The 72,089-nt window shown below is 45.3% G+C and overlaps 2 protein-coding genes across 2 annotated transcripts; one reads left to right on the top strand and one right to left on the bottom strand.

Annotated features, from left to right (window-relative positions):
- Positions 1-30,672: 30,672 nt before the first annotated feature.
- On the bottom strand, positions 30,673-36,604 carry LOC127308110 (uncharacterized). The gene is made up of 5 exons (XM_051338885.2): positions 36,048-36,604; positions 34,399-34,479; positions 33,847-33,909; positions 33,678-33,737; positions 30,673-31,195 (listed from the first exon to the last, which is right to left on the bottom strand). Exons 1-5 carry the CDS (start codon positions 36,441-36,443, stop codon positions 31,037-31,039), a joined length of 759 nt encoding a protein of 252 aa, XP_051194845.1. The 5' UTR covers positions 36,444-36,604; the 3' UTR covers positions 30,673-31,036.
- A 28,405-nt stretch (positions 36,605-65,009) lies between these two features.
- Positions 65,010-68,749, top strand: LOC139832407 (uncharacterized). The gene is made up of 3 exons (XM_071822161.1): positions 65,010-65,802; positions 65,874-66,476; positions 68,574-68,749. Exons 1-3 carry the CDS (start codon positions 65,010-65,012, stop codon positions 68,747-68,749), a joined length of 1,572 nt encoding a protein of 523 aa, XP_071678262.1.
- The last annotated feature ends 3,340 nt before the right edge of the window (positions 68,750-72,089 follow it).

Below are 72,089 nucleotides of genomic sequence, written 5' to 3'. Positions count from 1 at the left end.
GGGACCAATGGGGGGCATTGGTCCCGGTTCGTTCGGCGGGGGGCGACCACACCCTTTGGTCCCGGTTCGTTTGGGGTCTTTGGTCCCGGTTTGTAATACAAATTGGGACGAAAGAGTTTTCAGTAGGGCGTGTCAGTCCATCTCAGGCCTCAGAACCCTTTAGTCCCGGTTTGTATTACAAATCGGGACCAAAGGCCTACCCTTTGGTCCCGGTTTGCCTTACCAACCGGGACAAAGTCCCCATCTACCTACATATACCTTGCCCCTGCCCAATTGTGAGCCACACTTAGCCAATTCCACTTCTTATCACAAGAGGGGTGTATGTTGCTTTGCTCGCTTCATATGCACAAGAGGTGTTCAATGAAATGTCTAACAGGTTTTGCCACTTGAGTTCACACAAAACAAGCCACACTTAACTGTCTTTTTTCTTCTCCATCGAGGTTAACAACTTTATCCTTTCATCTGTCATTGATAAAATGCATGTGTATATATATATATATATACATCGTTTCACTAATCATGATGTTATGTACTGGTTTTTTATAAGCTTAATTATATCATGCAGATGAATCGGCAATGGATGTACATTGACCGACGCTTCGACATTCACTTTGGGCCAGGGTAATTTTGTCGCCGTGGCTGAGGCAAACAAACATGGTGGCTTTATGTATTGGTCATGTGTTGACTGTAAGAATGTCGTAAATTACTCTTCCTCGAGTACCATTCACAGCCACCTGTTGCGGTCCGGTTTCATGCCCCAGTACAATTATTGGACCAAGCACGGAGAAAGAGGGGTTATGATGGAAGACAATGAAGAAGAAGAGGATGATGACAGCTATCCCATGTTCCCTGAATACGGTGATACTGCAAAGGGGGGTTGTTTTCCATCACAAGACAATGAAGCAGAAGATCAAGAGGCACCAGATGAGCCTGCTGATGATCTTGGTCGGGCCATTGCTGATGCAAGGAGAGAATGTGAATCTTAAAAGAAAAGGTTGGACTTCGACCATATGTTAGAGGATCACAATAAATTATTATACCCAACTTGCGAAGATGGCCATAAAAATCTAGGTAGCACACTGGAATTTTTGCAATGGAAGGCAGAGAACGGTGTCAATGACTCAGGATTTGAAAAGTTGCTGAAAATAATTAAGAAGAAGCTTCCAAGGGGTAACGAATTGTTCGCCAGTACGTACGAAGCGAAGAAGGTTGTCTGCCCTCTAGGATTAGATGTGCAAATGATACATGCATGCATTAATGCCTGCATCCTCTACCGCGGTGAGTATGAGAATTTGGATGCATGCCCGGTGTGCACTGCATTGCGGTATAAGATCAGACGAGATAACCCGGGTGATGTTGAGGGCGAGCGTCCCAGGAAGAGGGTTCATGCCAAGGTTATGTGGTATGCTCCTATAATACCACGGCTGAGATGCTTGTTCAGAAATAAAGAGCACGCTAGGTTGTTGCGATGGCACAAAGAAAAACGTAAGAAAGACAAGATGTTGAGACACCCTGCTGATGGGTCCCAGTGGAGAAAAATCGATAGAGAGTTCTCGTACTTTGCAGAGGATGCAAGGAACTTAAGGTTTGGTCTAAGTACAGATGGCATGGATCCTGTTGGAGAGCAGAGTTGCGGCCTTAGCACCTGCCCTGTGACTCTTTGTATCTACAACCTTCCTCCTTGGTTGTGCATGAAGCGGGAGTTCATTATGATGTCAGTGCTCATACAAGACCCGAAGCAACCCGGCAACAACATTGATGTGTACCTGAAGCCATTAGTCGAAGAACTTCTACAGTTGTGGTCCATAACAGGTGTACATGTGTGGGATGAGCACAAGCAGGAGGAATTTGACCTACGAGCGCTGCTTTTCGTAACCATCAATGATTGGCCTGCTCTCGGTAACATTTCAGGACAGTCAAACAAGGGATACAATGCATGCACGCACTGTTTAGATGAGCTCGAAGGTGATTATTTGGATAAATGTAAGAAGGTCGTGTACCTGGGGCATCATCGATTTCTTAGGCATACCCATCCCGTAAGAAAGAAAGGCAAGCATTACAACGGAGAGACAGATCACCGGAAGAAGCCTGCCCACCGTAATGGTGCTGATATATTTGGTATGGTCAAGGATCTAGAAGTAATATTTGGAAAGGGTCATGCGGACGGTCTGTTCGCGGACACGCGGCCATGTGAAAGAAGAAATCTATATTTTGGGATCTACCCTATTGGAAAGTATTAGAGGTCCGCTATTCAATCGATGTGATGCACGTGAAGAATAATCTTTGCATGAACCTGCTAGGCTTCCTGGGCGTGTACGGGAAGACAAAAGATACACCAGAAGCACGGGAGGACCAGCAACGTATGAAAGACCCCAAAAAACTCCATGAGATAGATAAAGGACGTCATTACTCCAGCTACGCTCTTACAAAAGTGGAGAATAAAATATTTTTTAAATGCCTGAGCAGTATCAAGGTCCCGTTTGGCTTCTCCTCCAATCTAAAGGGAATAATAAATATGGTAGAGAAAAAATTCCAGAACCTGAAGTCTCATGACTGCCACGTGATAATGACGCAGTTGCTTCCGATTGCATTGAGGGGGCTTCTACCGGAAATTGTTCGAGTGCCCATTGTGAAGCTATGTGCATTCCTCAATGCAATTTCTCAGAAGGTAATAAATCCAGAAATTCTACCGAGGTTGCAAAATGATGTGGTCCAATGTCTTGTTAGTTTTGAGCTGGTGTTCCCACCATCCTTCTTTAATATTACGATGCATCTCCTCGTTCACTTAGTCGATGAGATTTCCATTCTCGGTCCTGTGTTTCTACACAATATGTTCCCCTTCGAGAGGTTCATGGGAGTCTTAAAGAAATATATTCATAACCGTGGTAGGCCAGAAGGAAGCATCTCCAAGGGCTATGGAACAGAGGAGGTCATTGAGTTATGTGTTGACTTTATTCCTGACCTTAAGCCGATTGGTGTTCCTGAATCGCGGCATGAGGGGAGATTAAGTGGAAAAGGCACGCTAGGAAGGAAATCAATGATATGTAGGGACGGGATTTCTTTCACTCAAGCACACTACAGAGTTCTACAAAGTTCCACCTTGGTGGCTTCATATATCAATGTACACAAGAATTTTGTACGCTCCCAGAACTCGGGGCAGTCGGACGATTGGATTACACGTGAACACATGTCGACTTTCGGCGGTTGGTTGCAATAACATCTCATGAATGACACAACTGTTGGAGATCAGCTATACTTGTTGGCCCAGACACCATCTTCGACTGTATTGACTTTCCAAGGGTACGAGATAAATGTGAATACATTTTACACGAACGTCCAAGATAAAAGAGCATCAACCAAAACAGTGGTGTCCGCTTTGATGCAATAAACAACAAAGGCTCAAATGACACATATTATGGTTACATAGAGGAGATATGGGAACTTGATTATGGACCTTCTTTTAAGGTCCCTTTGTTTAGGTGCAAATGGGTCAAGATAACAAGAGGCGGGGTTAAGGTAGACAAGTTGTATGGAATGACAATAGTGGATCTCAACAATCTTGCGTATACAGATTAACCATTCATCCTAGCCAAGGATGTGGCCTAGGTTTTCTATGTGAAGGACATGTCTACCAAACCAAGAAAAAGGAAACATAAGGAAACGAAAACATCATATGATGAGCCAAAGCGCCACATAGTTCTTTCTGGAAAAAAACATCATGGGAGTGGAGGACAAGACAGACATGTCAGAAGATTATAATAAGTTTGATGAAATTCCACCCTTCACAGTGAACATTGACCCAAGCATCAAGTTAAATGATGAAGATGCTCCATGGTTACTGATACGTCCATTTTGCATCACTATTTTATATCATAATTTGCTGTTATTCATTCATATATTTCATATTTGGAGATGATACTTATGTTATTTCATCTATTTTGCATGTTTCATGATTATTGGAGGATCGCGCACCGGAGTCAGGATTCTGCTGGAAAAAGCGCTGTCAGAATGCAATATTTCGGAAGATCAACAATTGACGGGAATTATATGAAAAATCCTATTTTTCCAGAAGACGAAGGGAGCCAGAAGGAGGAGCCGAGGAGGGCCGCCATGGGCCGCCCTCATAGGCCGGCGCGGGCCCTGCCCTGGCCGCGCCGCCCTGTGAGAAGGGGGCCCACAACCCCCTCTGGCCTCCTCTCCTTCGCGTACATCTTCGTCCCGAAAACCTAAGCTCCAGAGGAGAGTCGCGAAGAGTCACAGCCGCCTCTGCGGGGCGGAAAACACCAGAGAGAAAAGAGCTCTCCGGCAGGCTGAAATCTGCCGGGGAAATTCCCTCCCGGAGGGGGAAATCGACGCCATCGTCACCGTCATCGAGCTGGACATCATCGCCATCACCATCGTCATCATCTCCATCATCATCACTGCCGTCTCCACCGCTGCACATCGTCACCGCTGTAACAATTTGGGTTGGATCTTGATTGTTTGATAGGGGAAACTCTCCCGGTATTGATTTCTACTTGTTATTGATGCTATTGGGTGAAACCATTGAACCAATGTAATATCCCAGGTAATGGGGTTACAAAAATAGAGGAAACTGATGTGTGCATTGCGATGACAATTGATAGTAAGTGATCACGATATAAACCTATCTTATGTGGTGTTATATACTACACATCAGAGCCTGATGTTTAGAGATGTCTTACTCAACTATTATATTCAGGCTTATGATGGTGTGTATTATATGCACAAAGCTGAATCTTCTTGGATTTTTATTGGATTTTCATTGTTTGACTAGATCCATACATGAAGTTTGACTTTAATATGCAAGTGCATGTTGCAATATCAAGTCCTTACTTGATGATATAGATCTAGAGGGTAATGGTATTCGTGTGAGGAAGTGACGAATTCTAAAGATTCTGAAGACAAGATGAAGGTTCATCAGAAGAAGGAAGTAAAATTGTGGGAAGCAACCACAATATTCTGAAGGAAGAGCCAATAAAAAAATTCATGCTTTACCTCAACAGAGGAGTACTTTAGTACATAAGAAGCATGAAGGTGAGAAATCTGGTGATTATGGAGTAGTAGAAGTAGAACCATAGTCATTATGGAAGAGGGAATGCATGGGAAATCACTTAGGATACTATATTCATAGTGTCAGCTAGTGGTTTTCTTGCAACAATAAACCCTCGAAGAAAGGAAGCTGACCTATGAAACCATAGCAGATATAAGAAGACCATAGTTGATATCAGAAGACCACAATTGGTATAGGATCAATACTGCGAGATAAAGTAGAAGATGTCTCGTCCAGTTGATCAGAACCTATAATAGAATCCATTTTTAGATAACAAATAGCCACAATTGGTATCAAGTAGTCCACCATTGGATTATTTGTACCAAGAAGTTGTGAACAAATAAAATTTTGTTACCCAAATAACAATGACCTATAATCATTTAGCCGAAGGATTCACATTGGATGTCCACGATTGAGTGGATACACCAGAAACATTCTTCCCGAGACCTTAGAAGAAGTACAAACCATAAACTAGACCTAGACCAATATCCTAATCATAAGTCCAATAGTTGGAAGACAAGGAGTTGAAGAACATAAGAAAACTCTAAGGGGTAGAGTAAAGATTGAGTTGGATCTACAAGGACTCAATACTATAAACAAGATAGAAGAAGAAAGTTTGAACTGAGAAGAAGTTCGATCTTATTTTCATAAGATTATTGAACACTACTTTCAGAACGATGTCAGACCAGAAGCCGAGGTTCATACCTCGAGGAAGTAAGAAGTGAACTATAACTTGAGAAAGTGAGTAATATTTACTCAAAAGTACGATAGCTCAAGTAAACAAAGGTTAATGAAGTTGGACGAAGGAAATACCGAAGACCAAACAAAGCTTTAAAAAGGCCAAAGACCGAAGGATTTTGACTATACCAAAACTAAAGACTAATAGAATGATTCCTTTCATGGAACCTAAATAATCCAAAATAGTTATAAGTATCAACTATAAACCATGATTGGATGGACTAAATGAGTCTAATCCATTCTTAGAGGAATAAACCATCATGATCATTTCCATGTTAAGTACCTTACCTAGTACCATTATTGCAGTTTTGGTAGTAAGGGAAAACAAAAACCTATTTACCAATTAGGAGTATGTTATCAAACTAGTCTTCAGTTAAGACTAGCAGCATCAGAAGAAGTCTCAATCATTGAATCTTCAATGAGAAAGGAAACAAGCTTATAGAGTTGGAAGAAATCAATGAATCTAAGCAAGAACCATGGTTCAGAGACAGACCCTAAAGGATTCCAGGAAGAATCTGGACAAGGGATATATTCAATTATATCCAGTGAGATCACCAGGGAGTTCGAGAAAAGTTTAAGTCTGCATAAGTCAGGACCACACTCCAGTAACGTGAGAGAGATCAAACTTCGAGGACGAAGTTTAGTTTAAGGGGTAGAGACTGTAATATCCCAGGTAATGGGGTTACAAAAATAGAGGAAACCGATGTGTGCATTGCATTCATGCATAGAAAATCTGGGGAATTTTCGCGCTTTAAAGTAAAACTGTCACAGTAACTGAAGTTTCACTTGACCTTGGTGGAATTGAAGTAGCTCATCAAGTCAAGCGCTATAAACCTCAATGTGACTTCGTTAAAACCTTGTTTTGGGTAGAGATGATTTGATCTAAAGGGTTAGATCAAATGGAACTAAAACCAACACAAGAACTTATTAATCAAGGATCAACTACTTGATCTTATTAAAGATCACAACATGATATTCCTTGCCATAACATATGCACATCCATTTAATTGGAATCAGGTAACAGTAAAATGGAGAAACCATTCTTGACTAATCTTTTCCATGTCTTAAACTAATCCTTGATCCTACCATGACATATAATTCTTCTCTATTCCAAATTATTATGCATCAAACCTAGAGAGGTGAGAGTTCTATATTAATTATTAAAGAAGCATTAACAAACCTTGAGTTAAACCTTGGATATACATCCAAGTATGCAAATCATCATCTTTAAGAGAAACCCTAGAATATTATTCAAGACATTTCCTAGAGAGAGAAACCATTTATGATAACCATAGATATTGGTGACCACATCATTATCTTTGGAGAACAACCTTAGGTTAGCATTATAGTCCTTCCCAAATGAGAGAGCCCATTCATATCAACCCAAGCTTTACTTATTAATGAATAAAGGACAACCTTTGAACTAAAGTATTAGGTTGTAAACCATTTCACCTTGGAGTGGTGAGATAACCTAATATCACATGAAATAATACCATATCCATGAATTGATAAAGTAAGTAGGAGAGTAATTGAACTAAGATATCTAGGTGGAGACATAACCTTTCACACCTAAAGAAATCTTATGAGTACACCATAAAACCTAGAATATCCTATTCCTATATGAAAGAGCTCAACCTATGGTGTTATACTCAAGATAGTTGAGGCAACACTTAAATCTAAGGGAGAGAACTATCCATATGTCCTGATGATTAAATCATCATTCCTTAAGTAGAACTATAAGTTATTATCTCAGGCATTCTCCTGGGATATAAATTATTGAGACAACCATAGTAGGTCCATCTAGAAAGTAAAATAGAAGTGCTATACCTTAGCTGATCAAGACAGTGCTTGATCAGGGAAGTGAGAACCTCATTTAATGAGAGATACCTTAGAAAGCCAGATCTTGATCATTATAAATTGAGTAATGATCATAAACCCTAAGAACTTGAGGTGAAGATATTAAGAACAAGTTGATCATGTCTAATCCATGATCATGCTCTTGAGATATGTGAGGATAAGTGAAACCCTACTAGAATAAGTAGATCTCATTCCCACATGAAATTATAGGAAGATCACTAGTAATCAAATCCAGTCTTTTATCCCAATCTTAACTTGTGAATCACTTGGTGATCATAAGTACAATTCTATCACATCTACATTCCAACTATTCTTCACTTAAGAACCATAACTACTTTAGTTACTTTAATAATAGATTAAGGATATAAAAGAAGTCTATAGAAATAAGATAGAATCAATTCTCATATCCTTAACCACTAAATGAGAATAATAACAATTAAAGTAAGTAACCATCTTAGTTGGGTTAAAGAAGATTAAACCCTAGCAAACACAATATGGTGTTATCTCAATTCTACAAACCAGAATTATATCTTAATCCTAGTTGTGAATCACTTGAGTGATTACAATTATAAAACCAGACCATAATTGAGATTCCAACCAATTACCATTAGGTGAATATGATTAGAACCCTACTTGTTCATTAAATCAAATCATATGATTCAATTGTTAAACACAAGAGACACCCAATGATAAACCCTATATTAAAACCATGTGTGATTATCAACCACTTATTCTTATAATTAAGACCAAACCATGATGAGTGTAGTATCTACTTTAGGTGTTAATAAAATATAATACTAGTGCTACCCTTGAAATAGGATTATAATAATACTTACAAGACCTTAACAAATAGATGCTCACATAAAATGTTATGCAAGTAATCCAATTATCAAATAAGCAATCAAGTCCCTATAAAAATTCAGGTACATGAAATCATGCCATTAGATCAACTCCTTAAATTATAAAATTTAGGACACATAAGATAACACCCTTGAAATCCTATTTCAAAATAGGAAATTAAGCATTAAGATCACAATGCATTAATCAATTCTTGCTAGATAAAACAAAGCAACATATAACCTGCTATAAAAGGTCTTACAAGTATTATAAATACTTGGAATTCCAATAAAAAGAAAAGAGAATTTGTATTTGTTAACATACCTAATTAAAATATTAGGTATGTTGAAACTATCAAATTATTAACAATCAAAATAGTAAGTCTCAAGTAGAATAATTACTTAAGAGGTAATTGCCAAGTTAAAAGTATTTGCAAATATCTGCAAGGCAGAATTGAATTCAAATTTGAATTCAACAAATAGAATTTGAAAACAGAAAATAAAAAAAATAGAAAATAAGGAAAAAGGGAAACAAGGACTCACATGACTTACCTGGAAGGCCACCGAGCCCAGCAGCAGCCCATGGCCCAACACCACTTCGTAGCCCAATACCCCTTCGTCACAAAATCTCGAGGACGAGCTCGTCCTCATCTCCTTCTTTCGCATGGGCGCCAGCACGAAGACGTGCTCTGCCTTCTCCTCTCGCTGGCGACCTCCCAGAGCTCGGCGTCGTGACGAGGCGCATCCTGGCGCCAGATAAAAGCCGCGACGAACCCTAATCCCCAACTTCTCCCCCCTCTGCTCGATTTGTCCCCAAACTCCGAACCCTAGCCGCTCGGACGTCGTCAATCGCCGTCGACTGGAGCAACCCTAAGCCTCGCCGTGACCACCGCTGAGACCTCCGTCCTCGACATGCTAGGCCTGCAAGAGGAATCGGTCCAGAGCGACCTGTAGCGCCACTTTCGAGTTCGTCTTCTCCGACGACGGGAGCAGTCGATTCCGGCGAACCAGGCCACGGCAAGCCTCGCCGTCACGCGCGTCGTGATCCTGGTGAGCTCCTGAGTTCCCCAGCATGCCTATCTCGCTCGTTATCTCGCCGTATCACCGCCGCGTCGTTAGCTAGCCCGTGAGTACTGCCGCCGCTCCTCGCCGCCGAGCACGCTTCGGTGACCATACCGGAGCGGCGCCACCACCTTGAGGTTCGCCTCGGCGACCTCGTTCCAACGCACATACACACCACCTCGCGGGACACCGGTAACGCCGGCGACCACCGGCAACTGGCCGTCGGCCAGCCATTCCCCTGCCACCTCGACGCCACAGTGGCGCCTGACGTGGACACTGGCCCACTGGTCAGTGTCAGGTGGGTAAGATAGCCGGGTGCATCTAGTTATATTTCGTTTTAATTCAAATCCATAAATTCCAGAGATTTCAAATAAATTTAGAAAATTCAATTTAAGTCAGAAAAATGTAAATAAGATATTAGAATTCTTAGAAAAGAAAACTCTATTCAATAAAAATATAAAATGAAATTTTTATTTTTAATAAAAATTCAATTATCTAATACATGTTATTTAAGCCTTACTTATTAATTCTAAATTCAATTAAACTTCAATAATTAGAAAAACTTCTAAATTTAATAAAAACCAGTAAGTAAATCAGGAAAATATTAAAATAAATTTTCCTTTACTTTTAACTTATTAAATCCTTAATAAGAGGATTTAAACCCTAAATTAATAATTACCTTAATTATTAATTCATTAAAACTAATAATATGACAAATTCAATATTACTTTTATTTCAAAACTATTAATAACTTCAATCTTATAATGAAGTTATTAACCTAAATACTATATGGTATATTAGGAAACTCTAATTCCATTATACATCAAATAGTAGTTCATAATTTCATGTGGGATCCTAAAACCCTTATGACATGTAGAACCTAGTTCCATTAGTACATGTGAACCCTAAATTGTCCTAAACCTAAAACCCTAGGTTAGAACATGTGATCATGGCACCTACTTTCAAATCATAGAACCATACTAGCAAATAAATACTTGACTTGGCCACATAAAATGTAGAAGACCTATCACTAATATATGGGTATCCCATGTGTTCATCCTCATCAGACCTAAATGATCAAGTAGGGTCAACCAAGTGTAAACCCTAGATCCTATCACCAAAGCCATCATCCTTATTTATCCCTATTTAGCATCACACTATTGTGATGAACCCTAATAGTAACCATGATTGATGATTACCTTACATACCCTACTCCACTAAACCCTACTAGTGTTGGATACTTATCAACCATTCTATTTAGGAGTCAATTATTCCTTACTTAGTGGATCAAATAGCAAACCCTAGACAACCTCAATCCTAATTGATATACTTCTTATTATTTAAGAAGTATGTTCTTCAAAAGTTATTCTTTTGAAGAAAATAAAGAATCATCATCAACCCTGCTTTTAAGGACCTATAAACCCTAGCTAGCTATCACCAACAAGATGAACCAATCTTGATAGCAACCATATATAAATAATTTCTTAGGAATCCTCAAGCCCTGGGTGTTGATGAATCCAACATTGTTGAGATCCATCCCATACTTACTCTAGAACTCAATTAGAACCATAGTAAACCATAGAACTCCACAACCTTAAGTATCATACTTGTTCTTTATTAAAGAACATGTTCTTCAAAAGTTATTCTTTTAAATTATATGAAAATCAATCATTAACCATGACATATAGTACTAAAACCAACCACTATTAATTCATTACATGTTAGGATTACACCAAATCTTATTGTTGTGTGCTATTAATGCTATTGTTATGATATATTGCAGCACATGTTTATGATACCAAGTAATCACACCTGAATAAGAACCTTGTTTGTGAATCACTCTAAAAGTGCAATACACCCTGAACTAATCATTACCACTCACTAATCCTAAACCATCGGGGTTAGGTCATGTTTAGAGCGATTGCATCTCATTCTTATGCATTATTGCATCCTTGCCAATCTTTTAAACATCGTCCTTACCGGACGATGATGCTATTTCAGAATTTGGAGTTATTGCGTATCGAAGACCTTGCCTGCATAATCTTGCAGTCAAGAAAGGCAAGTTCATCACTTGCTCATGTCATTTGAGTATTTTTACCAAATTACTTGCAAAGTACTATGTTTATCACTATTGCATAAAAAGTAAAACCACAATTTTCATAACTATGAATATGACTAAGTGGTGGGCAATGGAACCATGGATTGTGTTGATATGGTGGAGGTTCCATTGCAAGGGTTTATATCCATCTAGGATTAAACAACAAATGTCGTCAAGTGATTCTTGTGTCGTAATAACCGTGTTAACCATAAGATCTGGAGTGGGACGAAATAGTCAATCGTATTTCCACCTCTTGTACATCAACGAACGCGCTTTACCGTAGTACACTTGTCATCTGTCGGGGGCAAGCGGTAGGCTGGGGAAGCCTAAATTTCCCCACGGCTTTGTCCGTAGTACACTTGTCGCCCGAAGAGCAAGCGGTAGGCTGGGGAAGCCTAAAGTTCCCCACGGTATTGCGGTCTATGAGGGGTTGCAGCTACCGGCGAAGGAGTTTATGGTATGAGCCCAGAACTGTTGTCATGGTCGGGGTCCACCCTAATATGGGAATAATGGGACCGGCGAGGACCCAGGGTCGGGGCCTGCAACAAAGGGTGGGTGTGCGAGGTAGCGGAGGAATATGATTGGCTATGACCTTATACCGGGCCTCACACCAAAGGAAGTGTGGACGGGGAGTACGCCTGGTTGGCACCAAGGTTAAGATCTCTTATGGGTAAAGCAACACACCTCTGCAGAGTGTAATGAATCGTGACCTGTCACTCCCTGTTCCGGGATTTGGAACTGCGAACGCTGCCGGAAAGGAGCTCCATGAAGTTCTAGTAAACCGGTGAAGGCTGACGGACATAGTTCTTCTGAATAAAAGCAACCTTTTGAAGAAATGGTTATGAAAACTTGCATTGGTATTAGACTTTCTGGTCTAATGCCGTAGCTAGTGCATTAAACACCTCTTTCCTATAATGAACTTGTTGAGTACGCTCGTACTCATCCCACTCTTAAATCCCCTGCTTAGATATGGAGGCATCGAAGGAGGATCTACAGTGCAACTCGAAGGCTGAGGAGTCAACAACTACTTGATGAGACAAGACTCTGTCAGAGGAGTCAGATACGACATTCAACAAGGAGAAAACCTAGTTTAGCCATAGAAGGGAACTAGCTTCCTAAACCTAGCTCCTATTTAGCTAGAATCTATTCATAGCCCCTATAGCTAGTCAGATACTCTACAAATAGAGTTCGTGATAGGATTAGACTACGAGTCGTTCTTCTAGAGTTTATTTGCAGTTTTACCTCATTGTAAAGTAGGAGGCTGTGTGGATCTTTTGTAAAGAGTCTATGTTGTAATTCTATAGACATGCCTTGGACCCGCATATGTTTCTGTTGTACCACTCTGAGCGATATAATACTAGTGGAACAGTGTTTCATTGGTGTTATATCAGACTTGCATACTACACCATGCAGTGGTATGCCGGGTCACCACCACCTCTGATCATGTTCCATATGATGTCTCGTGAGTAGTTCATTTAGTTCTTGAGGACATGGGTGAAGTCTAAATGTTAGTAGTGAATTATGGTTGAGTAATATTCAATGTTATTATATTTAAGTTGTGGTGTTATTCTTCTAGTGGTGTCATGTGAACGTCGACTAATGGGCCTAGGGGAATACATCTTGTACTCGTTTGCCAATTGCGGGGTTGCCGGAGTGACATAAACCTAAACCCCCGTTGGTATATCGATGCAGGAGGGATATCAGGATCTCAGAGTTTAAGGCTGTGGTTAGATTATCTTAATTACTTTCTTGTAGTTGCGGATGCTTGCAAGGGGTATAATCACAAGTATGTATTAGTCCTAGGAAGGGCGGTGCATTAGCATAGGTTCACCCACACAACACTTATCAAAACAATGAATATTAATTAGCTATATGAAGCGAAAGCACTAGACTAAATTCCCGTGTGTCCTCAAGAACGTTTGGTCATTATAAGTAAACAAACAGGCTTGTCCTTTGTGCTAAAAAGGATTGGGCCACTCGCTGCAATTGTTACTCTCGCATTTTACTTACTCGTACTTTATTCAACTGCTATATCAAATCCCCCTGAATACTTGTCTGCGAGCATTTACAGTGAATCCTTCATCGAAACTGCTTGTGAACACCTTCTACTCCTCGTTGGGATCAACATTCTTACTTATCGAAAATACTATGATACACCCCCTATACTTGTGGGTCATCAAGACTATTTTCTGGCGCCGTTGCCGGGGAGTGAAGCGCTATTGGTAAGTGGAATTGGTAAGGGAAACTTTTACTGTTTGTGCTGATTTTATTTCTGCCTGCTGCTATAATTCATTATGGAGAGATCTTCTCTTGAATTTTTATTTGGAAAATCTACTACTACTGCAAAGGTAGTGGATGAGGCGCCAGGTGAGGAAGAAGTACCATACAAAATACCTATGAAAATTATTAAACGTGTAGTGGATAACCGTTATACAGGGGATGGAACTGTCCATCCTGGAGATCATTTACTGTTCTTACATGAATTATGCGGTTTATTCAAGTGTGCAGGTATTGCTATGGATGAAGTGAGGAAGAAACTATTCTCTGTATCGCTGTCTGGTAAAGCGGCGCATTGGTATAAATTACTGGATGATGGGGATTCTCTTGAATGGAATGATATTGTGCCCCGATTTTATTCTAAGTTCTATCCTCCAAGTGAAATTCACAAAGACCGGAATAGCATATATAATTTTTGGCCTCATGATGGAGAGAGTATTGCCCAAGCGTGGGGGAGATTGAAGTCTTTAATGCTCAAATGCTCCATTCATGAGCTTCCTGGTAATATTATTATTGATAATTTCTATGCAAGACTTTCTTTTCAAGACAAGACCTTGCTGGATACTTCTTGTTCTGGATCCTTTACACGCAACAAAGAAGAGTTTAAAAGGGACCTTCTTAATCGGATCCAGGAGAATACTGAAGGATGGGAGAACGACAAAGATAGAGAATCAGGTATAAATTATGATTATAAATGCATTGAAGCTTTTATGGATACTGATAAATTTCGTAATATGAGTGCTACTTATGGTCTTGATTCTCAAGTTGCTGCAAATCTCTATAAAGCTTTTGCCTCTCATTATGAATTGCCTAAGAAGAATTTTGATAAGTATCATGAACCGTATAAAGATAAAATTGATTCATCTATAAATAAATGTGTTGTAGTTGAAACTGTTGATCATGTTATTCCTGAAGCTTACATTGAAAAAACTCCTTTCCCTGCTAAAATGAAGGAGTACTCTGTTATAAATAGTGTGGTTAATAAAAGTGAAAAGAAACCTATAGAACCTGAAGAGCAAATAAAAGTAGAACCTGCTATTGCAATAGTTAAAGATCTTGTGACTGAAAATGTGGAAGATGGGCACATTATTTTCTGTGAAGATGCTTCTAATATTGTTTCACATCCTAATAAGTCTAGGAAAACTAGTGTTCATATGCTATCTGTTAGAATTAGTGATCATTGTTATTATGGTTTATGCGATATTGGTGCAAGTATTAGTGCTATTCCTTCTGACCTTTACACGGAAATTATGCACGAAATTGGTTCTTGCAAACTTGAAGATATTGATGTGGTTATTCGGCTAGCTAATAGAGAAACTATCTCTCCAATTGGTATTGTTCGAGATGTGGAAGTTCTATGTGGTAAGATTAAATATCCTGCTGACTTTTTGGTACTTGGTTCTGCTGCTAGTAAGTATTGTCCTATCATTTTTGGTAGACCTTTTCTAAATTCTTGTGGAGCTGTTATAGATTGCAAGAAAGAGAAAATTTTGACTAAATTTGCTGGTGAATCTTATGAGTTTAACTTCTCTAAATTTGCCAAAACTCCTTATAAAGCTGATTCACCTAATAATGATTTTAGAGTTGAACAGTGTGCATCTATTGCTCTTGCTCCTAATAATCCTTTGCAGCAACATTTGGAGAATAGTGAGAGTGAAGTTTTTAGGGAAGAAAGAAATGAGCTTGATGAAATTTTCTTTCGTCAACCTATTCTTAAGCATGATTTACCGGTAGAAGATCTAGGTACAACACCACCACCAAAAGAAGATCCTGTTTTTGATTTAAAACCATTGCCTGATAATCTTAAATATGCTCATATTGATGATAAGAAAATATATCCTGTTATTATTAGTTCTAAGCTTTCAGAGATTGAGGAAGAAAGGTTATTGGAAATATTGAAGAAACACCGAGGAGCTATTGGCTACACTCTTGATGACTTGAAGGGGATTTCTCCCTCTATTTGCCAACATGCCATTAATATGGAAGATGATGCAAAGCCTGTTGTTGAACATCAGCGTCGTCTAATTCCTAAGATGAAGGATGTGGTAAGGAATGAGGTATTAAAACTTCTTGAAGATGGTATTATATATCCTATTGCTGATAGTAGATGGGTTAGTCCTGTGCATTGTGTTCCTAAGAAAGGAGGAATGACTGTTGTGCCTAATGATAATGATGAGATCATCCCTCAAAGAGTAGTTGTAGGGTATAGAATGTGCATTGATTATCGAAAAGTTAATAAGGTTACTAAGAAAGATCATTACCCTTTGCCTTTTATTGATCAAATGTTAGAAAGGTTGTCTAAAAATACTCATTTTTGCTTTCTTGATGGTTATTCTGGGTTTTCACAAATTGCTGTTAAAACTAAGGATCAAGAGAAAACCACTTTCACTTGTCCCTATGGAACTTATGCTTATAGACGTATGCCTTTTGGTTTATGTAATGCTCCTGCTACTTTTCAAAGATGCATGTCTGCTATTTTTCATGGCTTTTGCGAGAATATTGTAGAGGTATTCATGGATGATTTTTCCGTCTATGGGACTTCTTTTGATAATTGCTTGCGGAACCTTGATAAAGTTTTGCAGAGATGTGAAGAAACTAACCTTGTTCTTAATTGGGAGAAATGCCACTTTATGGTTAATGAAGAAATTGTATTGGGACATAAAATTTCTGAGAGAGGTATTTAAGTTGATAGAGCTAAAGTTGAAGCAATTGAGAAGATGCCCTATCCCAGGGATGTTAAAGGTATTCGTAGTGTTCTTGGTCATGCTGGGTTTTATAGGAGATTTATTAAAGACTTCTCCAAGATTTCAAAACCTCTTACTAATCTTCTTCAAAAAGATGTACCTTTTGTTTTTGATGATGATTGTAAGGAAGCTTTTGAAACTCTAAAGAAAGCCTTAACAACTGCTCCTATAGTTGAACCTCCTGATTGGAACTTACCATTTGAAATTATGTGTGATGCTAGTGATTTTGCTATAGGCGCTGTTCTTGGACAGCGAGTAGATAAAAAATTGAATGTTATTCATTATGCTAGTAAAACTCTTGATGCTGCTCAAAGAAATTATGCTACTACTGAGAAAGAACTGTTAGCTGTAGTCTTTGCTTGTGATAAGTTTAGATCCTATATTGTTGATTCAAAAGTTACAATTCATACTGATCATGCTGCAATTAGATACCTTATGCAAAAGAAAGATGCTAAGCCAAGGCTTATTAGATGGGTGCTTCTGTTGCAAGAATTTGATTTGCATATAATAGATAGGAAAGGTGCTGATAATCCTGTTGCTGATAATTTGTCTAGATTGGAAAATATTGCTTATGATCATGTTCCTGTTAATGATAGTTTTCCAAATGAACAATTGGCTGTAATTAAGGTGAGCTCGCGAGACAGTCCTTGGTATGCTGATTATGCTAACTTTATTGTTTCCAAGTACTTGCCTCCAACCTTTTCAGCTCAGCAAAGAAGGAAATTCTTTTATGACTTGAGGCATTATTTTTGGGATGACCCAAACTTATATAAAGAAGGAGTGGATGGTATTCTGCGAAGATGTGTTCCCGAATATGAACAACAAGAGATATTGAGTAAATGTCATGGTAGTGCTTATGGAGGACATCACGCCGGAGATAGAACCGCGCAAAAGGTTCTACAATCAGGTTTTTATTGGCCAACTCTCTTCAAAGATGCAAGGAAGTTTATTTTATCCTGTGATGAATGTCAAAGGGTTGGTAATATCTCCAGACGCAATAAAATGCCTATGAATTATACTCTTGTTATTTTATACTCGATTGTTGGGGATTTGACTTCATGGGACCTTTCCCCTCTTCAGAAGGTAACACTCATATACTTGTTGCTATTGATTATGTTACTAAATGGGTGGAAGCCATACCCACAAAAAGTGCTGATGGTGAGACTTCTTTAAGAATGCTTTTAGATATCATTTTTCCTAGATTTTGAGTTCCTAGATATCTTATGACTGATGGAGGTTCTCATTTTATTCATGGTGGTTTTAGAAAAACTCTTGCTAAATATGGTATTAATCATAGAATTGCTTCCTCTTATCATCCTCAAACTAGTGGGCAAGTAGAATTATCAAATAGAGAGATTAAATCTATCTTGCAAAAGACTGTTAATAAATCTAGAAAGAATTGGGCTAGTAAATTGAAGGAAGCACTATGGGCTTATAGAACTGCTTATAAAAATCCTATGGGTATGTCACCGTATAAAATGGTTTATGGAAAAGCTTGTCATTTACCTTTAGAACTAGAGCACAAAGCTTATTGGGCTGTAAGAGAACTAAATAAAGATCCTAAACTAGCCGGTAAGAAGAAATTGCTACAATTGAGTTCTCTAGATGAATGGAGAAGTGAAGCTTATGAAAATGCTAAACTCTTTAAAGAAAAAGTTAAGAAATGGCATCATAGAAGAATTATCAAAAGAGAATTTAATATTGGGGATAAAGTCCTATTGTATCGGTCTCGTCTCAGATTCTTTGCAGGGAAATTACTCTCGAAATGGGAAGGACCATATGTCATTGAGGAGGTGTATCGTTCAGGAGCAATTAAAATTAGTTCTCTCCAAGGCGATGCCACACAAGTGGTGAATGGACAAAGACTCAAGCATTATATCTCAGGTGATTCTTACAATGAAGATGTTGATGTTATTCGAGTGGAAACTCCGGAGGCTTTTATCAAAGGTCAAATTGACAGTCCGGCAGAGTTCGACTTTGAATAGGTAACAGTACTGGTAATAAAAAGTTCGCGTTTTACTTTCCGAACAATGTTTTTACTGTTTTTGGAAAATATGAAAAATTACGAGATCGAAACGGAGTGGAGGAGACGCACGAGGGCGTGCCCTCATAGGCCGGCGTGGGCCCCAGCCTGGCCACGCCGCCCTATGAGGTGGGTCCCTCGTCGCCCCTCTCCGACTCTGGTTCGACCTGGTACTTTCCTTATGTCGTAAAAATTCCTGCTATATAATCCCCCGGACCCCTGGAGGTCCGTATATCGTTTTCTCGACGTGTTTTGTTTCGAGCTGTTTCTGCCAGGATCTATTTTCAATCTAGAAGCACCATGGCCTCCAGCAACAAGGGCAAGGGGCTTTTGGAGGAGGAAGTGAAGAAGGTGTCGTCAAAACAAGAGCAACAAGCCATTGGGAGTAAGCAAGTCTTGGTGGGATCTGTTGACACTCGACGTTCTTTCTCTCATAACTTGCAGGGACCTTTACCACCTGCTCCTAGCCTCGACTCTTTTCCTGTGTTGGAAGAAGCTCTACGGGTTACCGATGAGTTTTGTGATCAATACCGTGCTTTAAGAAGGGAAGTGGAGATACTTCAGGAGGAGAACTACCGACTTCGAAGAATGCTAGAGCGGTTCCTCACCCCCATCAAGGTTGTCCCATCATCACCACCACCGCCAAAGGAGTAATTCATCATCGGTATTGGCACCCCCTTGGTTTGTTCCAAGCTTGGGGGAGTGCCACGGTATCATATCATCACTATCTTTTACTTTTACTATCAAGTAGTGTCATATCATGAGTAGGGAAGTTATCATATAAGATGGTTTGCAGTGTGGAAGTATCTCTCCTTTAGTTGGTTGTCTATGTATCCCTTGGTGTGAGTTATCGTTATGGAATATTAATGAGAAGTCTTATCATTTACATATCGCACATCTTATTTTAGTTTGCAATCTCTATTATATGATTGATCTTGTTATTAGTATTGGTATCACTTTGGGAGCATTGAGTAAATCTATTTGGTTTTGGCAAACTTAGCATTGGTCAATAGCAATAACACTTTGAGGTTTAAGTAGAAAAGAGTAATACATGTAGTTGTTTCATTGTCTTCCTTTCTTGTTAGCTCATAGCTTATTATTCTGAAGTTAAAATTGTTTGTGCTTACAAGGAAGATGCATGATTGTTTCTATCACATGTATATTTGTTTGTTTCCCTCAACTCTTATGCTTGCTAATTAACCTTGCTAGCCAAAGACCTGTACTGAGAGGGAATGCTTCTCGTACATCCAAACCTTAATCCAAACCTATGCCATTCGTGTCCACCATAACTACCTACTACATGGTATTTCTTGCCATTCCAAGTAAATACTTCGTGTGCTACCTTTAAACAATTCAAAAGCTATTATCTCTTATTTGTGTCAATGTTTTATAGCTCATGAGGAAGTATGTGGTGTTTTATCTTTCAATCTTATTGGGAAACTTTCACCAATGGACTAGTGGCTTCATCCACTTATCCAATAATTTTGCAAAAAGAGCTGGCAATGGGGTTCCCAGCCCCGATTAATTAACCTTCATAATTTTACAAATAGACACTCCTCCATGGTATGTGATTGTTGGAAGGCACCCGAGGATTCGGTTAGCCATGGCTTGAGAAAGCAAAGGTGGGGAGGAGTGTCATCTAAATAAAACTAAAATAAAAAGGCACTCCTTCATGATATGAGATTGTTGGGAGGCACCCGAGGATTCGGTTAGCCATGGTTTGTGAAAGCAAAGGTTGGAAGGAGTGTCAACCAAAAATAAAACTTTATGGGAGCCGCTCTTCGAGAGTTTGTCTGGCAAGGGGGTTAGAGTACCCGCTACCAGTCGTTGACAACAACAAACACCTCTCAAAATGTTACTTTTATTCTCTTTATATGATTTCAAAACTGAAAAAGCTCTAGCACATGATTTAATCCTTGCTTCCCTCTGCGAAGGGCCTGTATTTTACTTTATGTTGAGTCAGTAAACCTATTTCCCTCCATCTCAAGCATGCATTTGAGTTGTTGTAATCAAACCATCTATATTGTGATTTACTTCATCATGTCCTTTACTCTTCCTTGTTTAGTACAAGTTTTATCTGAATGAATATAGCTTTGAAAATTATCAACGATTATGATGAGATTATTATGATTGAGTATGAAATTTGTGCCATATAAACTTTAACACAATCTGTTCTCTGACCAAGAATGAAGTTTGCCATCACCAATTATGATTTCTTATGCACCTTTATTTGTGATCACCGTTTACTTGTTTCAAGTTGAATTATATGAGGAAGTTGTTTACTAGAATGCTTTGTGTGAATTGATATGATGCTTCTTGTCCGTATTTTATTTATCGACTCTTCACTCCATAAACATGTGGTCCTGTTTACCGAGTTCAGTTTCGCTTGGGGACAAGCGAAGTCTAAGCTTGGGGGGAGTTGATACGTCCATTTTGCATCACTATTTTATATCATAATTTGCTGTTATTCATTGATATATTTCATATTTGGAGATGATACTTATGTTATTTCATCTATTTTGCATGTTTCATGATTATTGGAGGATCGCGCACCGGAATCAGGATTCTGCTGGAAAAAGCGCCGTCAGAATGCAATATTTCGGAAGATCAACAATTGACGGGAATTATATGAAAAATCCTATTTTTCCAGAAGACGAAGGGAGCCAGAAGGAGGAGCCGAGGAGGGCCGCCATGGGCCCCCCTCATAGGCCGGCGCGGGCCCTGCCCTGGCCGCGCTGCCCTATGAGGAGGGGGCCCACAGCCCCCTCTAGCCTCCTCTCCTTCGCGTACATCTTCGTCCCGAAAACCTAAGCACCAGAGGAGAGTCGCGAAGAGTCACAGCCGCCTCTGCGGGGCGGAAAACACCAAAGAGAAAAGAGCTCTCCGGCATGCTGAAATCTGCCGGGGAAATTCCCTCCCGGAGGGGGAAATCGACGCCATCGTCACCGTCATCGAGCTGGACATCATCGCCATCACCATCGTCATCATCTCCATCATCATCACCGCCGTCTCCACCGCTGCACATCGTCACCGCTGTAACAATTTGGGTTGGATCTTGATTGTTTGATAGGGGAAACTCTCCCGGTATTGATTTCTACTTGTTATTGATGCTATTGGGTGAAAACATTGAACCAAGGTTTATGTTCAGATTGTTATTCATCATCATATCACCTCTGATCATGTTCCATATGATGTCTCGTGAGTAGTTCGTTTAGTTCTTGAGGACATGGGTGAAGTCTAAATGTTAGTAGTGAATTATGGTTGTGTAATATTCAATGTTATGATATTTAAGTTGTGGTGTTATTCTTCTAGTGGTGTCATGTGAACGTCGACTACATGATACTTGACCTTTATGGGCCTAGGGGAATACATCTTGTACTCGTCTGCCAATTGCGGGGTTTCCGGAGTGACATAAACCTAAACCCCCGTTGGTATATCGATGCAGGAGGGATAGCAGGATCTCAGAGTTTAAGGCTGTGGTTAGATTTATCTTAATTACTTTCTTGTAGTTGCGGATGCTTGCAAGGGGTATAATCACAAGTATGTATTAGTCCTAGGAAGGGCGGTGCATTAGCATAGGTTCACCCACACAACACTTATCAAAACAATGAAGATTAATTAGCTATATGAAGCGAAAGCACTAGACTAAATTCCCGTGTGTCCTCAAGAACGTTGGGTCATTATAAGTAAACAAACCGGCTTGTCCTTTGTGCTAAAAAGGATTGGGCCACTCGCTGCAATTGTTACTCTCGCATTTTACTTACTCGTACTTTATTCAACTGCTACATCAAAACCCCCTGAATACTTGTCTGCGAGCATTTACAGTGAATCCTTCATCGAAACTGCTTGTCAACACCTTCTGCTCCTCGTTGCGATCGACATTCTTACTTATTGAAAATACTACGATACACCCCTATACTTGTGGGTCATCAGTTACGGCCGAAGAAGATTCAATGATGAAGATGCTCCATGATCAAGTTAATTGAAGAATGTTCGTGGCACAAATGAGTATCTCAACATGGAATTCAATTTCCCATTTATTTTTGTGTAATCATGTAATTGTATGTAAGATATTCAAAGTGGAGATGGTTGCCTTTTTGTACCATATAAATATATATATGGAGATTCCCCAACACTGTTAGAGGAGATGGAGTCGTTCACAGGCTTGCAGGAAAAAAATTCCGAGGCGGAACTTCCGAAGATGTCGTAGGGCGTGTGCACCAACGACATCTTCGAGAAGTTCTGCCACGGGAGATTTCCCAACCCTTTCCCCAACACTGTTAGAGGAGATGGAGTCGTTCACAGGCTTGTAGGAAAAAAATTCCGAGGCGGAACTTCCGAAGATGTTGTAGGACGTGTGCACCAACGACATCTTCGAGAAGTTCCATCATGGGAGATTTCCCAACCCTTTCCCCAACACGGTTAGAGGAGATGGAGTCTTTCACAGGTTTGCAGGAAAAAAATCTGAGACGGAACTTCCGAAGATGCCGTAGGGCGTGTGCACCAATGACTCGTCAAAGTTTGAAGGAGGCGTGTACCGTAGAGAGAGACGTGTGCTCTACGGCGATGCACTCTACGTTCTCTACGGCGGAGATACCGGTGAAGTGATACAGCTACTGTGCTCTACAAGAGTAGAGGTATAAAGGGATAGCATAATTTTCGCGTCCAAACTGATCCCAAATTCGTTTTAAGTATTTATATTCAATTTTAAAGAATTCGAAGGATAACGATATCCGATTCTAATTAAAGTGGTGTTCCGGATAAGGTATATGATATGGTATAGCAAATATCATGCGGATATGAATTATCCAAAATTTAATTAAGATAATTGAAGATTTTAAATTAGACAATCTAAATTTTTATTTAAAAACCAAGGCCAATCTCACAAGGTTAGTAGTTATTGAGTTACCGAATTCATTTGGCAAACATGTTTAGCTCTAACTGGTCTATCAGTGCTTGAGTTTTAGTATAATGTGTTTTTTTCTTAACTAGATAACACTGTAAGTTTAGATCCCTCTCAAAATTTCTAAGAACTATAACTATCTACAATAAGGATAACTATGTGTATTAAGACACCCCACCCCCGCGTCGCCCTCGTAAGGCGGCTCGGGCGGTCGCCCTAGATCCGCTGCCACCGACGCTCCTCCTCCAAGCCCTCCTCCTCTCTCCCGGAGGAGGCCTCCGAGCGAACCCTGGCTGGCGGGCGGCGGCAGGCCCCCTTTTCTTCCTCACAATGATGCTATCGGTGAGGGAGGCTTGGCTTCCTACTGTGATCCGGCTGCTCCGAGGCACTCTGCATAGCGGCATGCGGTGTCCTTGCTCGACATGTTGAAGCCCCGGCCTACGGCAGTGCGGGATTGAGCCTCGACTGCGGTTGGGGTTGCAGTGGTGCAGATCCGCCCGTGGCTCAGCTCTAACGAGATGGGGTGGGGTGGCAGGCCCCCTCCAAGCTCAGTCAACGACGACTGCTTTTGGGGTGTACTCTGCGGTTTGCGTTCCGGCGGGATGTGCTTGCAAAATATCGCGGGATCTAGCCCTTTGGCTTCATCAGCGACGAGGTTTGTGGTGGTCCTGCTTTGCGATGTCGTGGTCGTGGCTTCAAGCGTGTGCGGGCCAGTGAAGGTGCATGCATGCCGGCTTCGGTCGGTTGCGCGAGGATGTGGCCTCGAAGCTCCGGACGAAAGTTTGCACGGCTATGGTTGGCCAGCGGTGACTACTCCCGCGGGCGTTGTTCTCCTCATTGGAGGCATCGTCATAGAGTTTTTCCTGACATCCAATCTCGGATCAGGCTATTTAGGTGAAACCTTTGATCCAATTGGGTCGGGCGACATACGTCGTCTCACATCGCTTACCTCCTTTGGGGTGTCGCCTAGAAGACATCGATCACATTTGCACTTCATGTGGGCTGGACGCACACAACATCGTGATTGGCAGGTGTCCAACCGGCGATGCGGGAGTTCCGTGTGGCGGTTTATGTGGCAACAATGGCGTTGAAGAGTGATGGTTTGGTCGCGGCAAGACCTAGTTAGTCGGCTTCCAAGCCCGGCGCTTCCAAGTTTTCTTCATGTTGGACTTCCGTTGATGTGGAGTCGGAGCTTCCATGTTCTTCGATTGTCTTCTTTTGGGACGGCGTACAATGACCTGCATGGGGTGGTCCAGGTGGAGTTCTCCTTCGGCGTGGGTCCCACGCATCCCCTCTCCGGAGCTCGTCATTCGAGCCGGGGCTGCTTTCCCCCATGCAAGGAGCCACCTATTTGGCTTTGGCTGAATTGAGCCTTGCGGTGCCGCTTCGGCGAGGTCTTCTTTGCTGGTTGCATCTTTGGGGAAGTCGGGGTCACTGCAAAGTGATGACGTTGATGCCGGTGTTCAAGCTCGATGACAATCTTCGCTTCGGTGGTGTTTGTGGAATTTCGGTGTGTTGCCAGGGTGGTTGTGTGTGCCCCCGTGACGGTCGTGTTCCATGACTGTCGGCGAGGGTGTTTGTACCAGTTTTTGGCTAATTTTCGTTAATAAACCGACCACCTATTCTTTTCTTTGTTAATGAAAATGGCAAGTCTTGCCTCATTTTAAAAAAACAACTATCTAATATATCTGACTATTCTTTTTCCGGTTTGAGTCTATCTTATTTTCGATTCGAATCATCCACATTCGACTCCGAAATCGAAATCTGAATCCATGAAAATTCTACGGTAAAGGATATGATTAAAGGATATGATACGACTGAAATGTAGTCCGATCCGATCCGTTTACACCTCTAGCTACTAGCCTGGGCACGAACGTATCTACTAGCTCGTGGTACCATCTTTTACGTCCAATGCAATTGCAGCGAATAATTGTCATGGTAATCATGGGGAAAGGCTAGTTGTTAATTAGAAAAGGTGGACTTAGTTGTCACGGCGAGCTGAATCATAATGAAGCATCCGACAATTAATCAAAATGGAGATTGTATACAAAATTCAGCCAAGGCGGCCATGATTTAATAATCCGCTTTCATCACGACAATGTTGTCGATACGGTGATTGTCGTTGCACACTCCGGGTCTTTTCTGTGCACCGTTGACCGCTGTTTTGTGTTCTGGCACGCAAGAGCAAAGTCAACAAAACTACTGGATGTATCGGTTGGCGTCGATTTCAAGTCAATCTATGGTTGAATTGTTTAGATGGTGATTATATCCCTGCCTCACATTTTTTTGTTTAGTTGGTTAGGTTGTTTTGTTGGAGCGTGGTTTAATTCTATGTTAGAAGAACGTCGAATTATTTAAGCATGGATCGTGGGCCAAATGAGCCTTTGCAGGGATGAGAATTCAAGACCTACACAACATGGATCTGAGTCGAACGAGATTATTCGCATCCAAAACTAGAGATTCCATCACAAGCCTTGAAGCTCTAGGTCACTCCCATTCTCGAATGAGGAGTGAAATAGTTCCCACCCCAATTGGGGATATATAGGGCTTGTTTGGTTGAAAGAAATGCCATAGAAATGTTGTAGTTCATCCTAAGAATTTTTTCCTACGTGCGTTGTTTGATTCTTAGTGTTGAAATCGTTAGGAATGCATAGGATTTTTTTTCTACATGATTGCATTGTGCTATGCTTTGGAGGAAAATTTGCATCCATTCAAACCTCATGTTTCAATTTCTTTGTTTTCCCTCTGAGTCAAATGGAACTTGAAGAACAAAAATCATAGGTTACAAATTCTTTAGAATTTAATTGGATATGATATCCCAACCCTGCAGTTTCCTGTTCATGTGTTCTAAAAATCAGATGAATCAAACGGGTCCATAGAGGAAAGAAGTCATTGACAAATGACCAAGGCCCCTTCATGGTAAAAGGTCGGAGGGGTACAATAGTAAACTTTGGGCAACTAGGTCTATTCCCTTCTTCAATGCAAGTGCATGCTTGTGTTTGTGACATGCTTATATATGTTCCACCGTCAGTACGATCAACAGAAGCGTGCAGATGATGGGTAAGTTGTGTCCACCGGCCCGAAGCCCAGCTGTTGTGACGCCCCTTCTCCTCCTCGAGTCCGCAGTTCGGGCCGCCCACCTAGCGCGACTGTCATTTCTTGAAAATCGTGATGTTTAACGCTCGCCCGTCACGATTTTTTGGAGCCGAGCGGCCCAAAACGTCACCTGTGATGCGAAAACGCGGTACCGTCACAGAAAAAGACATTCGCTGACGGATTTCTCAAACGTCAGCCCTGTACCGCAATTGATACCCCAGTTATTTGTAGTGTCTCGTCCTGTATGGGGATGAACCCCGCCCCACCGCAACACCGACGGCGGTGGCGGACGGCATCCCGCCAACCACGGCCTCCGACGAACATAGCATCGAAGTGGACGGCGCCTCCATGGGCTGAACCGGCCTCCTACATAGCACATGAGCTAGGAAGCCACTACATGGTTGAGACAAATAACATAACTCTGTCCACGGCGACAGTTATAAGCTGTACATGGCTGACCGCCAGACCCTGACAGCTGGTCTTTCGTAGTGAGCGAGGAATCTGTTAGAGCAATATGCTTGTTGTATTACCAGGGGGCCAAATGCCACAATATATAGTACATGTACAGGTGCAAATATGCAGGAAGCCCCCTAACATATGAGGAAACTACAATATACAGATATATACTCTAACACCCCCCCCCCTCCCCCCGCGAACTCATGGTGGATCCACAACACTGAGTTTGGAGAGTAAAAAGTCATGCTGCGCTCGAGTTTGTGCCTTTGTAAAGAAATCCGCCAACTGCAAATCTGAAGGCACATAATGAACCGCAACAACCTCATCCTGCACCTGAGCACGTGTATAAAAAACATCAACACCAATATGCTTGGTCAGCTCATGCTTGACCGGATCACGTGCAATACTGATAGCACCTGTACTGTCAGACAAAAGTGGAGTGAGTGTCGTAACAGAGACCCCAAAATCTGCAAGCAACCACCGTAACCAGGTCACCTCAGCAATCAACAAAGCCATAGCCCGCAGCTCAGCCTCAACACTCGAACGAGAAACCGCTACCTGTTTCTTCGTCTTCCAAGCAACAAGCGAACCACCAAGAAACACACAGTAAGCAGAAAGTGAACGACGATCCGTAGGATCACTCGCCCACGTAGCATCCGAGTAGCACTGGAGCTAGAGAGAGCTAGAACGAGGAAAGAAAAGGCGACGAGTGATCGTGCCATGAAGGTAACGAAGAACACGGAGGAGATGACTGTAGTGAACAGTGGTAGGAGCTGAGACAAACTGACTCAGAATATGAACAGGATAAGAAATATCAGGACGAGTGACAGCAAGATAAACAAGACTCCCAACAAGATGACGATAACGTGTGGGATCAGGAAGAGGATCACCATCAGTAGGACGAAGCTTAACATTAAGCTCCATAGGAGTATCAACCGTGCGCTCATCCCCAAGAGCAGCACGAGCAAGAAGATCCTGAATGTACTTCTCCTGAGAGATAGAAAAGCCATCAGAAGTGGAGGAAACCTCAATCCCAAGAAAATAGCGAAGAGGACCAAGATCAGTCATGAGAAACTGATCACGAAGACGAGCCTTTACAAAGGCAATATACTCAGGATCATCACCAGTAATGATCATATCATCAACATAGAGAAGGAGAAGGGTGCGTCCACGAGGAGAAATGTGAACGAAAAGTGCTGGATCATGAAGACTATGAGAGAAACCAGCAGCAGTCACCACAGAGGCAAAGCGCTCAAACCAGGCACGAGGGGCCTGTTTGAGACCATAGAGAGAACGTCGAAGACGACAAACCATCCCATCGGAAACAGAATACCCAGGAGGAGGCTGCATGTAAACCTCCTCACTCAACTCGGCATTAAGAAAAGCATTCTGAACATCAAGCTGGGAGACAGACCAGCGGCGAACAGAGGCAACAGCAAGAAGGGTACGCACAGTAGTCATATGAGCCACAGGGGCAAAAGTCTCATCATAGTCACGGCCGTGCTCCTGCTGAAAACCACGAGCCACAAGACGCGCTTTATAGCGCTCAAGAGATCCATCAGAGCGAGTCTTAATTTTATAGACCCACTTACACGTGATGGGACGAACACCAGAAGGGGGAGAAACAAGATCCCAAGTGCCAGTGCGCTCAAGCGCAGCGATCTCCTCAGCCATGGCAAGCTGCCATTCAGGATGACGCTCGGCATCCCGATAAGAAGTCGGCTCAGAAACGACAGAGAGACCATACTGACTAGGAGAGTAACGAACTGGAGCACGACGCTGACGAACAGGCCGAGAAGGGGGAAGGTCATCTGCAGAAGACAAGTCATCAGAAGAAGAGGAAGAAGGGACAGAATCGGAAGGAGCCGAAGCCAGAGAATGAGGAGTACTAGGTGGACTAGACGAACGAGAGGATGGCGTCGAAGGGGGCGCATCAGAAGTAGGAGGGAGGGGAGGAGGGACAGCAGGGGGTGCATCCGGAAAAAGAAGAAAAGAGATATCATCCACCGGGTAAGTACCCGAGGTGGGGCGAGGATAGAAGGGACGCGTCTCATCAAATGTGACGTCACGAGAGATGCGCATCCGACGACCAACGGGGTCCCAACAGCGATAGCCCTTATGCTCATCACTGTATCCGAGAAAAACACACTCAACAGACTGAGCGGTCAGTTTGGTGCGTTCACGAGGAGGCAGAAGGACATAGCAGACGCAACCAAATGAACGGAGAGTCGAGTAGTCTGGAGAAACACCAGAGAGACGCTCGAGAGGAATGCCACCCTGTAGAGCAGCGGAAGACTGAATGTTAATGAGGTGGGCCGACGTAGCGACAGACCTCTCACCCGTAAATGTGGCGGAAGAGAAGAGGCAATCATCATAGCACGGGTGGTCTCAAGAAGATGACGATGCTTACGCTCGGCGACGCCATTTTGAGCATGCACGCCGGGACAAGAAAACTGAGCGAGGGTGCCCTCCTCAGCAAGGACACCACGAAGGTGCTGAGAGATATACTCACCAGCAGAATCAGCACGGAACACGCGAATGGGTGAGGAATACTGAGTGCGGACCATGGCCGCAAAACGCTGATAAATAGAGAGCACCTCACTGCGAGAGTGCATGAAAAACACCCAGGTGTACCGTGAAAAATCATCAATGAATTAGAGCAATATGCTTGTTGTATTACCAGGGGGCCAAAGGCCACAATATATAGTACATGTACAGGTGCAAATATGCAGGAAGCCCCCTAACATATGAGGAAACTACAATATACAGATATATACTCTAACAGAATCAAGGTGCACACTACTCATCTGGTCAGGCTGGCCGTGGCTGGTGCCATCTATGTATACGCCAACGCTGTCAAGACCAAGACCCACTTCGTGACGCCGCTCGCGAACGATTTGAGGTCATCCATCTTCAAGCTCCAGCAGGCAGCAGCATGGTCATCTTCTCTTCTTCATGAACTGCCCTAGCCGCCTGTGAGAGGAGCATCACCACTCCATCTTCGTCGACGGTTGCTGCAGGTGTGTGTTCTGTCATGGCATTCAACTTGCCCTGCTCATGGCCGATTGGATGCCGATAGCCATTAACGCCAACTGCACCTTCTACGTGTGTGCATCCAACTGGTCTCCATCTGCACATTACGCGCTGGCAGCGAGCTAATCGTTCCAGGGTTCCGTGATCGATGTAATAGAGATTCGAGGAGGCTGACGTTCGATCCATTGGGCATGTCCGCGGTATGCTCTATTGCTCTGTCGATCAACGGCTTCGCAGCTGGAGTATCCATTGATGTGTGCAAGTAGTTCAAGTTCTGAACTGTCGGCAAAAAGGAGGAGATCATGCTTTAAAGAAGAGACGCCAATGAAAACTCTTGATGCATTCTGTGAAATCCATCGTCTGCGTGCATTTTGCCAGGCACTTCTTATTTTGGCGTGGCAACCAACATGTTCATCTACTTCGCATACATAAGATCATTTGCCAAAATCAGGAAGACAGATGAACAAGTTCTCCACTCTGACCAAATCTTCACACATAACATTTCACTGAACAAAGTAACATGAATAAACTTATCTAAATCCTCTACACAGTGTGAAAATCAGTTTGAGCTGTACCTTCCCTCAGCTCTATGAAATATAGAAGCGCTACTAACTGGTGGTAAAGCAATCATTAGATGAGCTAAATTAGTCATTTCGTTTAGCTACAACCTGAGTTTGTCACTTTAGGACAGAGCCACTGAACCTGTAAATTCTACTGGAACCTTATAAAATCTGTGTCATTCTTTTCTTTAAATGACACCTCCGTGCCCGCCATCTAGCTAGACTGCTAGCTCTATGTACAAGTTGTTATTTGTGTTAGCGAAGCCGTGCTAATCTGGGGGCTCAGCAATGAACTGAGGAGCTGTCCGCATTGTCCTGTGCTGGAAGGTTGAGATCTGGTAGCGCGAAGCTGTCGTGTGGGGGCTGCTGGTCAAGCGGTTGCTTCCCTTTCTGCTCCTTCAATGCGGTTTCTTTCTGTGAGTTGGATTGCTCTATTCTTGTCTGCACAATGCCAAAAAAGTTTTGTTAGATACGCCTATTGTCTCCATCACAACATTGACATAATTATCAGTTATCTTTCCCAAGTACTATTGCACATGTAGAGTACGAACGAATTCCAAGAAGACAGAAACAATGGGAATCAGAGCCACTTATTACCGACTGATGATTTTTTTACTACAAATGCACTGGTCACATGATCTCGTCTACAAAACTAACAAAAAGATAAACTACAGGTCACTCGGATGTATTTGTACTGAGTTCCGTTATAGCATATTCAGTGTGTTACGCTCAGAAAGAGAAAACCAGGTACGACATACCGACAAAACATGGGTGTTCAATGGCTCATGTACTAGGGATGGGGATGGAGACCCAACCACCGCATTGTCAAGATCAAGACCCCTGTCTAGGCTTTAATCAGCATGAAACACACCCTAACAGATCCAGAAAGTTTTGTTTATCAAGAAGTTATGATAATAAACATACTAAGTGGGAAACCTTTTGGTGGTACATAACATTTTTCTCTTATTATAAGGAGGGACCAGGACAACCTCTATTCTCAAGGCAGAAATACCTTCAGACTGAAGGTGCTAAGTTGGATGAGTTGGTTGCAACTAGAGTTGAACTGAACCGAATGGTGTTAGGTGAGCAGGCTGTTAGCTATGGTATCAAAGTTCAGAAAAAATTAAACAAGGTGAAAGCTGCATGATTGCCATTTATAGAGTGTGTGGCTTCTTGGGTATGTAACATAGTTGGGATGTTTTGCACAAGGCATTAAGCACCGATAAGGGCTTCTAACATCATAAATATAGTTATCACATACGGCAAAAACCTCATACTGAAACTTGTGAAAAAACTACTTAAAGATCAGAATTGCTTATGACTATTCAGAAAGTGAGCTTTCTCAAAACTATTCAGAGAGTGCTAACTAAGATTTGCATTTTTCTTTGCATGCATATACAACATCATTCAAAACTATTCAGAGAGTGCTAAATGAGCTGCATGTGATACATACAGTTAAGTTGCCTGTTGCAAAGTTCGTCAGCAACAATATGATCTTTTATAAATGGGAAGTAACAGCATTTTTTCTGAATCTTCATGCCCGTCGATCAAAAAAGACGCATACTTTTACTAGCCAGGACCACAAATGGCGTGAATTCAGGCAAGCAAAGCAACAAGAATAAGACATTGAATTGTTTAGCCTAAAAAGGAATCCTTTGGAGTGAATGAATATGCTTGTTATCACACTATCCAACTGGACAAATATCATGGCTCATGAGAAACATACTGCTACTGGTGGCCAGTGATAGTTGAAAAGGGAACAACGAAATTCCAGTGCCATTTTAGTCCGAATCTTGATCCCAGTCTCCTCACTTATTGCAAAGACACAAGAAACAAAGATCCAGAATGTTTAACCCACATGGCTATTCTTTAGTAAACAGCTCCCCATTGACTACAGCCCAGTTCCAAGATTTCTTCACAAATCAACACCCAACAATTTACTTCCAGCAGCCTTGTTAGCCTTTTGGTGAAAAAAGCCAAAAAGAAAAACAGCTAACTTTGACATAGTTTTACAGTTAAGTTGTTGCAGTAAATTAATCAACGATGACTTGATCATTTATAAATGGACAGCAAAAGTATTTTCTACTCCTTCATGCCCTTGGATCAAATAAGGCCACATAGTTCTACTAGCAAGGGCAACGAATAGGCATGAATGCAGGCAAACAAATCAAATAAGCAACAGCAAATAAGACAAGGAATTTTTTGGCCCAAAATGGAATCCTTGGGAGTGAAGATGCTCCGTCTCGCATTAACCAACTGGATACATTTTGGGCCATGAGAACCATGCTGCTATTGCTGGCCAGTGATAGTTCAAGGGAACAACGAAATCCTAGTGCCATTTTAGTCAGAAACTTGACCGTGGTCTACCTAAGCACTTTTTGGAAAGGCACAAGGAACAAAACTCTGGAGTATTTTACCCACGTGTAAATTCTATCGTAAACGGTGATTCTAACGAGTTACTGTCAGTTGGCTAATATGCAGTTATGAACTTGACCAGTTCACTGCCTACAGTCCAATCCCGAAGTTTTTCCATTTTTTAAAAGAAATTTGCATCTAGTAACAGTTTAAGAATCCCGCCGGTATTATTTTTAATCTATTCCTGAAGTGTAATGGCAAATGAGATTGAAAAAAGACAACTAGCAACGGGTCAAACACCCTGTACGCCCTATAGCATCTTGGTAGGCACGGATAGCCTACAAATTAAAGCAGTGCTTACAAAAAGATGGACTACATGGACCACTAACTATGAAGGCTTAGAAAATTCCCTTGCCAGCCAGCAAATAAAAAACTCCAGACTTATGCTTTAAGCTAGAACAAACAGGATAGCATTGTCATAAGCCATTCCGCCGGGATAGATACCATTCCGTGGCCCACGTACCAAATTGGGACGGAAAAGAACAGGGCAAGCAGATTAAGTATTTACCTCAAGCTTGTCATTTTCCTTTGACAGTGCGGAGCAAGCTCTCTGCAGCGCCCGCATCTCCTGCTCAATTCCAAGACAAATTCCAACGCCAGTTAGCACGAATTGACCAGCTGTAGGATAGTCGCTGGAAGGGAAACGTTAGAGAATCAAGGTCATGTGTTGTTGTCACCTCGTGGAGGCTCTCGTTCTCCACCGCGAGCGACCGCACCAGCTGCTGGACCTCCGGCAGCCTCTGCATATCGCGGCAATGACCCAACATTAACACAAACTGGAGGAGCGTAAAAGTAGAAGAGAATTGGAGTAAGCAAGAGAGAGAGATGTGAAAAAAGAGAGCATCTTGGTCAGAGGGCAATCTTGGTGATGAAGCAGATCTTTTTGGCTAGTACGTACAGCTTTCGTGGCTTTGGTCCTAAGATTCCCCCCACTTTCTTATTCAGCCCTCACTCGCTCACACCCTTTCGAACGGCAGGCTGAGATGTGGCTGCTGCTTTATTCTAAACTAGTAGTACGGGTGTAGTTCAACCACCACTACGGCACTACGCCATTCTTTCTCCTTGCGACTGGCTTGGCTATTGCCACCACGCCAGTACGCCACCATGGGTCAAGACTCTCTTTTCGCCAAGCTGAGACCGGTAACAAAGCGCGTAGACGGTGGTAGACCACTCTCCTTGTGTATATGCAAGCAATGATGTAACTGAGTTTTGATGAAGAAAAAGCTCACCATTTTCTTGCGTTGCCTCTGACCGGCGGGCCGCGGCGGCGGGGCCTGGAAGGTCAACTGTGGCCGTCCGATGGAGCCCACCTGCAGCAAGGAGACGCAGTTGTGGTTTGTAAGCAAGTAGGTAGACCAATCAATCAGCAGCGCATATCCAACAAACAAACCACAATCCACTTGGACCCCCAGACGAATCACGGGGCGCAGAATCATCACGGAAGGAAGGAGATAGAATGCGAAGATACTTATTTTCTGCTAAAATGTTAAGATATTTTTCCTGCGGATTAAAATGTCAAGATATTGTCGCTCCCATAGCTTTCTCCGTCCCTGGCTCCCCGCAAGGAAATCATCAAATCCCCAGTTCACCAATCATGACGAGCCACGCGATTGAGTGACGAACCATCGCCGCACAAAGATTTTAATACGATTTTGTTTTCGTCCGTATCCATGGATCCATGGATGTACTGCATTTATCTACATGGCCCATTTCTGGTTAGGCAAGGAGCGCATCCGCCGGCCTAACCACCACCCTGACGCAGCGCCATAACAGAAGCCCCCGGCCCCATCCGGCGGTCCAGGCCACGGCGGGCCCCCACTCCCGCAAAAGGCAAAAGAAAATCTCGGCCAGCTTCGCTTCACCCTCGCGCACGGCGCGGTGGCGCGCCGCGGCCGGCTCCGGCGCCCGCATGCAGTGCCGGTGCCGCCGGCCTGGATGCCACCACCCACTTGGATCCCGAGCAGGTTTTAACTTGAGCGCTTTTGACCCTGCGTACACTCAACACCAGAGAAAGAGAGAGAGAGAGGGGTGTTGTGCGGTGGGGACCACGCCACACACCCTGCAGGCTCCCACCACACGAGCAATTGCGCCGGGGGATAAAGAGGCATCGGAAATGACGACGCTACCCCCGACGAGAACCAACACGCTTTAATGCCGCTACGCCCCCGCGAGCTCAGGGGTAGCTCGGGGAAACCAATCGTGGCAGTAGTGGCATGGTCGCGTGGATGGAGATACGCCGAATTGAAGTTGAAGCTGCGGGCGGGGGCTCCGGGCGCACCCACCGGCTGCCGTACGAGTTGAGCTCCCCGAACTGCCCCTCCGTCCTCCTTGCCCATTAGTAGGAGTCAACTGCGGACGCTATAAACAACAAGCAAAATCCACCACACGCATGCTGACCAGTAATGGAAAAAATGATTGGTTAAAAATCGTGGACGGATTCTTCCTTTCTTCTACTGGTAATTTTGTAGCTCTAACGTTGGAATTGGAAGGCATGGGGGAGAAAGAACCAAACCAATGCGGATCTCCGAAGGTGAAGAAACATTTTTCGATATGGTGGCCACGCCACATAAAAAAGATTTGAAAAATAGGAATGATGAGATGGGGAAGGTGGAAAGCGATGGAGGCGGTGCTGAAATCATGGAGGGGGAGGGATCTTTGCTGCTGCTCCTGCAGCTGCTGCTGACCAGTTGCGAGGGCAGTTTCGTCACGCGGAACAAAAATATCGAAAAAAAAGGCGAAAAGAAAGCGAGGAAGAAAAAGGGAGATAGGCGAGAGAGAGACGGTGGTGGTGGGGGAGGGAGAAGAACCCAAAGCAAAGCAGGTGGGCGGCGGCCAGACACGCGAGAGAAGACCTGGGTGCGGATGGATGGGTACGAACCTTCGTGGTCGTCGCCGTGGTGGTGTGCGCGGTGGTGAGGGCGCGGCGGTGCCAGGGCGAGCAGAAGGCGCCGTCCTCGCCGCCGCTGGTGGAGGCGCCGGAGCGCACGGAGCCGGCGCTGTAGTCGAGCGGCGAGGCCGGGCTGGACCGGGCGGAGAACCTGGCGCTCTTCGCGGCGGATGCCGACGCCGCGGACGCCGACGGCGAGCGGCGGCGCGAACGCTTCCCGCGCGCCAGGGCCGGCCAGGAGAGCTCAGCGGGCGCCGCGGCCGGTGGCGCGTCGTCGGTGTCCTTGGCGCGGTTTCGCCACGGCGGCGTCCAGCCGGCCAGGTCGGCCCCGCGCAGCGAGCAGATGATGTCGGCGGCGACCGCGTCGTCGGTACCCGCGGCGGCCATGCGTTCGTCGCAGCTCGGGTAGCCCGTGGAGGAAGCCAACCGCGGCTGCCGCCGACGCAGAAGAGCCGGTGAGCTGAGGAGGGAAGGTGGAGGTGGAGATGTGGGTGGGAGCAGGGAGGAAGGGAAAGGAATGGGGGGCGTGGAGGCGGGCGGGCGTGGTGGCCGGGCGGAGGGCTTTTAAATGGCGGAATAAAAGCGGGGGAGTAAAATAAAAATAATGGGCGAGACCCACCCCCTACGCACACGACACACACACCCCGCCTACGACACCTCCCGCACCGCCACATCGCAGCACCTAACCAACTTCTCCCCCCACCGACAGATGGAGCCCACTGTATTCCTTGGCCCACGCTGCAGCGGGTGAGGTGGCCGCGGCCCGACCAAGGGCAGGGCAGGGCAGGGGAGTGAAGCCTTCATTTCCTTTCCTTCTCCCTTCCGCGCAGAGCAAGCAGAGTCGCCACTCCGGAAATGACGGGAGTGACCTCGGTGGCCCCGCATGTCACAGAGATGGGCTCCGCGGGGTAGTTCGGGGTTGCGCGAGGCGTAGGACGCAAGGTAGGAGTGGAGGAGCGGAATGGGAGTTTGAGCTGTCGAAGCAGGGCGGTGGGGCAGCGTGTCAGTGAGCGGCTCCGGGTTCCGTGCGATGACATGGATGGATGGAAAGCGCCTCACCCTGGGACACATAATTTAGTACTTTCATTTTCTATTTGTTTAGGAAAGAATAGGAGCTTGCTTGTGAAGTTCTCTCTCTTTCACATCCTGCAGCTGCTGCTCACTGTAGTAGTTACTCCGCACATTCCCACCCACGCAAGCAAGCGAACACAGCACCCGAACAGTGGTCGCCTTTGGTGGATGCTCTCCTTTTCACTCCCTTTCCGTCGCTGACGCCAGGGGCCCATATCGCAGCTCCGCTCTCTAAGAAAAACAAAACTATAGCATGCAATTGGGGAATGCAGTTTAGCTCATATGCGTAGACACACCCATCATTTTAATAAGTCTACTTTAAAATATATAAAAAAAATCTGATTTTTTTAGCTGTACACCCGCACATTTAATATCCACACATAAGTTTTCACAAAATAATGACATTTTTCTGAGATTAATGCAAAAAAAAAAAATTGGTGCTCCAAAATGACTTCTCACGAGAAATTTATTTGCCATTTTTTCACAACCCCAAAAAATTTTCTTTTCCCCACAAAATTATGTGTACAAACATAGTATGTTCGTATGTACACCTAGAGTTTTTCAGAATTATCTGACATATTTAAATACATTTAAAATTTATTTTTTATAATAGATGTATCCATGCAATTGTGACTGGTATATAGCATAGGGGCATAGATTGCAACCGGGAAAAAGAAGTTAGATTTGCAACTGAAATTTGATGACATCTAACTAAATTAAGTTGCTTATTATTTATCTGGAAATTAATCGCAACCTTATGCTTTACCGGATGTTGTATCGCTCCAACTTGTTTCCGTTATCCTTGGTACTACTCCCTCAGATGCATAATAAGTGTCGTACTTTACTCAACGGTACTTGTTATGGACAGTACAGAGAATAATGGAAATCGATCGTGGTGGAGTTCGCGTAAAATTCTTAGTAATTCCGGCACTTCACGAAGATTGTGTTCCTCGAAATAGGCTTGCGCCCCGCTATATTAATATAGCAAACGACCCGATACAACGAACGCGCTGGGGCCGCAGCACAACCAAGCCCAAAAGAAAAGAAAAAGAAAGGAAAGAAGAAAAAATGCCGACACCGGCAGATCGACGAAAACGAAGATGACCCGCAACCGCTGCGCCCTCCGGAGAAGTACCACCACGCTCCTAGCACGCCGAGGCACCGCATACCAAGCAACACCTTCACCAAGGAGACGACGATGACGCCGCTGTTGCCCGGACTAGTCCTAGGGTTTCCCCCGGTATGCGGAGGGGATTGGGGAGGAGGTACACCCGACGCCCTTCAGGAAGGAAAGGTGACACCCGTAGGCGTCACCGCGTCGGTGTCGAGCATGCCGACAGGGATTTCTCCCGACCACCAAACCGACCACCCCCGACCCTCCGACGTGCTCCACCGAACATGCCGCGCACCCGCACTCGCCCACACGGTCTTGTAGCCATCCTCGCCGCCTAACTGTGGTCACCGGAGCAAGGCCTAGACGAAGAAAAGGGATGCAGCGGGGACGGGGGTAGCAGCACCGCAGCCACGCGGGAGGGAACTGCCTCCACCGCTTTCGCGGTAGCCGACCGGACGAGGCTACGAGGCAGACCAGGCCCGAACTGGCCCGGCCGGACCCAAAAGGCACCGTAAAGCCCCGCTGCTACGCTGCAGCTGGCCGGCCGAAGTGCCGCCGCCTCCCACCCACCGCCGCCCTGTCTTCTCTTTCTCCAGGGAGCGCCGCCGGCGTGCCAAGAGCAGAGCCACCGCCGTGCCCCTCCGGGCCCCGCCTGTGCCCTTCACAGTAGAAAAAAAAAATACTCCATATAACTCAGCTCAAAGTACCTGCCGCGAGTATCCTTGCAAACGAAGTATCTGCACTCGTTGTCGTTCCATTGCAAGGAAACAGATAGTGCAAGTGCATCTAGCTGGCGACTCCCCAGTCATGACTCCTGACCCAAGCAAAGCAACGGAGAATCTCAACCCAGTACAACGTTTCGTCAAAATAAAAATGAACTTAAGTGGGGTCACACTCGCTGTGTTTCCCTGTATAAAAACTCTCGCTGGACAGGACTGAACCAACGGAACGGCGGTGCGGTCTCCAGCGCGTGGAACGACTTCGGGAAATTCAGCACCGATATGACGATATACAAATCCGGTGCGTTCTTCCTTCTGACCTGTTCTTCTCGGCCTCGAAGTGGAAGTGCCGCTGCGCTGCTGGGCAGAGATGGCCACGCGTGCAGCGTCAGGTCGGTCCATGTCCTGATATGGATGTGCTTCTTATCCGGTGAACCAACGAACAACGGAACAAGACTGAAGATATTCGTGTGTTTTATTCATTCCCTTTTCGCGAGGGGTGTTAGGTTAGGTTGCGAGATGGTGACACTTGACTGTGCTGCTCAAGTTGCCTATACACGCGTACGTTAATTACAATTTAGGTAAGGCTTCAAGATGTTTTGTTTACTCCCACTGGAAAGAAAAAAAATATTGGTCATTTCATTGATTGAAAATTAGGTTTTAGAGTCTTACAAGTACCCTGTCAATGGCAAAACCCAATATATACAAAGGGAGACGACTACTCTCGTTGCATTGAGATTTTAAAATAATAAAATCATAAAGCCGGTTATGGTTTTGAAATATCACTACTTGACATTAGGGTTTAAAAACCTCCACGTCAGCATCAACACGTAACAAAAACCACGGATTCGTCTCCAACCATGAAACTGACCAGCTGTTAGGATGAAGTGGCATGTGCATTTATCAAAAACAAAATCCTTACCTTATAATTTCTAATGTTGTGGCCAAGAGGTGACGGTGACATCTCCTAGAAGCCAATCATTTTTTTAAATTGTTTTTACCTATTTATCCATTTGTTTTCTTATTTTTGGGTTTGACCAACCAACTGTAACTGGTACGTGAGTCAGGCCGAGAGAAAGCGAGTCCTTCGAGTGCACTCGTTGCAGGTTGTTCCACATCCAAGGTTGAGCCCATTGTTTTCGTGGTTTCCTGGTGCCACTAATTGTCAAGGGAATTGAGGTGGTCTGCATCGTCATCCCCGAACCCATCTTCCTCCGCACATCAATTCATCACCTCCGTCGCGTCCCATTTTTCTGTGATGGCCTCTAGAGCTTCACGGAGTCCACTTGGTCCTATCGGAGCTCTCTCATGTAGCAACGCGTCCTCGACTTCCTTCCAGACAAGACCCTGCCACGGCCACCCCCGCCGTCGACCGAGTCGTCGACGCCAATCCCCTACGCCTCTGGCGAGCAGCCTACGTAATCCCGACGAGACTACGCTTTTCGTTCACCTCTCCTTGCTCTTTCTCCCTATCGCATGCATGCTTTATGTTGTCGCCACAGCCATCAGCCATCGGCGGTGTGGGTCGCCACACCAGATCCCGCACCTCTCCCTAACTCCCTGGCTGCCTCCTTCCGACCTCCAACCAAGAAGGAAGGGTGGCAGCAGCAAGCCGTTGACCCCCTCTGACGTTCCTCATCCGGGATGTCCCCATGTATGGCACGGTTGTGTTGCTTTTTGTTTAAGAGAAAACAAAATAAAGAGAAATGAGAGTTCGATGTGACAAGCGGGTTCTTCCAAACTTCACAAAAAAAAACCAAAACTAGAACGAGTCTATCTTTCTGCCCCCTTGACCGTTTTCATCATGCCACGTCGTCCTAACAATGGGATCCAACGGCCAGTTTCTTGAATAAATCCACGTTGGAGACGAAACCTATTTTATTGTTGCGTGTTAGCGATGAAGTGGTGGTTTATTAAAACCCTATCGACAATAGTTATGGTTTTGTTTGTAATTTTCTTTGTTGCATTACATTACTTAATGCTTTAGCTCCGGCGTCGTAGTTTAGCTTCATCTTTAATCCTTGCGATCACCGTGATCACGGTGGTCGAGTTGCTCTGAAAAACACGCATATTTCACTCTTTTCATGTTTTCCCATGAAACAAGCATAGCAAGAGAGGCTGTAAATGTTTTGTTTTTTTGGCACGAATGTTTGCCACCAATCTTTGACATAAGAAGCAGTGATCCAATCGCTTGGGTGATCCCACCATCGGCTTTTTATCAGTGCTAAATAGTTGTCATAGATTTAGAGAAAATACCAAAATGTAGAGTCCCAATGGAGCACGTGCTTCGTTCTAAGTTACAGTAGTATACACCGTATACTGCGAGGGTACGCATGTCCGGTAGCATGGGCATGGAAATTTCACGAGACCAATCACGCATAATGCGTACCGTGAAACAGTACGTAGCCAGTAGGAGACGTGGCTGAAAAGACACGAGTCGTCAGATGGTCGGCTGAAAACGAGTGACCTGTCACGTGCAGCATGGCACGGCCGGTTGACCTGATGACTCGTAAACTTCGGTACCAATTCCAGGTGTGCGTAAACTTCGTCGTACTTCGCGAGAATCTGCCAACATCAAACACTCGAGATGACTGATGACTGATCAGTGATGAGCTGGATGGAGTTCAGCTCAAGACTTTGACTAGTTTTGCATCCTTGTTGTATTGCTGTGTCGTTCAATTTGAGCGCAGCCGTCAATACTGAACTTACAAGTCATAAGAAATTGACGTGTGAGATCTGTATATAGTAGTACATCGCTAAGAGAATTATCCGTTCGAAATTTGAATTAAACTTAAAGATTTTACCAATCAAAACTTTTTGAGTATATCTAGCCTGATGCAGCACATCATCAAATCATCAAGAACCCATCGCAGACAGCTTGTTACACAACTTGGTAAGGATGATCTTGGTCACCAAAAAACATTTTAATTGTTGTCATCGCCACATGTGTAAAAACAATGGCAGCCCGATGACATGATAAACCACATGAAACATGACGTGTCGTTCATCAAGACAAGCTCTAAAGTCCCATGCTAGACCTAATCTATGTTTTCGGTTAGAGAAGTGTTTTACGCAGTGTTCACTGAGAAAAAGCATATCTTTTTCATAGGTGTTCGTTTTTTATGTATAACCAGTTAAATGTTCAAAAAAAAAAGTGCATCTAATTACCTTGCCCTACTGGGATCTCCATCCCTGGTAATATTTATTATGCTAAATAAATAAAGGGAAATGTTATTGACATTCTATTTCTTGGATTCATAATTATATGCGTTTTTCAAGTTTCATACTACAGTATGTTACAAGTATTTGTGACATAATATTGACAAAACAATATATTCAAATTTCTAGAATAGTATGATTTTTTTATTTTCTCGTTGCTAATCTAGATAAACTGGAGTCACCTATTTCCGGACGAATAGAGTACATAAATTAGCAATGCACCGCAAATGAAGACTAAGGGTACGGTAAGTTGGGAATTTAGATAAATTGGAGTCACCTATTTCCAATAGCCACTTGACGGTCAACTAACGGACAGCCGAGAGGGAGGTGACAGACCTAACGCAAAAAAATAAACAAATATGTGGAGAGGAGAGATAACCGGAAGACACAACCGAAAACTTCCGGTTATTGAATGTTTTGCATGCAAGGAAAAAAGGAAATTGAATTACCTCTCCCAGATCTACAGGCGCTATCTACAGTAACAAATCTGTAAGGAAATTAATACCCAAAAATTGCTCAAAAAAGCGTGGTTTCAGCAAAGTCCTTCGGCTTTGATATAGGGTATAATTTAAAACCGTGAAATTTCAATAAGTGATATTTATACATACAAAAAAAAGTTATCTGCGGTATCAGGAAAATATTAGCTGTAGGAGTAAGATCCGTGACATGTTAAGGTAGGACAGCTTCGATTCTTCGAAGCACACCCGCTCGAACTCAAACAAATTCAGTGCCACGGCTTGTACTGTCCTCAACTACTCCGCACGATCAAACGTTGACGGAACCAGATGGAGGCCAGCTGTTGCGCTTCCAAGCAACTCGAGAAGAAATATTCGTTGACTCATCCTCGTCCCCTCCCTCCCTCGCTATCTACCTAGTGCGACCCAAATCGCCGCCAAAAAGGTGAGATCCGAAATCTATTTTGGTTTGCACACAGCAGCAGGATAAGTGACGCCGTGTAGCACGATAGGAGGAGCAGACACGTTAGTCGGATGCTCGTAGATTTCGCCACACCACCGTCTCTGCCCGTGATGCTCGTGAAAAAGCTCGCGCGTTTAGAGTTACCGTGTACACGGATGGCAGCCTAAATCACTAGTAGAAAAAGGGGCAATAGGCCCGATCCATTTGGGCGTTCAGTCCCGGTTGCCGAACCGGAACCAATTAGGCGTCAAAGATTAACCGGGCCTAAAGGCCTCGACACGTGGTGCGGCCAGAGAGCTCGCGGTGGAAGGCCTTTGGTCCCGGTTCGTGGTACGAACCGGGCCTAGGTTTCTCTGCCGCGGCAGAATTCTATTTCTCTGCGCGCACGTATTTAGGCTGTATTGCGTTTCTGCGCGACGAGTTTCAAAGAATGCATATATATCATTCAAGAAACCACAAAAAATCGTCATGAATATATATAGACATCGTCAACAGTACACGACATAGTCAACACAGTACACGTAATGCATGCATATTTACAATACAACATCTCCTCGACGAATATCCTCCGCCGTCACGATCTTCCGATAGTGCTCTCCACCTGGGGTAAGGACCTCGGTAATAAAGAATCCCGCGATTTCCTCTTGAATTGCTTTTATTTGATCCGCTGTTATGAGAGTGTCCCGCAGGCGTGTCATCTATATTTAAAAAAGGAGATCAATATATGAATGGAACTCAATACAATAGATGGTACTAATTAAGATTAATTGTGAAATTTTGTTATCGTACACGAGTGTGGTGTATACGGGCATCCCCACCCTTGGGACAGGCCATGTCACGCATGAAGGTGCAGACGTAGTATCCACATAAGTTATTCCCTTGTTCCTGCCTCATACACTTTACGAAAAAATAGTTCGATCAAACTAATAATCAAGCATCGTATTGAAAGTAAATATCATATATAAAGTTTCACGGACATAGCTATATATATAGTACTACTTACAGGGTAATCTTCAAATGTAAGCTCCGGTTTCCATTTACCCGAAACAGTATTGATGAACCGTTTCCAAGCCCTGCCCGGCAAAAAATAATGAGTAAATGAGTAATTGATTAGTTGATGATATCTTCGAATTAGAGCAGATGAAGATGCCAATACGAAATTGATTGAAACTACCTCTGGAGGATGGCAGCCATGTCCGCCCATTCCGCATATTCTTTACGTTTCGAGTCCATGACTTTTACGACTCCAAGGTGAAGATCAATGATTAGGAGAATAAAGTGGAAATCGCACAAGCATAGCTCAATGATTACGAGAATAAAGTGGAAGGTGCACAAGCATAATGTATGTTATATATAACACTCACTTGAAGTTGTAGGGAAAGAATATATCCTCTTTGTCTGCTTGCTTCTCTAAAAACATTACGATGTTGTCCTCTGTGTCCTTGGCGAAGTCTCGAACCGTAACTTCATGAACTGTGTTTGGGTCTATGAACCCCAGCGGTAGGAGCTTGCCTCTTTTGTATTCTAGCTTCTTCATTCTGCATAATTAAATGTATAGCGTACACAAAGAATATAATGAGGATAATTGTTAGTGCAAATGAATGAGCTACAAACTTAATTACACAAATAAATCACTTACAGTGCGTAGCAACCGATGACAGCTTTGTCGAGGCGTCTTGATTGAATAATCGAAACAGCTTCTTCTAACTCAAGGTTTATCTCTGTCTTTCCCCGGAAGTAATGCTCATCTCTAAGATACACCGTGAGGTAGGCATCACCTCTTCGACAAAGCTTTCAGGTACCAGTCATGCAACCTTCGCATCCGAGTCCCTAGACGCGCGAGCTCGCCGGGTGTGACGAGATCAGATCCGTATCTATACTTGTTTACCACTTGAGCCGTTGGATAGTAATCTTCGTACTCAACCGATGCTCCCCGAGCTCTAGCCGCCCGTTCGATCATCGATGCCGTCTCCGGATCATGATAGGGCTCCACGATGAAGTGGGGTACGGCACTGAATGTCCTTCTCCGTCCAAGCCGGGAGACTTTTTGCTTCTTTGCTCGCTCTAGAGGACTGTCCAAGAGAGCGGTCATAATCAGCTCTCGGCTCAGGTCTCTTCATTCTCGTCTCGGCAAAGTGCTTCACCGTCTGCGGTGGAATAAACATCTTCTTCGGCGCAAGAAACGCCTTTGCTCTTCACTGCTCATGTGGTAACAACTCGGAGTCTGTGCCCTCATTGGAGTTGATGATCTCTTCGGAGTCTGTAGGAGGTGCCGCGGACCGCTTCCTCTTTTGCTTAGGTGGAGGCGGTGGAGTCTCCTGACGAGGAGGAGGAGGCGGCGGAGTATTTTCACGCGGAGGAGACTGGTCATGGATAGGGGAATCATCATCGCGCAGAGGAGAATCATCACGCGGAGGAGACTGCACAGGTGGCGGAGGAGGCGGAGGTGGCCTGCTTGTTGGCTTCTCACCTGGAAACACAATGTTCTCCTTCCGCCATTGCACGGTGGTTCTACGGGCTTCTCCTCGTTCTTTGAGTTCCCCATCTTCACTGCGCAGGGTGCTCAAGCACCAACCCCTCATAATCTCTCAACACTTCATCCACCATCACAACAAAGAAAGTCGTCTTGGACCGGACGGCAATGGTAAGACCTTGTAGGTAAGAGGATGCCGACCGCCGCCTTGAAGGATAGGTTGAAAACTTTAACATGCAGCTCACAAGGACGGCTCTCAGTGAGATCATCCACGGGGGGGTAGCGAGGAGGCTCGACCACCTGGTCATCATCATCATCATTATCCACCTGCTGAGAGGAAGCCACGCTGCTTTTCCGGTGTGGTTGAGATTGCAGCGGGGCGAGGGCATTGAGCAATGCAGGATCTACAGCCTGCCCCTGAGCCATCTGAGATGTAAGTACTTGGGTTACCATGGTTAATTGGGCTTTCATGGTGCTCATACCCTCCTCTAAGTTAGCCAGGCGGTCTGTTTCCCTTGCCTTCCTCCTCTCATGGCTTTTATCAGGAAATCTCTTCCTTTCCGCAGGAAAGCCATATTTCCACGGAACGGAGCCTTTTGTGCCTCGTGTTCGTCCGGAGTGTTCTTTGTTCCCAAGGGCGCGTGTCAGCTCATCGTTCTCTCTTTCGGGCTGGAACAACCCCGCCTCCACGTCCCTATGTGCTTTTTCCAGGGCATCAATGGGAACCTTCAGATGAGCTTTCTTATAGATGCACTTCCCTGTTTCTGGATCCAACGTTTCCCCAATCCCGTAGAACCACTCCTTGCACCGTTCGATCCAACCGTGTGTCCCTAATCTGATCCCTTTACTGGTCAGTTCCGCCTCAGCTGCCTGCCACTTAGGACGGTTAGCCCTGTATCCACCTGGACCCAGAATTTGGTGATATAGCTTCAACACAGCATTTGTCTTATTTATTTCCGACCTTCTCTTAAATTCTTCTGACTCCGTGCTGTACTTCACGAATTCGTCCCAGTGATTTTTTACCTTCTCACTGTCCGGAGTCTTCTTTACCTTGATAAGGCGGCGCAATCTTTTCTTGTGGTGCTTGAATAGTTCGGCCATCTTCTTCTTGCCAAACTCGCGGAGGGCCTGCTCCATCTTGGCCTTTTCAGCGTCACCCCCCTCTTCGGGTACTATGTTGAAATGTGACATGAGCTTGTTCATAATGCTGTTTTTGGCTACATCATCGATATAAAGACCTTGAGCTTCTTCCTCTCGCAGACAAGACTAGTCCCTTCGGCTTGTGCCATTCTCGAACGGTGATCGGGACGTGGTCCCTAACAAGCACTCCGCATTGAGCTATAAATGCCTTTGCACCTTTCTCTGGAGCAATCGGTTTACCATCCTTTTCGATGTGGGTGATGTCGTGCCTAACACCGTCATCCAACTTTTTGGCCGGGCCTCGCTTCCTCGACTTTACAGAAGAAGTGCTCGATCCGGAGGGCTAAAAAAGAAATAATTCATAGTCAGTACAATTTAATTAGTTAATGCATCTAGTCGATCAACTAGGGGCACCGCCACCGACTCGGCACCGGCAAGGCCGCCCGCACGACCGGATTAACTATACTAACAATTTTCTAACTATAATTTTCACTACTTTTTCTAACATATCAGATTAACTATACTAATAATTTTCACTACTATAATTTTGTAACTATAATTTTCTATCTTATTTCTAACAAATATTATTTTCATAACTTTTTTCTAACTATAATTTTCACTACTTTCCTAACATATAACTTTTTATCTAACAAGTACTTATAACTAATTTTTCTAACTATAGTAATAGTAACAACTATACTATTTCTAGCTAACTATACTAATTAACATACTAACATTTTTTCTAATTAAGTACTATACTAACAATTAATATACCAACAACACAATAATTTTACAAATATAAATAACAATAAAAAAAAAGAGGGGGCCGGCCGGCTCACCTCTTGCCGGCGGAGGAGGAGGCGCGGTCGACGAGGAGGCGGCGACGGCGGCGGTTGCCGGCGGAGAGGAGGCGCGGTCGACGAGGAGGCGGCGACGGCGGCGGTTGCCGGCGGAGAGGAGGCGGCGGAGACGGCGGCGGTTGCGCACGGTGGAGACGGCGGCGGTTGCCGGCGGAGAGAGGAGGCGGCGGAGACGGCGCGCGGCGGTTGCGTGCGCGCGGCCGAGGAGGAGGCGGCATCGTGCGGCGGCGGCGTCGTGCGGAGGCGGCGGTTGCGTGCGGCAGGGGCGGCGGCAGCGACGGCGCGCGAGTTTTGGGCAGCCTGGCGGCGTGCGCTCGTTCGTCTCCGCGGGATTGATCTCCGCGGAGACGAAGGAGTTGCAGTTATAGTGCCCCCCCCTTTGGTCCCGGTTCGTCTTACAAACCGGGACCAAAGACCCCCCTTTGGTCCCGGTTTGTAATAGAAACCGGGACTAAAGGCCATTTTTGCTGCGTTTTCGCTGCGCGCGCAAAAAAGGCCTTTAGTCCCGGTTTGTAATACAAACCGGGTCCAAAGGCCACTTTTTTAAAAAAGTTTCATTCCCGCCTTATTTCAAATGAAAAAAAAGCCACCGCACTGCCACACGTGTCCACCGCCGCCACCGCCATGCATGTACAGGCCACCGTCGCCACCGCCACCGCCTGGCCACCACCGTCACCGCCATGTACGGGCCACCGCCGTGTACTGCCCACCACCCCCACCGCCTGGCCACCACCGTCACCGCCATGTACGGGCCACCGCCGTGTACTGCCCACCACCGCCACCGCCATGTACAGGCCACCGCCGTGTACTGGCCACCGTCGCCACCGCCGTGTACTGGCCACCGTCGCCACCGCCACCGCCTGACCACCACCGTCACCGCCATGTACGGGCCACCGCCGTGTACTGCCCACCACTGCCACCGCCATGTACAGGCCACCGTCGCCACCGCCACCGCTTGGCCACCACCGTCACCGCCATGTACGGGCCACCGCCGTGTACTGCCCACCACCGCCACCGCCATATACAGGCCACCGTCGCCACCGCCACCGCCATGTCCGAACGGTAGGTTCTACGCCGAGATGCGCCGGTGGCTTCCGGCTCACCCTCGGCACGTACAACACCCCGGAGCTGGCGGCGCGCGCTTACGACGCGGCCGCATGGCGATTTCGGCGGCCACGGTGCGACATGAACTTCCCAGACGTCGAATCGCTAGAGGAGGCGGAGTTCCTCGCGCCGACGCCGTGCCTCGTCGACGACGAGGACCGTCGCCGCCACCGCTAGGTGCAGCGCCGGATCGCAATCGCCGAGCACGACGAGGATTTGATGCGCCAGTGGAGGGCGCAGTTCCCCAACGACGTCGACAACACCGCCGCGTTCTTCGCTGACCTCCGGGCACAACGCAGGTCCAACAGGCGCCACCGTCGGGCCGTCGCCGTGTTCGAGCTCGATAACCCGAATACAACTTGGGCCGACAACGACCCTCGGTGGGACGACATTTGGACCGAGACAACCTCCGACGACGAGTAGATCGACTAGACTAGTTGTTTATCTATTTTAATTCTATTTTCAATAAAGTCGTTGTGGCAGACGCTGATGATGAGAAAAGTTTCCCGCCAGATTACATGTGGAATTAAAGTACAGAACTCAACTGAAAATTAATTAAGATACATGGCCAGATAGTACTCGTGCCTAGCCCTATAGTACTCGTGCCTAGCTCAACTGAAAATTAATTAAGATACATGGCCAGATTCGACTGTTCGAGTCATTCAGTCATACTCGTGCCTAGCCCTATAGTACTCGCCACTGTAGTCGTAGTCGCCGTCATCATCGTCGCTGGCATCGGGGTCGCGGTAGTCAAACCTCGGCAGGAGAGCACGCGTGGGCTGGGACTGAGGGTAGCGCAGGCGGGGGCCACGGTGGGCCATGACGCCCTGGAGAGTCCGGTCACGCCACCACAGCCGACGGCCGGCCTCGTTGAAGTTCAAAGGAGGCGGGCCGCCCTCCTCGTGCCTGGCGAGCGCCCTCTCACGCCGATTGATGAAGAAGCTTTCCCAAGTCGGGCTGTAGTCGGGATGCCACTGGGGATTCCTCCGCTGCTCTGGCGTGAGCTCGAAGTAGTAGTGGTTCGTGATGGCCATCTCGCGCGCCACACCTAGAGGGACAGGAGGGACCGGTACCCCTCCGACGCTCAGCAACCAGCCGGTAGGGACGCGGTAGCCCGGCGGGCAGGGGTAGTTCGACGCGCAAAGCGCCTCCGCCTCCCGGAGGGTTAGAGATACGATGGAAGCCATGTGACCTGGTGATGAGGTTTGCAGATATGAGTCTAGATGTGATATGTAAATGGAGGCCAAGCCAACATATATATAGTGAAAAAATGGCGGGAGGACGGAGGCGGGAAGCAGTGGAAAGCGCGGGAAGAAAAATAGGCGGGAACGCAGTGGCGCCAAAAACTGTCGGTGGGATAAGGACGTGTGGGTAACCTTTAGTCCCGGCTGGTGGGTACAACCGGGACTAAAGATCCTTTTTTGTGTCATCTAACAAAACTGTCGGTGGGATAAGGACGTGTGGGTAACCTTTAGTCCCGGCTGGTGGGTACAACCGGGACTAAAGATGTCGGCAGGATAAGAACGCATGGGTGGACGCACTGCTCGATGAGATAAAGCATGTAGCGCACGACGCCCTGTCGAAGGAACAAGACAAAGTAGAAGAGGTGCCGTGCCTATAAAAGGAGCATCGATACGCCTTGCCAAGCAGATCAACAAGCGAAGCAGAGTTTCATTCCCATGGATGAAGGGAAGGGTTGGGAAATCTCCCGTGGCGCAGCTTCTCGAAGATGTCGTTGGTGCACACGCCCTACGACATCTTCGGAAGCTGCTCCTCGGAATTTTTCCCTGCAAGCCCCTAAATGACTACATCTCATCTAACAGTGTTGGGGAAAGGGTTGGGAAATCTCCCGTGGCGCAGTTTCTCGAAGATGTCGTTGGTGCACATGCCCTACGGCATCTTCGTAAATCGCCTTGGAATTTTTTCCTGCAAGCCCCTGAACGACTACATCTCATCTAACAGTGTTGGGGAAAGGGTTGGGAAATCTCCCGTGGCGCATCTCCACTTTTAATATCTTACATACAGTTACATGATTACACAAAAATAAATGAGAAATTGATTGCCATGTTGAGATACTCATTTGTGCCATGAACATTCTTCAATTAACTTGATGATGGAGCATCTTCATCATTTAATTAATCTTCTTCGGCCGTAACCATGGAGCATCTTCATCATTTAACTTGATGCTTGGATCAATGTTCACTCTGAAGGGTGGAATTTCATCAAACTGATTATAATCTTCTGACATGTCTGTCTTGTCCTCCACTCCCATGATGTTTCTTTTTCCAGAAAGAACTATGTGGCGCTTTGGCTCATCGTTTGATGTATTTGTTTCCTTATGTTTCCTTTTTCTTGGTTTGGTAGACATATCCTTCACATAGAAAACCTGGGCCACATCCTTGGCTAGGACGAATGGTTCGTCTCTATACCCAAGATTGTTGAGATCCACTGTTGTCATTCCATACAACTTGTCTACCTGAACCCCGCCTCCTGTTTTGTTGACCCATTTGCACCTAAACAAAGGGACCTTAAAAGAAGGTCCATAGTCAAGTTCCCATATATCCTCTATGTAACCATAATATGTGTCATTTGGGCCTTCATTCATTATTGCATCGAACCGGACACCACTGTTTTGGTTGGTGCTCTTTTTATCTTGGGCGATCGTGTAAAATGTATTCCCATTTATCTCGTACCCTTGGAAAGTCACTACAGTCGAAGATGGTGTCACAGGCAAGTACAACCGATCTTCAATATCTTTGTTATTCAGAGATGTTTTTGCAACCAACCGCCGAAAGTCGACATGTGTTCACGTCTAATCCAATCGTTCGATCGCCCGGGTTCTGGGAGCGTAGAAAGTTCTTGTGGTCACCGATATACGGAGCCACCAAGGTGGAACTTTGTAGAACTGTGTAGTGTGCTTGAGTCAAAAAAATCCCGTCCCTACATATCATTGATTTCCTTCCTAGCGTGCCTTTTCCACTTAGTCTCCCTTCATGCCGCGATTCAGGAACACCAATCGGCTTAAGGTCAGAAATAAAGTCAACACAGAATTCAATGACCTCCTCTGTTCCATAGCCCTTGGAGATGCTTCCTTCTGGCCTAGCACGGTTATGAACATATTTCTTTAAGACTCCCATGAACCTCTCGAAGGGGAACATATTGTGTAGAAACACAGACCGAGAATGCAAATCTCATCGACCAGGTGAACGAGGAGATGTGTCATAATATTGAAGAAGGATGGTGGGAACACCAGCTCAAAACTAACGAGACATTGGACCACATCATTACGCAACCTCGGTAGAATTTCTGGATTTATTACCTTCGAGAAATTGCATTGAGGAATGCACATAGCTTCACAATGGGCGATCGAACATTTTCCGGTAGAAGCCCTCTCAATGCAATCGGAAGCAACTGTGTCATTATCACGTGATGTCATGAGACTTCGTGTTCGGGAATGTTTTCTTCTCCATATTTATTATTCCCTTTATATTGGAGGAGAAGCCAGACGGGACCTTGATACCGCTCGTACATTCAAAAAATATTTCCTTCTCTCGCTTTTGTAAGAGCGTAGCTGGAGTAATGACGTCCTTTAACTCTCTCATGCAGCTTTTTGGGGTCTTTCCTACGTTGCTGGTCCTCCCGTGCTTCGGTGTATCTTTTGTCTTCCCGTACACGCCCGTAAAGCCTAGCAGGTTCACGCAAAGATTCTTCGTCACGTGCATCACATCGATTGAAGAGCGGACCTCTAAGACTTCCCAATAGTGTAGATCCCAAAATATAGATTTCTTCTTCCACATGGGCGCGTGTCCGGCATCGTCATTCGGAAATGCACCGTCCGCCAGACCCTTTCCAAATATTACATCTAGATCCTTGACCATACCAAATATATCAACACCATCACGATGGAGAGGCTTCCTCCGGTGATCAGCCTCACCGTTGTAATGCTTGCCTTTCTTTCTTACGGGATGGGTAAGCCTAAGAAATCGACGATGCCCTGTACACGACCTTCTTACATTTTTCCAAATAATCACCTTCGAGCTCATGTAAACGGTGCGTGCATGCATTGTATCCCTTGTTTGATCGTCGAAATGTTACCAAGAGCAGGCCAGTCATTGATGGTTACGAAAAGCAGCGCTCTTAGGTCAAATTCCTCCCGCTTGTGCTCGTCCCACACACGTACACCGCTAGAGACCACAGCTGTAGAAGTTCTTCAACTAATGGCTTCTGTACACATCAATGTCGTTCCCGGGTTGCTTCGGGCCTTGTATGAGCACCGGCATCATAATGAACTTCCGCTTCATGCACAACCAAGGAGGAAGGTTATATATACAAAGAGTCACAAAGCCAGGTGCTATGGCTGCAGCTGCTCTCCAAAAGGATTCATGCCATCTGTACTTAGACCAAACCGTAAGTTCCTTGCATCCTGTGCAAAGTTTGGGAACTCTCTATCGATTTTTCTCCATTGGGAGCCATCAGCAGGTGCCTCAACATCACGTCTTTCTTACGGTCTTCTTTGTGCTATCGCAACAACCTAGCATGCTCTTTATTTCGAACAAGCGTTTCAGCCGTGGTATTATAGGAGCATACCACATAACCTTGGCAGAACCCTCTTCCCCGGGGCGCTCGCCCTCAACATCACCAGGGTCATCTCGTCTGATCTTATACCGCAATGCAGTGCACACCGGACATGCATCCAAATTCTCGTACTCATCGCGGTAGAGGATGCAGTCATTAATGCATGCATGTATCTTTTGCACATCTAATCCTAGAGGGAAGACAATATTCATCGCTACGTACGCATCGGCGGCCAATTCGTTACCCCTTGGAAGCTTCCTCTTAATTATTGTCGCAACTTTCCAAATCCTGAGTCGGTGACACCGTTCTACGCCTTCCATTGCAACAATTCCAGTGTCTTTGCCTAGCTTCTTATGGCCATCTTCGCAAGTTGGGTATAACAATTTGTTGTGATCTTCTATCATCTTGTCGAAGGCCAACCTTTCCTTTTCAGTTTCACATTCTCTCCTTGCATCAGCAATGGCCCGGCCAAGATCATCATCAGCAGGCTCATCTGGTGCCTCTTGATCTTCTACTTCATTGTCTTCATTGCCTTCTGCAGTATCATCGTATTCAGGGAAATTGGGATAACCGTCATCATCCTCTTCCTCTTCGTCATTGTCTTCCATCATAACCCCTCTTTCTCCGTGCTTGGTCCAACAATAGTAACTGGGCATGAAACCGGATCACAGAAGGTGGCTGTGAATGAGACTCGAGTGAGCGTAATTTACGGTATTCTTGCAGTCCACACATTGACAATACATGAAGCCACCATGTTTGTTTGCCTCCGCCACGGCCATAAAATTATCCAGGCCCGCAGTGAACTCGTCAAACCGTCGGTCAATGTACATCCATTACCGATTCATTTGCATGATATAATTAAGCTGATCAAAACCATTACAGAACATCACGATGTATATATACACATGCATTTTATCAATTGCAGATGAAAAGGATAAAGTTGTTAACCTCGATGAAGAAGAAAAAAGCAAGTTAAGTGTGGCTTGATTTGTGTAAACTCAAGTGGCAAATCCTCTTAAGCATTTCATCAAACACCTCTTGTGCATGTGAAGAAGAGAGGAAAGCAATACACCCCTCTTGTGAAGATAGTGAAAAAATGGCCAAGTGTGGCTCACACTTGGGCAGGGGCAAGGTTATATAGCCAGAGGCGGGGCCTTTGGACCTGGTTTGTATTACAAACCGGGACTAAAGGGTTCCCCACGACTGACACGGCCTGCGGCGCCCTGCGGTGGACCCTTTAGTCCCGGTTTGTAATACAAACCGGGTCCAAAGGCCACTACAGGACAGGCGCCAGCGGGTGGGGTCGTCCTGGGCAGAAACGAACCGGGACCAATGCCCCCATTGGACCCGGTTTGGTTCAGCACTGGGACATTTGCTTGGGACCAAAGGCCTCTTCTCCACTAGTGAATGTGGAATCCTACAAAAAGAAAGTTGATGATGTACGCTCTCTCATTTTCCGCCTCTGTTGGTAGCTATGATCATGCTATGATCATGTATATATCAGCAGGTTAACTAAGATTTTCTTGGTTGACTTTATTGCGATTAAGATATATACTTACACTTATGCTTCATTTATTACAGAATAAGAGCACCTCCACTCACATCCGGATAAAACACCGAATTGAGTGTTTGGGAGACACCGCAAGGTGCCCGCTTTTGGAGGATGTCTGTTTCCAGCCGCGTTCCCCTAAACGAGGCCCCTCTCTCCACGTCTGAGCGGCACAACGGTTGGGAAGAGGCTGGATGTGAGCGGCGGCGATGCGGTGGGAAATGAGAGTAGTGGCAATGTGGTGGGGAAGAGACGAGCGGTGGGAAATACGGTGCAGTTCGACTGGACCCGTTGCTAAAACCACCTCTCAAAACAGCCTAATCCAGATCTAGAGAGTGACTTGCCGGGTATTCCATAGTTGGGGGGAATTTTTCCAATTAATAGTTAGGGAGTTTAGTGTCTCAAACAAAATACATAGTGGGTTATGTGGACTTCTTTCTTACCGCACACATTCGGGCACACACAAGCAAAGATAGCAACCAAACAGTGGCCGCCTTTGGTAGATGCTACGTTTCACTACCTTTCAGTCGCTGGCGCCAGGGGCCCATACGGCAGCTCGACTCTCAATGAAAAGAAAAATGTAGCACATAATTCTGACGGGTATATAGTATAGGGGAATATGCTGCAACTGGGAACAAAAATGTTTTCTTGTATTTGTGTCAATCATTAGTTGCAACTGAAATTGAATTACCTCTGACCGAGAAATAAGTTAGTTCTTGTTTGATTATGAATTAAGAGCATCTCCAGTCGCGTCCCTCAAAAAGCGTCCGGCACAAATGATTTGGGGCACGTTTGGGACCGCGCCGGACAAAAAGAGAGACCAAAAATCTGTAAAAAAAAGAGGCCCTTCCCAGCCGCGTCCCTCAAACAGCGTCCGGATGCATGCATTTTAATAGAGGGGACCACCCCATGTGGAAAAAGTAGTTGAGAGAAAGTGTGGAGAAAGAGACTAGCATGTGGGGACTAGGGGCTGCATGCATGCATCCGGACGCTATTTTTGTGTCCGGCGTCCCCGGTAGAGAATAGAGTCTCTACCAGGGACGCCGGACATAAAATGGGACGCTATTTAGCTTTGGGGGACGCAACTGAAACACGATTTTCCCCATTTCTTATCCGCCGTCCCTCAAACCTCATTTAGGGGACGCGACTGGAGATGCTCTAACCAAACCTTTACTCATGTTTTGCAAACCTCATTTAGGGGACGCGACTGGAGTATTGTTTTCGTTGTCCATGCCTCCATGGTATTTCTCCAATCCATAATAATTGTCAGTGAGTTAGTATAACTTGACTAAAATAATATAAATTCAGCTCGAAGTATCTGCCCGGAGTATCCTTGCAACCGAAGTAACTGCGCTTGCTCCGTTGCAAGGAGATAGTACAAGTGCAGCTAGCTGGCGACTCCCCAGTCCTGACTCCTGACCCAAGCAAAGCAACGGAGAATCTCAAATCATCCCAACGTCTCGCCAAAAAAATGACACCCTCGCAGTTTTTACCATTTATAAAAAAACCTTGCTTGACAGGACTGATCGAACGAAACGGTGTGTTCTTTCTTCTGACCCATTCTTCTCCGGCGACCCCGAAGTAGAAGTGCCGCCTTGCTAGCGTCCGGTCGTCCACGTGACCATGTCCTGATATAGATGTGCTTCTTCCCCGGTGAACCAACGAACAACGGAACAAGACTGAAGATATTCGTGTTTTTTTCATTCCCTTTTAGCGAGGGATGTAAGGGTCGGTTGCGAGATGGTGACACTTTACCGTGCTGCTCAAGTTGCTTATATACGCATACATTACAATTAGGTACAGCTTGGAGATATTCTATTTACTACTACCACTATCTAGATGCCTTAGAGCATCTCTAGCCGCGTCCCCCAAAGGGATTTGGGGCGCGCCGGACAGAAAATGCGTTTCAGCCGCGTCCCCCAAAGCCCATTTTTGTCCGGCGCGCCCCCATTTGGTGTCCGGCGCCCCGAGCCCGTCCCCGTCCCAAATGGGACGCACCGGGGACTGCCCAGGTCTGCGGGCGGCGTTCTTGGCGTCCATGGACGACAAGGACGCCTGGAGGGGCGACCTCGACGCGGCGATCGCCTTGTCCATCCGCGACTCCGGCAAGCCGCTGGTGGACCTCACCGACGACGACGAGGCAGGACCAAGCGGCGCGGTGAAGGACGAGCCCATCGACGAGCCCGTCGGCGAGCGCGTCAAGCAGGAGGTCGTCACCGACGACATGTACAACTTCGAGCAGTACTACGACGCCTCCGGCCGCCGCAAGTGGTTCTAGATTAGGTTTAGTTTAAATTTAGTCAAATTTCGTTCGAATCTTGGAAGTTTGGACGAATCTTAGTCGAATCTCGTTAAGTTTAAAATTTCCGAATTTTTGTTTGGGGGACGCGACTGGGGAGCGACGTCCCCCAAAGACGGCACGAACGAAACACGTCCCCCAAACGCTCAATCCGGCGTGGTTTAGGGGACGGTTTGGGGGACGCGGCTGGAGATGCTCTTAGATTTGAAAAATAGATAGCATATACATATGTTATTTAGTATATATATTCAAATTTTAAAAAAAAACTAAGACATTCTTTTATGGACGAAGAATTATTACTAATATAACCCAAGAAATTGTTTTGACACATAAGCTCCAGTGATCCCTCTACATTAAAAGATTCAACAACATATTAATAAGTTCTAAAAGAATTGAAAACGATTCTGGACTTTGTAATGATATATCTTACAAGCTTGCAGAATCACAAGGAAATATTCTTCTTATTATGGTCTACACAAAAATAATAAAATATGATTTTTTTTAGATTTCAAAATGTGATAACCAGTTCCACAATTTTGCTATTTCTTTAGATTCCAAAGTATGATAACCAGATCCACACATTATTTTGACCTGATAATTTACACGTTTATGCATTACCTTACTGGCTACATCCTATTTTTCAGATTTTTTAAAAGTAAGAGTTATAATTTTCTTTATGTTTTAAAAAGCAGGACCATTAGTGCCAATGTGCACCAAATCTCCACTCACTACAACCGGACTTTATAATTAAGTGTTGAATTTAAGTCCCCGTATAAATTGCAGACAAAAAGTAGCAGGGGAATATGTTGTACAGTATTACAGTGTGCGCCGGGCGCGGGCACGCATATGGCCGGTAGCATGGGCACGGAAATTTCACCAAAGTGCAATCACGCACAATACGTACAACCGCGCAACAGTAGGTAGCCAGTTGGAGACGTGGGATGAAAAGACACGAGTCGTCAGATGGTCGGTTGAAAACGAGTGGCCGTCCACGTGCAGCACGGCATGCACGGCTGACCTGATGACTTCCGTAAACTTCCGTAGAAGCATATGCAAATATGCAGTGCAATGCATAGTGTGCGAGTAACTTCGTCGTGCCTCAAACAGCTTCGTCGTGCAGACCGGAAAAGCCGAGGTACCGATGACTCATCTGGGCCGATTTCAACTATGTAGAGATCTTGACTAGTTCTGCACTTCTGCATCCTTTCTTGAACTATTGTGCCGTTCAAGTTATACACAGCCGTCAATACTGAACTTACAAGTAATAAGAAATTGACGTGGAATTTTTATGTAGATCACCAAGGAAATTATCTGTTCGAAAACTGAATGAAATTTAAAGAACTTTTGGTTGAATTTAGATAATTCTAGTGGGTATCGAAATATTTGCAATGGATAGATCCAATTATCCAAAACTATTTTTTGACTAAGAGCATCTCCAGTCGCGTCCCTCAAAAAACGTCTGGCACAAATGATTTGGGGCACGTTTGGGACCGCGCCTGACAAAAAGAGACTAAAAATCTGTACAAAAAAGAGACCCTTCCCAGCCGCGTTCCTCAAACAGCGTCCGGATGCATGCATTTTAGTAGAGGGGACCATCTCATGTGGGAAAAGTAGGTGAGAGAAAGTGTGGGAAAATAGAATGACATGTGGGGAGAAGGGCTGCATGCATGCGTCCGGACGCTATTTTTGTGTCCGGCGCTATTTAGCTTTGGGGGACGCGACTGGACCGTGTTTTTCTCCATTTCTTGTCCGCCGTCCCCCAAACGTCATTTGGGGGACGCGACTGGAGATGCTCTAAGTCTAGATTACGTCCAAATTGGGTGAATATTGGCAGAGCCGAAAGAAGTTTTAAAAGTTTAGACAAATTTTAGGCTAAGTTTATATTACGTCAAAATTGGGTGAATATTGACAGATCAGAAAGAAGTTTTGAAATTTTGGCGAGGTTTGAAATTTTACTGTTGCCGAGTTTTTAAACCTTTTTGCATGTGCCGAATCAAATTTGTCCATTTGTATTTGCCACCTTGTTTAGTTGACCAGGCGTTGACCATGTAGAGGATTTAAAAAGGAGTAGTGATGACTTTAAGTCCTGTTAAAATCGGATATATGTGCTAGTGATATTTATTATGATTTCTTTTGAAGCTACGCTAAAGAAAGGGAAATGTGGTTGACACTATATTTGTTGCATCCATATTATATGCGTTTTTTCAATTGGCGTACTACATATGTTAGAAACTCTAGTGACATAATCATGACAACACAATATCTTCCAAAATTCTGGACTAATCCGATATTTCTTCATGAAGTGGCAAAATCACCACAATTTAAGGCTCTTTTCAACAGCCACTTGACTGTTAACTAACGGACACCCGACGGAAGTGATAGACCAGCACCGGGTGCAAAATTCAGTGGTATATTTAAAACTGCAAATTCAGTGGAGTAAGTGATTTTGTTTTGTGAATCTGATAAGTGATATTTAGACATACGACAAGCAAATAATTTACTGTGCATATGGAATTTCCTAAAGAACAATACTACAGTAGTAAGATCCGTGACACGTTAAGTTACTGGCTCGGACAGCCAGCTTCCAAGCACACCCGCTAGAACACAAACTTGTTTAATCCGTCAGCGGTGCCTGGCGGTTTGAAATCTATATAAAAAAAAATCAGTGTCACGGCTGGTACTCAACTACTACTCCGCACGATGCATCGTTGACAAAAACAGATGTAGGGCAGCTGTTGGGCTTCCAAGCAACTGGAGAAGAAATATGCGTTGACTCATCATCGTTCCTAACGCCGTGTACAATCGGACGGGCAGACACGTTAGTGGGATGCCCGTAGATATCGCCACACACACGCAGATAAACGTACTGCTTGTGGTTGGTTTGTTGGAGTTCAAAACCAGCAAGGTGCACGGATGGTGGCCTAAATGTGGAAACCTACATATAGAAAGTTGATGCCGTACGCTATGATCGTGCTATTCTAACATGTATGTCAGCAGGTTAACCAAGATTTTCATGGTTGACTTTATTGCGCTTGAGATGTATACTTATGCCTAATCTATTGCAAAACAAGTGCCTAGTAATGGCATATCATCCAATGGCAAACTGAATGTTAGCCGCGAGATGAAAAGAACATACAACTTGAATGGGAAAGTCGCTGCAGCAACACCATCAGAGCCGTTGTTGAGGTTGCCGTGGTGTTGTCGAAGTCTGTTAAGGAAGAACTTGAATAACAATGAGTCAATGAGAGTCATCTAGAAGTTGTCTGAAATTACAATGAGTCAACGAGAGTCAACCAGAAGTTGTCTGAAATTTTAGCATCAGTGAGACCAAAATTTGTGAGAGCAGATTTGGTTCTCCTGGCGTTTAAAATACAGAGTATATGAAAATTGTATTTATATGTTTCAAAAGATTACTAAAATTAATACATGAACACAGTCACATGTCTTGAATACTCGTGCGAAATTTTGGTAGACATTACACTGCATTTTGAGCTACAGAAAAATGTGGCTATGTGTATAGGTTTGAAAACACAGACTTTTTGCCAGAAATTTTTCCTTTTCGTATAGTTAAAAAATACTGTATATATTGTTCCATGAAATTTCTACCTTACCTTAGGAATGGGAAGATATATGTATGTATTTAATTTTAGATATTTTTAAGTCCTAGAAATATGTTACTCACTTGCCAAAAGGCACTTTCTGAAAGTTTGTCTCCGACCGCTCCTACCTTTCATAGTATATAGCCCATGAAGCATTCGTGGACTTCATATCAAGGCTGTAGCCCATATAATACAACGCGGTGACAAATAAAACAAATTTGCTTTCATTTCGGAGAATAATTTTTTGTGATGCCGGTTGAGTCATTACACGTAAATACGTGCTGAGCTTGCAAAAGTTTTACACGCGCAGTGTCGTCGGCTCCGCGTTGACTAATGAAGTCACGAGCAGGAGCACGTGACGTGCGTTGACAAATGACACTATATTCCGCACGCAAGACGCACGAACGGATCCCTGTGTGTGCTACAGTAATACTCCCATCGGCAGCTCGATCCGCGCACGTAGACATGAACAGTACTCCCTCCGTCCACAAATAAGTGTACCTGCGGGGTTTTCAAGATAAATTATGAGGTGGAGTGAAAAGTATATTGGGAACATGCATCTCTCATCTTTAATTCTTTCACCTCCAATAAGCTAATTGCATGTAAAAAGCAAGAAGAATATGTGCTCAATATTATTGGGTTTGATTTCCGTGCGATGAGAGAGAAGAAATTAAATTGCATTGGAAAGATAGGAGTACACTCTTTTATGGACAAAGTTTAAAGGCTAGATGTCCACTTATTTGAGGACGGAGGGAGTATTATACAGCACTCCCCCGTCTGAGGCGCAACTCTGCCCCGCAGTACGAAACTCTCCATTCATAAAAGTAGTAAAATACTGTCTGGTTCCGTGACAACAAGAGCTGGATTATTATGTTGGCAGTGATTGAACAAGATACGCGCAGTTGTACTGAACATAAGACTACCCACAATGGGAGTATCATAGGTAGTATCATGCATTCCATGCATGCAAAATGCTGATGTGACAGTGTAATTAAGGATGAGAGAGAGGGTACTAGTATCATAGGTAGATACTGTATCATAGCACATACTACTAGAAAAATTAATGTCAAATAAATCTTGTACATATATTTGCATTGAGATTTTACAAAACAATTAATATATAGAGACTATGATACTAATATATGTTACCATGCATTATGGAGTTAGTAACATATAGTAGTATCATATGCATGATACTTCTATATCATACTATGCATTGTGACTAGTCTAATAACTACTTCCTCCATCACAGTTTACACAGCATACCTCAAAATTCTCTGGAATCAAGGTGGAAAGCGATTGGCTGTGTTATCGTGGGGGCAAGGCGTGAAAGTAGGATTGGTAGTTATTAAGCTACGTCTAATTACGCGAGAAATTAGCGCCTAGCTAGTAACCCCGGCCAGTTAATGAGTTGTTCCCGGACATGGAGAGGTGGAGACTGATTCACACTTGCATGCACACAACGGAAAGAAAAGGGAAAGAAATTAAACTGCGGGTCTAACTGCTCTCAAAACACTCCAATTAATTGCCTAATCAATGACTTTGCGCCTTAAACCGCTCCTATTCTGAAAATGCATGAATTTGGAGATGCGTTGTGTAAACTGTGATGGAGGGAGTACCAGAGATGATAGAGCTAAGACTAATCATAGTGGGGAGTAATAGTAGTGCCATGCATATGACACTATACTCTACGTTTATAATACATAGTAACTTAGATGTAGTATCATGCATAAATGTATTAATTAGCTTGTAGACTCATTCTATCTTGAAAAGTGTGATGTTATGGTAACATAGCTAGTTACCAGAACCATCTCTTTCTTCATTTAATATCATGTCATGTCATCAATTTGCCTAGTTGGCAATGCATGTAGCTCTATGTTACTATAGTTACTCCCACTATGAGTAGTCTAAGGGCCTGTTTGTTGTAGCTTTTGGAGGCTTTCCACGAAAATAAGCAGCTCAAACGAGCCAAAGGGCTCGGCTGCGCGGTGGGCTTTTCCAAAATCCAGAAGTTTTCTTTTAGATGGGGAAAAGCACCGTTTTAGGTGCTTCCCGAGCTTCCCCGCAAGTCAACCGAAGGAGGTTACAGTTTAGGTCATATCGTTGCTTCAAATTACCGAAAAAATGCCACCGCAGGAACAGCCCGGCCCGTGCCGAACCGAGCATTTTCTTGCCCCTCCCGAAATAGAACCACACCTGCTCGCTCCCGTGCCCCTCCCCTGGCCGCCCGCCGTCGCCCCTGGGCCGGCCGCCGCCGCCACCCCTCCCCTAGCCGCCCTAGACGCCGCCCGCCGCCGCCACCCCTCCCCTAGCCGCCCGGACGCCGCCGCCGCCGCCGCTGCCCCTGGACGACGCCCGTTGCCCCTGGACACCGTCCGCCGCCCCTGGATGCCGCCTGGTCGCTGGCCGCCACCACACCCTGACGCCGCTCGCCGGTAGCCTCCACTCCCTCGCCTGACCGTCGGACGCCGCCACTCCTTCGCCTGACCGCCGGACTCCCGTGCAGATCGAGCTGGAGGCAGGAGGAGCCGATTGATTTTTTGTGCTCTGTTTTAGGGCCTTTTTGCAAAAAAGGTGTTCCTTTTTGCAAAAAAAAACAACTAGTTAAATACAGAATATTAAATGAGTGTGTATTTTATGGAATATTAAATGAGTGTGTATTTTATGGAATATTGAATTAGTGTGTATTTTATAAAGTGTGTATTTTATACTTACATATAGTCTAGCTTTGTTTCAATACATACATGTGCTACCAATAAACACACCCTACATGAATGTAAGGGTGTTTCAGACAATTCAGCAGTTACAGCCAGACAGCCAGCTAGTTTGCCAAAGACTTCCACTCAGAAAAGCAGCTTCTCCTAGACAACAACTTTTCTGCACAGCACCCACAACCAGTCACAGCCAGCCACAACAAACAGGCCCTAAGACATGTATAATAATGATGACTCGGCTATTTGTAAGAGATAGCTATGTGATTGGTAAGATGGATGAAAATGAATGAGGAGAGAGAAGAAAACTATCTGTAAAGTTGTAGACAGTCTGTAGCTTTATTACAGATAACTTACACACATCATTTTTGTTGTTGTATGAAGGTTATCACTAATTAATACTGACATATACCTACGGCTAAAAATAGCAATTTACAGCAGACCATTATATACACTGTCTATATCATTATCTATATATAACATGGAGGAGTATTACAGACACCAAAAGTCTAAACCAATGTACATGCTTTAAGGCAAATGTACCCGATTGACCGTGTCGAGTCCATACTAGCGAATCCGCTTTGACCGGACTTGGGCGGATGGTCGACCGAAAGCGTGGCCTCATACAAGAAGATGAAGGTACCCGTCGTACGTTGGTGCTCGTATCGTAATCACATTCGTCTACCACCAATCGTAATTTTGGTTTAGAGTAAAGTCTGAAAAAAACCTTAAATCCATACGCAGTGTTGGAATTAAACACTGAAGCCCAACTTATAAATCCTAGTCGTTTCTTGTGTGATGATCGTTTCAACAGGGTTCACTGACATCGCCATGATCAGTATTGTGTTTGTTGACTTTTTTTGACTCGGCGGCTGATGAGCTCCATGTCCGCGCGTCTATGAGGAAGGAAGTGCAGGCGGTAGCGGGAGCTACCCGTGCTGCTGAAACAGAGCTACGTCCCTTGCGGCGATGGCGAGATTGGAGCTTCATTCGAGATACCTGAGAAGGTGATTGGATAGGGTCTAGCTTACAGCTAGGCATGGGCAGCCCGGCCAGGACGGGCCGGATCGGGCTTGCATGTCGGGTCAGGCTTGGACCTGGCTCTTGAGCCCGAACATCGGGCCAGGCCGGCTCGGGCTTGCAAAAAACGCGATTTTAGCTTAGTTTAGGTCGGGCTTGTCGGGGCTTGGCCGGGCTTTTCTCTATTCGGGCCGGATTTATGCCCGATTTGTAAACTCGAAGGTCAGGCCAGGCCGGGCTCGGGCCTGGGAATTTAGGTTCGGGTTTTTTTCAGGCCTCGCCTGAAACCCGGTCTAGGCCCAAGGAATGCCCAGGTGTAGTCTAGCTTCAAGGCACCCAAAAATTTCATGCGCAGATGACCAAATGCGATTGCTTCAAAAACTGGAAAAACCATCAATCTAATCGGGTATCTTCAAAAGTTGGCTTCACATGTTTTACCTTTTTCCACCCTGCACCCACAGTCCAGCTTTGTTTATTTGATTTCATGTTAATTTTATCAGTTGCTTCAGCGCCGCCGCCGGGAAGGGAGATGAAATCGAGTCTGCCCTAGACGGGGGCTAGCTCCCAGCAGCCCAGTTGCCGATGCAACAACAGAGAACGCAGCTTCCGCTGCCGCTACTGCTCGGGTTTGGAGCACGACTGCCGTTCGAGATGGGAGGTGAACCCGAGGCTGTGAGGGAGGGGGGTGCCACCTCAAATGTCGTTGCACGGCTGGATGACGTAGTTGCCGGCTGCCGGTACTGCTTGGGAGGGAGCTTCGCGGCTGCTCGGGTTGTGCCAGACGGCAACGCCGCCCCCAGCTGCCGCTACTGCGGCGGGATGGGATGCTTCGGCCACTGCTCGGGAAAAGGCCACCGCGCGCGACCTGGAGAGAGAGATAGCGAGAGGCAGATGAGAAAATTAAAAAAATTAAGAGCATCTTCAGTCGCGTCCCCCAAAGCGTCCCCCAAAGAGATTTGGGGCGCGCCGGACAAAAAAAGCGTTCCAGCCGCGTCCCCCAAAGCCCATTTTTGTCCGGCGCGGCCCGATACGGTGTCCGGCGCCCCGAGCCCGTCCCCGTCCCACAGGGGACGCTCCGGGGACGCCGGACACAACGAAAAGCGAGGCGGGCTCCCACATATCGGCGACTATTTGCATAAACCGTTGGTTCGCGCCTCTTTTCTCGTCGCTCCTTCCTTCCCGCGCCTCCCACCCCACCGCCGCCGCTGGATTTCCCGGCCGTTTGGGCGTCTGATCTGTGCTGCGAGTCAGCACCGTTGTCGCGGCTGGGGCTCCCGCCGGTCGTGCCGCCGCCGCTGCGTCGCCAGCGCCTCCCAGAACGCGCCGTCAAATCCGCCCCACCTCCGCGCACAGAAGGTGCTCGACGACTTGCCAGGTAGGCGCGATTGGTCGCTGTTTGTTGCGTCGTCTGCCTCGGCGCAATTTTAACCATTGATTTTGCTTTAGCCATGGACAGCGACGATGAGATGGTTGCCCTGCTGCTGGAGGACGAGCAAGCGTTCGACGACGACCTGCGGGAGCATTTGCTGATCATCGCGTCCCTCCAGGACATGCTTGACGCTGAGGCGGAGAAGAGGAAGAGGCCGCGCCGCGGAGGATCAAGGCCGGGAAGAAGGAAGTCGAAGCCCCGGCAGAGGATGGAGGGGCATGCCATGCTGCAGAACGACTACTTCGCCGACGGGGCAACACATGCCGACAATTTTCGGCGCCGGTACAGGATGAGCAAGGGTCTGTTCATGAATATCCTCCACGGCGTTCGAGAGTTCGACCCCTACTTCAAGCTCAAGGTCGACGCTGTAGGCGTTCTCGGGTTCTCATCCATTCAGAAGTGCACCGCCGCCATGAGGATGCTTGCATACGGAGCACCTGCCGATACACATGACGACTACCTTCGCATGAGTGAGTCTACTGCCATTGAGTGCATGTACAAGTTTTGCCGAGCTGTGGTGGGAAAGTTTGGCAAATACTACTTGAGAGGGCCAACCGAGGAAGAGATCGCAAGGATCATGGCACAAAATGCTGCCAGAGGATTTCCTGGAATGCTTGGAAGCATCGATTGCATGCACTGGGCATGGAAGAACTGCCCGTTTGCTTGGCAAGGTATATACAAAGGGCGTCATGGATATTGCAGTGTGGTGCTTGAAGCTGTGTCAGATTATGACCTGTGGATTTGGCATTCTTTCTTTGGCAGGGCGGGATCACACAATGACATCAACGTGTTGCAGCGGTCTCCGGTGTTCAGCAGACTAGTGGAAGGGCATGCTCCACCATGCAACTATGAGATCAATGGCCACCAATATACCAAAGGCTATTATCTAGCCGATGGTATATATCCAAAATGGGCCACTTTTGTCAAAACAATCTCGAATCCATCAGGTCTGAAGAATTCTCACTTTGCTACACGACAGAGGCTTGGCAGAAGGATGTCGAGCGGGCATTTGGTGTGCTTCAAGCACAATTTGCCATTGTCCGGTACCCTGCTCTAAGCTGGTCTCACGACCAAATGTGGGAGGTGATGCAGGCTTGTGTGATCATGCACAATATGATCATCGAGGATGACCGCAAGAATCATGTTAGGTCACATGTTGGTCCCTATGAGTGTCAAGGCCCTCTCGCGGAGGTTGATCATGAGTTGCCTGCAGATTTTGCTGATTTTCTCGCCATGCACGCAGAGATCCGTGACAGCAATGTGCATGAGCAACTTCAAGCTGATCTCGTTGAGCATTTGTGGAGGATCAAAGGAAATACCGTGGCACCTTGATGTATCATCTAGCCCTTTTTATTATATTTGATTACTTTTTTTATTGTTTGTTGTAATTTAATTTGAAAACAATCCTCGAAAACATTTTTTTTTCATATGCTACATTTGATATAAATGGTTTATGTGCTAAAAAAAATATTTTAAATGTTTGGGGGCGGCGTTTGGGGGACGCGGCTGGGGAGCGACGTCCCCCAAACGCGGCACGAACAAAACACGTCCCCCAAACGCTCAATCCGGCGCGATTTGGGGGACGGTTTTGGGGGACACGGCTGGAGATACTCTAAGAAGGTTTATACGTGATATGTGGGCTAAGGATGTCTGTCTAAGAGATTTACAAAGAACATGACCACATCAGCAATCCCCTTGTTTGCAAACCACCTAAACGCTACTTTAGACTGAGATCCCCAAGTTGGGTGCTCATTTTGAGATTAAGTTCAAGGTTTAATCCTGACTCTGCCTACGAGTTCAAAGCTTCTTTTTTCAGGCTTTACTCTTTGGTTTATGAAGCGTTGGATGTGGGAGTTGTGTGGATATACGGTGCAACGTTTTCTTTTACGAAACACAGTACAATTAAAAACGCTTACAAATACGCGCACACACTCATCTCTATAAACGTACGCGCACACATCCTACTCCTATGAACATATGTGAAAGACTGCGTCGAAGAAACTGATCCGGAGCGGAAAGCGTACGTAGGCCAGGTGATTTACACAAAAATAACCCTTTTATGAAAGAAAAGCACAGACTGACCCTTCGACCAAACTATTTTACCCATCTAACCCTTTTGTGTGGCGCCCCTCCCACCGGCGCCACACCTCACTGTGTGGCGCCCATGCGGGCGGTGCCACTCGCCCATCCGATGTGGCGCGATCGACGCTGATGTGTGCTCGACTCTGACGTGGCAGGATGTGTGGCGTCGCTCCCATCGGCGCCACACACTGAAAGTGTGGCGCCGATGCCAAGGGCGCCACACATCCACTTATGTGTGGCCGCGCGAGCCCGCCCCAGCCTGATCCAGCCATTCTCCTCTCTCTGTTTCTTCTTCCCTCAAGAAAGGCGGCCGACTCTCTCCCCCCCTCAAATCCCTATTCAAATCTCTTGGATTTCATCAGATCTGCCCGTGTAGATCGTTTCCAACCCGTTCCTTGAGGTAATATCCTCCGTTTCCCTCCTTTTCATCCATTAATTTTGTGTATTTGGTTGAATCTACATGTGAAACCCTAGATGTGAAACCCTAGGTTTATTTGAGGGTGGATGTGGATTTGGTTGGATGTTAGAGCTGTTGAAGTAGAAGAAAGGGTAGTGTGCTAGGTTGTATGGGTAGATTATGTTGATTATGGTAACTAATGAACACATATATGTATGTGTTGTTCACATTATGCTAGGGGGAATGCACATCCGTTGGAAGACAATGTGTATCAACTCCGAGCAACATTGGTCCGTTTACAAGAAGACGGTGGCCGAGTCACAAGACAAGGATTTGGAGTTGTTTGCAGCTAAGACGGTTGATGCTCGTATCGAGCTTGACCTTAACCGGCGCTCCTCCCCGTTCAAGCAATGAGTCCACCACCCATGAGCCAAGAAGAAGCCGCCGAATCTCCCATTGTCCAATCTCCCATTGCCCAAGATCCTCCGTTGGAGAAGGAGTATGACGAGCATGACGATGGTGGTGATGGTTTCGAGATGAATGACAACAATGTCAGTGATCTGGATACATATTGGACGCAAGAGGAGATGGACCACTCCATTCCTTATTCACGTTGCTATGTGTCGGACTCGGATGATGATGGACCCGATGAGGAACTTGATGAGGATGGCTTGACGGGTAAGAAAGCTGAAAGAGCCGAGATATTCAAGAAGGTAACCGGACGGGATATTCGGATACCAATGTTCTGTGATGTTAGTTTTGCGAATGCAGCCGTGGTTGATGGTGGCAAAAGTTTACTTCTTGGATCTAGGACAATTTCCAAGAGAGATGTGGATGGTAGGACGGCTATGATCTCTAAAGGGCTCACGTTTGATACCTTCTTGGAATTGAAGGTATGGTTGAAGGAGTTTTTGATTAAGCATCATCGCCCTTACATCGTTGTGCACTCGGACTTGAAGAAGCGGTACACGCTAAAATGTATAGATAAAAGGTGTCCAGGGGTTGTCCGTGCAAGACCTTTCAAAAAAGGGCTCTCTTGGCACATAACAAGTTGTGTAGCCACTCACATGTGCCGGGGGCCGAAGCTTGATGGCAAGGATGCGCAGCCGGACCACCGTCAACTCACATCCGAGTTGATTGCATACAAGCTCTCGGCTGAGATATCATCACTTCCAACCATGAGCATTAGGTCCGTGCAAGATATGGTGAAATCCCAGTTTGACTACGACGTCAAGTATGGGAAGGCATGGAAGGTCAAACAAGCCTTATTCAAGATGTTGTACAGTGATTGGAAGGAAGCATACAACCGAGTCCCTAGGTTGTTGTTAGCGATGGCCGCTACTAACCCGGGCATGGTGCATGTGGTGGAGCCTTCTACTACCAAAATGACATTGCATGACGGTAAAAGAGTGAGGGTATTTCACCGTGCATTTTGGTCATTCGAGCAATGCACGAGGGCATTCGAACATTGTAGGCCGGTCACCGTCGATGGTACCTTCTTGACCGGGCAGTACAAGGGCACACTATTGGTGGCAATTGCAAATGATGCGAGCAACCGCTTAGTACCATTGGCTTTTGCATTGGTAGAGGTTGATAACAATGATAACTGGCAATGGTTTTTCCATATATTGAGGACGAGGATCATACCACCCTCAAAGGAAGTGTGTGTCATCTCGGATCGTCATTAAGGAATTCTCAATGCAGTGGAGCTTGACATTCCCGGGCATGCTCGCTTGCACCACCGATGGTGCATGAGGCATTTTTGTGCAAACTTCTACCGGGCATGCAAAACCAAAGAGTTGTCTGACCTTCTTCAAGATTGTTGCCTCGCTTACTCCGAGCCCCGCTTCGCAAACCTATACAACGGCTTGCTCAAGCACAAAGACCTCAGCCCGGGTGGTTTTGAGTTTCTTCAGAGGCACCTTATATTTAACTCAAAGTGGGCACGAGCTTATGATGAGGATGGGAGGAGATATGGTCAAATGGCAAGCAACATGGATGAGTGCTTCAACAATGCGCTGAAGGGTGTCTGTGCATTGCCCGTGATAGCAATAATTCAATACACATTCGAGAAGTTGAATGTCTATTTTCAGAACTACACCGAAGAAACGGAGAAGAAAATTGCTATGAACTGCGAGTACCCAACGAAGGATCATGAGTTCATGGACTTTCAGGCGAGGAAGGTGAACTCCCAAACGGCTACATGTTATGACAATGTTGACTGGGTGTATCAAGTGAATAAGCCGGGAGGCACCACACAAGGTGGTGTCCAACATGGAGGCCGGGCTTTCCGTGTGTCCCTAAAGATAAGTGAATGCACATGTAGGAGGCCATCTTTGCTTCATTTGGTTTGCTCCCACTTGCTCACAGCGGCACACACTAGATGTGTGGACTATAATAACCCGCTCACCGTTCGGGAGTCCGACTTCTCCATCGAAGCCACAAAAAGGACATGGGGTCCAAGGTTTTCTAACCACTTTGACCAATCACAATGGCCGGAGTATCATGTAGTGCAAGTTTGGCCCGATCCGGAATGGAAGGTTGTGAAACGTGGAAGAAGAAAGACAAAGAGGTATCACAGAGATATGGATAGATGGGGTCATTCGGAAAACAAGTTATTCCAAGAGGCCCGCGAGCCAATTAATTATGGATCATGCAATAGTAAGGGGCACAATAGAAGAAAATGTACATCCGGTAAAAAGTCAAAGGACAATGATGCTAGCACAAGCAAACAATCAAGTAGCCAACAAGCTTCAAATCAAGCTCCAAGCCAACAAGTTCCAAGCCAACAAGCTCCAAGGCAACCAGCTCCAAGGCAACAACCTCCAAGCCAACAAGGTCCTAGCCAACAAGCTCCAAGGCGACAAGCTCCAAGTCAACAAGCCCCATGGCAACAAGCTCCAAGGCAACAAGCCCCAAGGAAATAATCAAAATGGCGACAAGCTCCAAGGCAACCAAGGATTCATGTAGGGCTTAGTAGAGATCGCCATGGTGGATGTCGGGGTACTAGTATGCTAGGATACCTAGCGGGGCCTTATCCGTATGTGTCTCTGATATATTAATTGTATTGTACTTTCTATTTTTCTATTCCGTGACTAACTTTGGTTTCTTCAATTTTGTTTTCAGATATGGCAACTCAGCCCACCAAGGGGAAGGGGGTGTGCGAGGGCAATGAGAAGGAGGGGTCCGTTTGGGAGGAGGCTGTGAGGACAGTGCGGAAGAGGGAGAAGGAAGAAGTTGTGAGGAAGGAGAACGAGGAGCACGAGAAGAAGATGACCGAGTGTGCCCGTGTGCAAAGGGAGTATAGGAATACCTATGGCGCGAGAAGAAGAGGAATGAGAAGCTCCAGGCCGAACGGGGCCGTCTATGGAAGGAAAAATTCCAGGGGAACTGGCAACTTGCTCAACTAGCAAGGGAGAGGGCCAATAGGATGCACCTAGAGGAGGAGGCTAAGGAGGCTGAGCGTATAAAGGAGGAAAAGGCTCAAGCGGAAGCTTCAAAGACGGAGGAGCGCCACCATTTCTTCGACTCGGTGGTTCAGTTGTCACGGGACATAAGAGAGAAGGAAGAACTGGCTGAAGAATCTAAGAAGAAGAAGGCGAGGGGGGAGCCTTTGCCACGCAGTGATGTCCGTTTGGCTAGGTTCATGTTGTCGAACATTTATGTTGTCGAACCTTGATGTTATGTGAATCTTGATCTTCTCGAACCTTCATGTCATCGAACCTTATTGTAATTGGAACCTTGATGTCGTCGA

This window comes from Lolium perenne, chromosome 6, assembly GCF_019359855.2.
Source record: "Lolium perenne isolate Kyuss_39 chromosome 6, Kyuss_2.0, whole genome shotgun sequence".
Lineage (NCBI taxonomy): Eukaryota > Viridiplantae > Streptophyta > Magnoliopsida > Poales > Poaceae > Lolium > Lolium perenne.
The sequence above is the reverse complement of the archived record's forward strand: the minus strand, read 5'-3'. Positions and strand labels throughout refer to the sequence as shown.

Excerpts from the sequence above, each read along its gene's own strand:
- LOC127308110 (XM_051338885.2), bottom strand. The coding sequence starts at position 36,443 with ATGGCCGCCGCGGGTACCGACGACGCGGTCGCCGCCGACATCATCTGC. Across the intron at positions 33,910-34,398 it reads AGAGGCAACGCAAGAAAATG|AGGCTGCCGGAGGTCCAGCA; the intron begins GTGAGCTTTTTC and ends CGCGATATGCAG. Across the intron at positions 31,196-33,677 it reads AGGAAAATGACAAGCTTGAG|ACAAGAATAGAGCAATCCAA; the intron begins GTAAATACTTAA and ends GGCATTGTGCAG.
- LOC139832407 (XM_071822161.1), top strand. The coding sequence starts at position 65,010 with ATGCAACAACAGAGAACGCAGCTTCCGCTGCCGCTACTGCTCGGGTTT. Across the intron at positions 65,803-65,873 it reads GGTGCTCGACGACTTGCCAG|CCATGGACAGCGACGATGAG; the intron begins GTAGGCGCGATT and ends ATTTTGCTTTAG. Across the intron at positions 66,477-68,573 it reads ATTTCCTGGAATGCTTGGAA|GGGGAATGCACATCCGTTGG; the intron begins GCATCGATTGCA and ends ACATTATGCTAG.